This window comes from Leucoraja erinacea, chromosome 12, assembly GCF_028641065.1.
Source record: "Leucoraja erinacea ecotype New England chromosome 12, Leri_hhj_1, whole genome shotgun sequence".
NCBI lineage: Eukaryota > Metazoa > Chordata > Chondrichthyes > Rajiformes > Rajidae > Leucoraja > Leucoraja erinaceus.
This window is the reverse complement of record NC_073388.1, coordinates 27509919-27582007: the sequence shown is the minus strand read 5'-3', so window position 1 is coordinate 27582007 and position 72089 is coordinate 27509919. Positions and strand designations below refer to the sequence as shown.

Genomic DNA, 72089 nt, shown 5'->3' with positions numbered 1-72089 from the left:
TGGTCAGTGCAGACTCGGTGGGCCGAAGGGTCTGTTTAGGAGCCTGTCCCACGAGCATGCGACCTGCATGCAGCAAGCACGACCAAACTGGAAGCGGGGGCCGCGCGGAGGTCCAGTGATCCCGTACAAGGCCATTCCCACCAGCATGCGCCTGCATGCAGCGAGCGTGACAAAACCAGCAGCGGGGGCCGCGCGGAGGTCGAGTGAATAACGTGAAGTTCGAGCGAAGTCTGTGGGAAGTTCGCACGTGATGTATGGCGTCAAGACTTGCGTACGGCTTTGAGATGTTGCGTATGCCCATTGAGGTGGTGCGTACGGCGTCGAGGCGGCTGCAGGTCGGCAGGCCGTTGCCGCACGGAATTTTTGAACACGGTCAGTTTTTCGGAGCCCCGCGCGATGTCGTGACCAGCTCCGCACAACTCCATATGGCTCCAGCTATCGAAGTGGGACCGGCCCCGCAAGGCCGTACGGCTGAAGCGACCACGTTAGGTCGCGCTTGCCGCATGGAGTCACATGCTCGAGGAACAGGCCCTTTACGTGCTGTATCTCTAAACTCTTATATATTAAATCAACTAAACTCTTCCCCTACGTCCATCGCTGTACAGCTGCAGTAAAATCCATGGAGGTGAAATGGCAGCGCTGTAATGGCTGCAGCCCCTGCAGTTCGTCTGTCCTTTTTTAAAAATTTTGTCCGTTGAGTGTATAGTTTGTTGTGGTTTTATATTGTTTTTAACTGTGCTGGAGGAACTCAGCGGGCCAGGCGGCACCCACGAAGGGAACGGACCAGGAGCCGCCACGGGCCAGGGCTCCCCCTTCCCCAACAGGAAGGAACTGCAGATGCATCCGCCCCCGCAAAACACCAAATTATTTTGGGAATGCCGAGGCGAGAGGGTGAGAGAGAGGGAGTGAGAGAGCGAGAGAAAGAGTGAGACAAGATGGGGAGTGGAAGAGAGAGCATGAGAGAGAGAGAAGGAGGGAGCAAAATACAGAGAGAGGGGTGAGAGAGAGAGGTGAGGGTGAGGGTGTGGGGGGAGAGGGTGGGGAGAAGATGGGGTTAGAGAGGCACAGCGAGAGGGGAGACAGAGAGGCACAGTGAGAGAGAGGGAGAGAGGCAGTGCGAGAGAGAAACAGACAGATAGAGGCAGAGAGACAGCGAGAGAGAGAGAGAGAGAAGAGACAGAGAGAGAAAGGAGAGAGAAAAAAAGTGACAGCAGAGAGGCAGTGAGAGAGAGAGAGAGAGAGAGAAAGAGAGAGAGGATGGAGAGAGAGAGAGAGAGAGAGAGAGAGAGAGAGAGAGAGAGAGAGAGAGAGAGAGAGAGAGAGAGAGAGAGAGAGAGAGAGAGAGAGAGAGAGAGAGAGGAGAGAGAGAGAGAGTGAGGGTGGGAGAGAGAGGCACAGCGGCAGAGTGGATGATAAAATAACATGGAATAATAAAATAACGTGACTTTACCTGAGCCCGTGCTCACGGTCCGGAGCCCTGACAGTGAGTTTTAAAAAATTCTGCCGTGAATTTTATTCAACGGAACGCAGCGTCATTAATACATCAAAACACAATTACATTTATTGAGGAATGTGGATCGATGTGTTGATGACACATTGTATAACCTCTTGTTAACTACTGTCTGTTAACAAGTGCTAACAGTGATAGTTAACAAATCGTTTTTGTCTCATGGCCGATGCAGCTTTGACTCGTTGTAACGATTATCTATGGTCGTTTTAACAAAAAAAATCTGTATTTAACAACTCTGACCCTTCTTGTACAGAAATTGGACATAATCTGGAAACTGAAATGTAGCGGAACGCTGTCCCACCCCCCCCCCCACCCCCACCCCCCGCGAATCACTGGTCCAATTTCTAGGCACATTATGACCTGGTCCTTTTTAATTGTTGCAGAAATATCAAAATTCTATTGTGCTTCTTGGTGGAAAACATACAACACTGATTTGACCTTCACTTCTTGGCTTTGAAAAATTGCTTGCCAAATGAATTGACATTGTTAAGAACTTGTGTTGAAGCTTTTAAAGAGTCTCAACTCTAAAACCTGAATGCCATCTCCTCTCAAATACTCTTATACTTGCTGTGTATTTCCAGCAGTTTCCGTTTCCATGGAAAGTATAATGATTTTTCAAATCAGCAATTGCAGTACGTTTTAGCAGCTTCTTTCATTTCATGTTTAAAAGAACTTTAGTGCCATTGTGTCTAATCCCAGAAGCTGACCTGTGGTATACATTTCTAGTAATGCAGTCGGGAATCGATATTTCAAGCAGGACAGTAAGGATTACTAAAAGGGTTTGTCAAACAAGTGACATAAATATTTAAGAGGTGTGAGTTCATGCATTTGAATACTTATTCATACTTATACCCTTTGGTCGTTCATGATACACAACTTTGGAAAGTTAGTATTGCAAACATATCTATTACTGGTGGTATTTGAATACCACTAGTTTGTTAGCTACCAGGGTTGGGTTATTTAACCAGAGGATACCATTTAATGATATTGAGGAAGCAATTCATGGTACATCGACTACACTGCATATTGCTCATCTCATTATTACATAAGGAGGTGGTGGAGGTCTTAAAATGCATAAAGGTAAATAAATTCCCAGGGTCGGGCTGGAAGCGAACAATAGGTCAGGCAGCATCTCTGGAGAATATGAACAGGTGTCAGTTTGGGTTGGGACCCTTCTTCAGACTGATTATGTTGGGAGGGGATGGGTAGTGAAAGTTGGAAGTGAAATTGGGGGGGTTGAAGGACAGAGCATACAAGAGGAACGGTACATCATATTCCGCTTAGATAGCCTGCAGCCTAACAGAACAAACATTGAATTCTCTAATTTTAGGAAACTAACCTACAAACTACACCCCATTCCCCTCCCCTCCCCCCCCGATTCTGCCAGATCCGCTCCAATACTTTATGTGTTTTTTTGTCTTCAGAGGTACTAATGCATTGTTTAGCATGAATAAGATGAGATTCTGTGATCTCACTGAAATTAGTTTAGGATCGGGTTAGATAATTATAATATTGCATTTCTGTTTGCAGTGTTAGGATTCACAAGCAATTTCTCAGGGTTGATTGGGGAAGAATCTATTTATCATTGATTCAGTTTGATTAATCTAACTTTGTATGGGATCATTTTTAAGCACTATTCAACAATAATAATTTATATCTGATCTACACAGTTTAATCTTTATATTCTAAAAACAGATACATAACAATTTTGTGAAAATACTATGTCTAATCTACACATGTGGATTCCCAACTACCACCTCATGGATTAGTTATGTGATTATTTAATTAGAAACCAATGCAAGCCAATGTAACATATACCAGAGGATGTAGTTGAGATGGGTACAGTAACAACATTTAAAATACATTTGAGCAGGTACATGTAGGAAATGTTCAAAGGGATATGGGCCAAACATGAGCAAATAGAACCAATTTATATGGGGCATCTTGGTCAAGAGGGCCGGATAAAACCCGCACAAGTCATGGAGAGAATGTACAAACTCTGTACATACAAGCACCCATCGTCAGGATCAAACCCAGGTTTCTGGTGCTGGAAGGCAGTAGCTCTAGCACTATGCTACCATGCCGCTTTTTCCACAAGAAGATACAAAATCCAATCCATGTAATTGGAGCACCAAAGCATTTCTCTCAATCATCAGCAATTATTTAGATGATGTCCTCAACATTATTACCATGCAACATTTGTCTATCTATTTATCTATATTACTAAAAGTCTGATCTTGACCACTTCCTGTTGTTCCATACATTGATTTTAGAACAAACGCTGCCACTTACGGCTGTAATTTTTCGCCATTTTACTCAGAGTCCCCCTCTGTTACGCAAGACAAGAGGATTTTTGCCATTGATGAAAAATAAAAGAGTTATTAGTGTTTAAATTTTTTTGAGATTCTCTCTCCTGAAGGCCACGCCCCTTCTGGAGGGTCTATAAAATCCAGAAGTGTTGAGTGCCTCAGTCAGTCTCTGCAAGATGGGGGAGCGAGAGGGTCATGTCTCTCAGCCTGAGCTGTGAATAACACTGAACACATGGCTACTAAACCTAATGGCTGGAAATACTAAATAGATATTATCTATCAGACACTATTGTAATGAGGTTTGGAAGCTTCTCTACTGGCCTGGATGGTGGTGCAACAACTGGACACAATATCATCCTTTTTTCTGCAAGTTTATCATCATTGTGATAGTCAGGCAAATCCACCATTGAAAATCTACTGAAGTTAACAGGAGATCAGTACAAGTACAAGTCCCGTGATTTAAGCCACTATGCTATGACAGGCAGATATGTTCCCTGTTTAGTTAACAATAACTGTGCTATCACTCCAAACACCAATTAGAAAAGGGCCGCTTCCAATGTATTACGCCTGCCGAAAATTGTGAACAGTTCAATACGGTGTTTGTGATTTGTTGAGATGCGATTGCCCTAATTGCTTAATGCACTGTATTTACTGATTTTAAAGCGCCACTTATTTCAGGCGAACTCAGGTCTTCTTGTAGCTTCAATCATCCCTTCACACCTCGTTAAAGTGTGATTACCTGAGTGATGAGAAACTTAGTTTCATCTGAATCAATGTCAATGCTGCTAACAAATTACAAGGCAGATGGAAGATGCAGTCTTGAGCCACACGGCACAAACGTGATTGTTAAATCTCTACCTCAAGGTTTTCTGCTACCTGCAAGAGAAAATATTCTGGGGGCCAGACACAACATAATATTATATTACCATCCAGTATTAATTCTGGTATATTGTGTTAATGCTGACATGCTCATTGTTGGTGGTGTTACTCAGCGGGACAGCAGACAGCATCTCTGGAATGAGGGAATCAATGATGTTTTGGGTCGAAACCCTTCTTCAGACGTCTCAACCTGAAACGTCACCCATTCCTTAACTCCAGAGATGCTATCTGTCCCGTTGAGTTACTCCAGCTTTTTTTTAAATCTATCTTCGGTTTAAACCAGCATCTGCAGTTTCTTCCTACACATACGATAGATGTTAAATACATTTAGTTATATTTTCATTTAACATGGCTTATATGAAAATGTAAACTGAAACAAAGTCTTAATTTATTTGGACAAATAAAAAGATAATTTGATGCCTTGATTTGCCAGGCTGCTAATTTGGAATTAAAGTATTTTTAAGATGTAAAAGCCATGTCCATATCTTCAATGAAAAGAGAAAATATGGTTTCAGAGGAAGCATTGGGTGAGGTTTCTTGCATTTACTAAACTGGAAAACCTTGTTGGTCATTAAAATATTTGAAACCAGTTTTAAAATAAATGTATATAGATTAAACAAAAAATAAAGTTGTTTTTAATTCTTCATTGTAATAATAATATAATTAGTGTTTATATTGTTTTAAAGTACACAAAAATGCTGGAGAAACTCAGCGGGTGCAGCAGCATCTATGAAGCGAAGGAGATAGGCAACGTTTCGGGCCGAAACCCTTCTTCATACATTGCATTGTTTTAATTAAGTATTTGATTTTAAGATCTATTTTGCAAACAAATGTGAAATGACTTGAATGGACATTTTACTTTATTTCAGTTCATACTGTATATCCAATAGCTATCAATCCAAGCATTGATTTGAGAGCTTCTTTTTAAAATTATATTATGTTAATTTATTGAATGTTGTTCAGGTTATCCAAATTATTCATTATGACATTTATTTCTACGAGTATTTACTAACCAGAGTCCTTATGATGAACTGTATGCTATTGATATGCATATCTCTAAAAATGCAGTGAAATCTATGATGAAGAACATTCACAATGCAACTCTCTTAAGCCCCTCTACCAGTTACGTGTCCTTGGTAAGCTAATTACGTGATCTCGTGGCCGCGTTGAGGCGCGACGATCCCGCGAAGGTCGCGCGCGACTTCATGCATCCGCACAGCTGTCTGGAGCACGTGACGTCATTTGAAGATAGACACAAAATGCTGGAGTAACTCAGCGGGACTCTTCCGTCTGAAAGAAGGGGCTTGACCCGAAATATCATCCATTCCTTCTCTCCAGAGATGCTGCCAGTCTCGCTGAGTTACTCCAGCATTTTGCATCTTCAATTTTTTTGGCCCCGCTCTGGGAGTAGAAGTGGGGGCGGATCCGGACCGCAACGGCCGTGAGCCCCAGGTCGAGCACGGCGATCGTTTGCCTGCTTCTGCTGCTGTTGGAGGTGAGACGTTGCATCGTGCCAGGGTCTTGGGCCTGTCCCACTTTGGTTGTCAGTTACGCGACAGGCCGGTGGCGCGCGAAGATTTTGTTCGCTACAGAATTTCGGAGCCCCGCACAATACCACGCACAACTCCATTCCCCTCCGCGCTTCTCAGTGGGACCGGCCTCGTGCGGCCACATGATGCCCATGCCCCTCAACGCGACGACAAGGTCGCGTAATTTGCATGCCTAGGACACGTAAGTGGGACAGGGCCTTTAGCCTCAGCTGTGTGTGTTTTACCAGGTTCCTAATCTTCAATTATAATCCTTCCTAACTCCAGGGTCAATTTTTGCTCTGATAAATGTTAGAACACAAATGCTTCCCCACAAACATCAGCAGGAAATGTTCACTTCACAACATTTGTACCAGCAGGGAAACCTCCAGAGCACCAGATAACATCAAAGGATGCAAGCATTCTGCAGCCTGCTCGGGATTGCAAAATTGAAGTGGACTTTGGAAAAAAGCTTGTGTTTCCCCGAGACATTGTGGCTACAACACTCCAGCCAGACATGGTCCCGTGGTCCACAACGGCCAAGTTGGCATATGTTGTGGAATTGACAGTTCCATTGGAAGATGGTGTTGAAGAAGCTTATGAGAGAAAAAAGACCAAGTACTCTGAACTTGCAACTGAAGCTGCACAGAATGGCTGGAAGACCAAGATTTTCCCTGTCGAAGTGGGGTGCAGGGGATTTGTTGCCACATCTATGACCAGGCTATTAAAGAAAATGGGGGTGAGGGGTCGCTCCCTCCAACATGCAATCAAATAATTATCAAATTCTGCAGAAAAAAAGCAGCAATTGGATTTGGATCAAAAGGAGAGATAACAAATGGACTGCAAGATGAAGACAGGAGGGTATGAAATGGGTTGTAACTGGGACGCCAGGTATCACCGTTGAGCCCTCTGGAGATGTTGTGGGCTTATCAATGAAACGTCAAAGAAGGAGGGTGCCCACCTGATGATCCCAATGATGTACCCACCCTACCTTTTCACCATTCCAATCCCACTGCAAATAGCAAGAGTGCCGACTTATTACAGGGATTAAAGCATCAAGTCCTATTAGCTCTACTAGCAGCCATCTTGACATGGAAAACATGGCAATGCAACTGCGTGCAAAAGGAACAAGTTGGAGATTCCCAGGGCATCCTCAAATTCCCACCAAATTGAAAGGGGCATCTTTCAAAGCAGTGCTCAAGATGACCCAAGACTATTGTCAGGTGTCATTGTAACAAAGTGCTTCTAAAAGTGTCTTGCTTGCTGCTGCATGCAAGCTTTTTATTGTACCTGTTTCTTACCGTACTTGTGCATATGACAGTAAACTCAACTTGACTTTACTTGAAAGATATTTAGAGCCAGTGAATATTGGAAACAGTGAATGGTAGTCAGTAGTGATATTAAGAAATAGAAAGGAGAGAGATGGATGCACAAAAGGGGGGCAGTGCCATTGCCACACGTAATAACAGCAAGGCAGAGAAAGGATTACAGATACAGTGAAAATAAAAGGAAAATTATAATAAATATGGTCACAGTTACAAAGTGAGACAGATCTTTAATGTTCGTGATCAACACAAGAACATGCAATTGCTATAAACTGCTTAAAAGCAGATTGTTATTTCTTTGGAATTGGAGTCCTCCACACCTCATCCCCTAAATGAGCGCACACGTCATGTTAATGCCAAATTGTAAATCACCATAAAGAAATGGCAAAATGGGGGCATATCTGCTTCAGGAAGTCTTTAATATAGTTTCATATGTGAGCGTTTAATCTGGGTGTTTCACAAACACTTGCTGCACATCTGGATATCAGCAGCCTGTGGAGCTGGGGCCCAACTAGATTGGGCTTGTGAAAGGCAGGAATGGCAAGAGAGGCATGTATGATCGCAGAGGGGGTAACACTGCATGTGTCTCAATAGGGAAGCCCCTACCCCTCTACCTTTCTTGGAGTAAGGAATGAGCCATTGGTAAGTGGTTCCAAACGTCTGTGATCAGCCACAACATCAGAATCACAGATCAAGGAGTTTGCAAACTGCAGTTGTCAGTTCACAGAAAACCTCAGCCTGTATCATGTGGTGCTGGCTACAAAGATTTTAAAAAGTAAAGATATCAGGGGCTGAATAATAAACCACACTAATGCCATCCTGGGGGAACATTTAAAATTATGTGTTATTCATTATAAGTTATAAGTTGCAATGTTTTGATCCATCTTGGTACTAAGTGATTTTACTTCGGAGTCACGTGAGTGATTCCGTGAAGAACCCGCTCAGCACGGCATTACATTCAGCCGAGCAACAGCGGCACATCAGGAGTCAGGAGCTCACGCTACGGAGGTAAAAGAACGGACCGTCAGGTAAGCTGAGGTCGGGGGTTTCTTTCACAAGGAGACTTCTGCTTTCCGGCAGAGAATAAAGGCTCTAGAACAAACCTGTCCCCCGCTCGACTCCACGGAGGGGCGTTCCATCTGGGGGGGGGGCAGCATCAAGGCGGTAGGACCACTTAGCGGGTGCTCCGCTATTCCCGACACCGTGCTGAGCCCAGCCCTGCTAGCGCCTGAGCAGCGGGCTGGAAGTAATGCCACGGAAGAGGCGTCCGGCCGGTGGCTCCGACTTGTCAGACGGGACGTCTTTCCACCCGCACGGGGGGAAAGACAGCCGCCTGAACAGACCTGTCCCCGCTCGACTCCACGGAGGAGCGTTCCATCTGGCGGGGGCAGCAACAGGGCGGTAGGACCGCTTACCGGGCGGTCCGCTATTCCCCGACACCGTGCCGAGCCCAGCCCCACTAGCGCATGAGCAGCGGGCTGGAAGTAATGCCACGGAAGAGGCGTCCGGCCGGTGGCTCCGACTTGTCAGACGGGACGTCTTTCCACCCGCACGGGGGAGAGACAGCCACCTGAGTCACATGGAGCGGCTCTTGGAGCAGGAGCTCGGGGTCCGCATCTATCACCGAAAGTCTTCTTTAGACCAGGGCCCAGAGCGGACCCCATGGAAAATGTGCCACCCCCCAATGTCACTGCCACGTCAGACGACGTGCAACACTCGTTGGACTGGCAGGAAACAGAAGAATACCCATAACCATGGAGGTAGGTGGGTCTGGTTCCTACCAGTATATAGAGTAATACTAACACATGGGAGTCTATCACGAGTGATCAGTATATACTCAATGGCATTAGTGAATACAAATACATTCATACTAGAAAAATTACCACCAGGACAACATTCACCCCAGAGGGTATTTTTCCCCTCTCCGTTAAAGAAACGAGAGGGACAAGCTGAACTGGTGAGAATAATTACAAAGCATATCTTGAGAAAACCTGAACCCTTGCAATTCGTATCAAATATATTCAGTAAACCCAAAAAAGATGGTGGATGTCGCATCATCATTGACTTAACTTCACTAAATATGTTTGTTAAGTACATACATATCAAAATGGAACCGGTTGTTACTTCCAAACAACTAAATTCCAAAGGATACTTCATGGCAAGCATTCATCTTAAAGATGTTTACTATTTAGTACCATTCACAAGGATCATCGCAGATACCTGAAATTTAACTGGATGGGGCAGCTATAGCAGTTTAAAGCGTTACCCAAAGGGTTCACATCAGCCCAACATTGTACACCAAGACACTAAAATCAGCTCTGACAATATTCAGAAGACAAAAACATATTGTCATGGCATATCTTGATGATATCTTAAATGGTAGGCAAGACCATGGAATTGACTATGTTAGCTGTATCAGCTACCAAACGGTTATTCAAAACCCTGGGATTGTCTTACATCCAGATAAATCTAAGTTTAAGCCATGCACTATCATGGACTACTTGGGCTTCACAATTAATTCAGTCTACGTGACTGTAACATTGCCAAGAGAACGTTTGGCATAGTTTCAGCCTATTATCATCACTAACCCTACGTCAGTTATCCAAACAGATGCCAGTGCTCAAGGCTAGGGAGCAACTAACTCTATATCCAGCACAAGTAGTAGATGGACTAACCCAGAGTCATCGTTACCACTTACACTGGGCATTAATTATCTAGAGATGTTGGGTGACTTTTATGGTTTAAAAGCATATGCATAAATATGCTTCACTTGCATGTACGGTTACAAATAGATAATACTACGGTGGTGGCCTACATTAACCGTATGGGCAGCATAAAATCGGTATCATGCGACAAGTTGGTCAACACAATTTGGCAATGGTGTGTCCAAAGACATATTTGGCTATCAGCAACTTACCTGCCAGGTAAGCTAAATACAGTGGCAGACACCAGGTCACGTAAATTTAATGACAACATCGAATGGATGTTAAAACACAAAAAAAAAATTTGCAAAAGTTATCAAGCAATATGGCACGCCAGGTATCGATTTATTTGCATCAAGGCTAAATCACCAGGTACCTATGTATGTCACTTGGGAACCAGACCCTGAGGCAGCAGCGGTAGATGCATTTGTGTTGGATTGGGGAAATTCTTCATCTATGCATTTCCTCCCTTCTGTCTCATCAGTCGGGTACTTCGCACAATACAAATGGACTCTGCTTCAGGTATTTTGAAAGTACCTGACTGACCTACACAGCCATGGTTCCCAATACTCCATGACATGGTTGTTGAAGCTCTGATGGTATTCCCCAGTGACCCAGAGTTATTAACACCCAGTGTCAGGCCAAGCCACCCGTGCCATGAAAAAATCAAACTCCTGGGTTGCAGATTCTGCACAAACCACTTCTGGGACTGGGGTTATCATAACAAACCGTCGACACCGTTTCAGCATCCCTCCGAACATCCACTAAAAAACAGCACTTGTCCAGCATCAAAAAATGGGAGAAGTACTGCTTGGATACAGGGACCACCTACTCAACCGCTACAGTTACCAATGTACTGAAATTCCTGGCGAACCTTCACCACGATGAAGGACGCAGCTACAGCCATCAACACAGCTAAAGTGCCCTGCCTGTCTGTTTAAAACCAGCTCCAGGACAACAGGCCATGGCGTCACAACCGCTGGTGGTCAAACTAATGTAGGGTATTTACAACACTAACCCCTAGACCAAGGTACACCCATACATGTGATGTCAGTGTGGTCCTGACATACCTCAGGGGATGGCCACCAGCCAGATCCCTCAACCTGGAACAATCTATGCTCAAAAACACTCATGTTGATGGCACTTGTATCTGCACAGAGGGTCCAGTCACTACACCTATTGTGACTGGACAGCATGCTCACAGCTCCAGACCAGATCTCTGTCGTTATCCAGAGACTGATCAAACAGAGCAGACCAGGAACACCTAATCCAGTCGTGGAATTCCAGGCTTACCCGCCAGAGCCACGGTTATGTGCCATGACCCACCTACTATCCTACATAGACACAACCAAAATATTCGAGGGAGATGAAAAGCCTTGTGGGTCAGTCATAAAAAACCTTATGGTCGGGTGACGAGCCAAACCATTGCGAGATGGCTCAAGCAGGTGCTAAAAACTGCTGGGATAAACACTAACATGTACAAATTTTATTCCACCAGGGCAGCATCCACTTTGACGGCTAAAAGAATGGACGTGCTTATAGACCACATCCTGGCTACAGCAGGATGGTGGGGGAAAGACCGTTCAGAAATTCTATAATAAGCCATTGGCAAAACCTGTTTTACTTGCAGAAAAGATTTTACAGACTGCAAATGTTTAATTTAAGCCCAGGGGAGCAATTTAATTTCTTTATTGTTATTGTTAAAAAATACCATTGTGTTTTTCTACAAACAGATTTATTGGTTGATTACGATAACACACTTCCTCCCTCAAGGACTTCGGCAGTGCGTGAAATAATACCTGTTACACGGTTTGAAATCACAGAGCTTTGAAGTCTTCACAGAACCACTCACGTGACTCCGAAGTAAAATAGTAAGATTAAACGAGAACTTACCAGTTTGAAGTTTGATCTGTATTTTATGAGGAGTTACTATAAGGGATTACGTGCCCTCTGCTCCCACCCTCAATAATATGGGTCAAACTGATAAATTGATGTCTCCTTGTCTTTACTATGTTTACTTCAATAACTGTGTCTATCTGTGATTCCACACCGCTGCTTTGAAGTATGCCGCTCATGCGTGCGGAGCGGGTTCTTCACGTAATCCCTCATCGTAACTCCTCAAACTGGTAAATTCTCGTTTAATCTTACTATTATTAGAGGCTACATACCCATTGATAAGGTTATCATGTGTGTGAAGTAAACTGGAGAGATGATCCTTGCTCAAGGAAATTCCCTAACAAATTTGTAAATGGGAAGGACTTCAACCGGAAACATGCACAAATAATTTCCGATGCATGATTAATTGATAAGACAGGGTGCAAATGGGCCCAATTTCTGGGTAATCATTCTGAAATGTATGAATTTCTCCTCGATATCGATAACTGATATAAAACATGTTGACATCATTGGAGTAAGAATAAAATTAGGTTCAATCAATGTGTAGAGAAAGCTTAATGATGATTGTCATGATTGTTACAATTATAATTATGATTGTTTTCCAATTATTTCAATTTTCACAGCTTCTTTATAGAGCTTGACATTATATACTGTTCACAAAATATTATTTCTTTATACAATTCAAACTGAAAATGTTGATGCCATGTTGAAAGCTGAATGCCATTATGTTATTAACAAGTAATTTTAGAATGATAAGGAATGTGACTTTAATGACACCTTTCATTTGCTACCATAAAACTTTGATGGTAATTGAAGTATGCATTGGGAAATAATTTATATTGGAATGACAGTAAAACTATCAGCATTCATCAGTATTATTTACAGCTTTTGGCATCTATACATAGATAGTTAGTTGGAAACTTGGAAATGGCTTTGTGATACTTTGATCCACCAATATCTGTTGTAAACGTCACAGTGCAAAACATCAGTCAGTGAACAGGTATTAGTCTAATTATTATGCACTGCTACCATAAAAACAATTGAAAATATCAAAGCGATTGAAAACTAAACACAGTGCAAAGCAGTTTTTAATGTCAAGGACATAATTAGTGCTCCACATCATCAAAGACCCTGATTTAAAATAATCTACACAAATTTTGAAAATAATAAAACGTTAAGTTAGTTTATAATACTTTAGTTAAAAATTTGACCATGCATCTACGTCCCAATCTTTATTTAGATTCCTGTAAAATGATTCATAACCAGTGATTTTTTTTATCGTGGTTTGACGTCTGTGATAATATTTCAATGTGATCAGACTGGCTGTTGACAATTGCATCAAAGCGTGTCAGATTAAAATGACATCAAAATCAGAGTAAATCCACATGCTAGACCTTGTAAATTTCTATGGTACAGTCTTTGAGATCAGAAGTGAATATCATCATTTGTGGTCGGCTCCAAAATTTGGCTCTCATTTTGAGCCACGTTTACTTTGAATGCATCAGTCTAAACATTTCCAAGTCTTTATGTAGATGCTTTTCTTTGGAATGCTTTGAAGTGATTAACTTTATGTTGAGGTTCTGACAAATTCGACCTGGGATCTAAATTTGTCACTTCCATGACATTGTTCCCTTCTTTGTTTAGCTAACCTGATTTAAGGAGCAGGGATACCCTTTTTGGATCCCAGAAACTACAAAGGTGATTCTCGTCTCGCAGTCAGCTGCTTCCTTTCTTTTTAGTGGAATAAGCTGCTGACAAAAATCATTCTCACACTTACCTATAACCTGCCTGAACATAATTTAAAGATCAAGTATTGTGACACTAACATTGTTTTTGCTGTACCTGGAATGAAAATATGTCGCTCTGGAATGAAAGCGAGACTTTTACAACATGGATAAAAGAACTAAACAATGTAAGGAAAAAGAGCAAGAGGAGCCACCCTGTCTGGAGATCTCCTCCACTATTTATTAACATTACTAGACTAAGTGGGACCCATTGGGTCCCTGTCACACAGGAGGCATGGTCCCCCAACGCAATATTCCACTACTCACCCATAGCCCCCAACTGCACAGGCGCAGCTCATTTTCCCTCATCCCTAGCACTCTCTCCTCCTCCTCTTCACATTCCCTCTCTCCTCTTTCCCTCCCCCTATCCCTCCCTCACCTCTCTCTCCCTCTCCTTTCCTCTACCCTCGGTCACTCCCTCCCTCTCTCCCTCCATAACTCTTCTCCCATACCTACCCCCCTCCTATCCCTCTATCGCCCACCTCCCCCGCACCTCACCTCCCTCTATCCACCCTACTATCCCTCCTCACCTCCGCCACTGCCCCCTCTCCCTCTATTCCCCACTACCTACCTCCCCCCTCCTCTACCCCTCCCCTCCTCTCCCCTATTCCCCCTCCTTCCCCACTCTCCCTTCTCACCTTCTCCCTCTTCTTTACCCGCTTTTCCTACCCTCCCCAATCCCTCCCTCACCTCTCTTTTTCCCTATCCTCAATCACTCCCTCCATCAATAACTCCTCTCCATTCCGTACACCCCTCTCCCTTTATCTTCTCTCCTCCTCCACACTCCCTCCTCACCTCCCCAGGATCTCCCTTCTTCATCCAGAGGAGCATCAGCCGTTGGCCCTCTTCGTGCCAGACCCCGGAAGCACCAGCAGCTATGGCTGCGCCGGTATGTGGGGGGGGGGGGGGGGGGGGGGTGGGGTGCTGGAAGAAGAGCCATGAGGGAGAGGGGGGGTATCATGGGGGAGGGGGGGCAGGAACCAGTGAGGGGGACCAGAGGGGAAGGGGCTGGAGCTGTGGGGTGCTGTGATGGCGGTGCGTTTGGGACTCATGGCAGGCACTGGATGCTCTCTGCCGGGCCGCTTCCGGACCCTCTGAAAATGTTGTCCGGTTGGAGACCTCTGCCAGCCACCCGCAGCATCCCTCAGCTCCTGTAAAGACGTGATGGTGCAGGAAGGGGCGGACCATTCCAGGGAATGGCAAGAGAGGAGAAAAATCTGCGCGCTGCTAACTGGCAGGAGAGGAGATCGATCTGCGCACACACAGTTTTTACGATTTTCATACCTCGCAAACTTTTACAATATACTACTGATCGAACAAAACTTGTTGCACTCGCAACACAGGAAAACGGTGAGTGAGCTGACGAAAAATCGTAGCGTTATCGCGTACAGTTTTTGCGCAAATAGAAAAACTGCGCAAACCAAAAGAGCACAAGATCAGTTTTAGTTATGTACTAGACCAACGGGGACCCATTGGGTCCCGTCCCCTCAATGCGCAGTTGAGGAGGGGGGCGGCCTATGGCATCACACACACACACTAACCACCCCCCACACACACACTAACCCCTCTTGATATTATATTGATACTATTGATTCGCTCTTTTCCCCCCATTCCCTGCCCTATCCACTCATGCAAAGCATCCAACTGTGCAGGCACAGCTGGAGAGGATGTGGGGTAGAGAGGTGGGTGGGTAGAGATGAAGTGGGTGAGGGGGCTGAGAGGGAGGGGGAGCAGAGAGGGCAGGGGTGCAGAGAGGGAGGAGTGGTAGAGAGGGAGGCGGTAGAGAGGGAGGGGGAGGGGGTAGAAGGGGAGCTGGTAGAGGGGAAGGGTGTAGGGAGGGAGGGGGACGTTGGCTGCCTTTTAGAGGCAGAGGGGGCAGGGTTGGGGATGTGAATAGCTCGGAGAGGTGTGAATAAACATGGGGGAGTGTAAGTAACCCGGTGGAGGAGGGGGGACTGTGAATAATCACGGGGGGGGGGGGAGTTGAAAACCCAATGGGGGTGTGTGTGAATAACCCAATGGGGTGTGAATAAACAGGGGGGAGGGTGCGGGGGTGTGAATAAACCGAGTGGTGGGAGGGGAGGGTACAGTTGGTGTGAATAACTGGGGGGGGGGGGGGGTGAATAACCCAGGGGTGTTTGCTGCCTTTTTGAGCTGTGGTTCCACACCAGCTGTGCAGAGAGAAGCTCAAGCCGTGACATTAGTTTGTTATGCCATCATAGATCCTCAGAAACATTGCTTTGCCGCTTGGTCTCACTCATTTTCTCTGAAAAAAAACATTCCAATAGCCCCGACTTCATCTCCGGTCTTGTCCTTTGTTCCATCGGCGGCATCTTTTTCAGCAGTGCAGGGATGTGACGGGCAGTGTGAATAACCCGGGGGGGGGGGGGGGGAGTGGGAATAGGAGGGGGGGGGGGGAGGGTGACATCACTTGAAGCACGTGGAAGATTCTGTGTGACACGGCTCCGAGCTGAGCCATTGTGACGTCATCAGTCAAAGCTGGTCATTTTAAATTCAGTCTTTTGAAGTTTTTGATCTTTTTCAGTAATGTCGAGAAATAAAGTATAAAATGTTCAGTGAAGGCAATCTCTGCCTAGAGGGGAAAATCTGAATCAGAATATGTAAAAATGTTATTGTTACCGAGTAGCGTTTTTGCGAAGATGTAAAGACACACAAATATACACACGTACGAGATCAGAGTTTTAGAATTGAGAATTATTCAGACAGATGACTGATCCTCTACCTCAGAACCATTTTCCAATGACCGGTGACCCTCAATTCCCTTCGCACACAGAAATCTATTGATCACTGTTCTGAATGAGCACAAATGAACAGTCCTCTGGATAAAATATTCCAAAGGTTCACTATCTTCTGAGAGGAAAGGTTTCTACATTTCACTCAGTCCTGAATGGCTAACCCTTATTCTCAAACTGAAACCCATGGTCAGTGAAAATTGATAAGGAGTGACTTTTAAAGTTAATGTGGTAACAAATTATGGGCAGACCAGTGGCGCAGAAGTAAAGCTGCTGCCTCACAGCGTCAGGGACCTGGGTCCGATCCTGACTATGAGGGGTGTTTCTGAAGAATTTGCACGTTCTACCTGTGACCGCATGGGTTTTTCTCCAGGTGCTCCAGTTTTTGCTCACGTTCCAAAGACATGCAGATTTGTAGATTAATTGTCTTCTGTAAATTGCTACTAATGTGTATTTCATAGAACTAGTGTATGGGTGATTGCTGGTTGACGTGGACCCTGTGGGCAAAGAGCCTGTTTCCACACTGCGTCTCTAAACTAAGCTAAACTAAACTAAACTAAATGAAAGGTGCTATGAAAGTCACTTTCTTTATCATTCTTGCCTATAGGTAACTCGTTAAGAGCTTGATTAATTTTGTATATTTTAGACAAGCCCAATCCCTCAGCATTTACCAACCATTCTGATTTTCTGTTTTGGGCACTTTAGTGAACTGCTTTTCAATTTTCAACATTGTATTCCATTTGCCACAATCTCTTTTCTATCTTATCCAGATATCCATAAATCCTTACATCCTCTTCTCTAGTCAAATTCTACTCATTTTGGACATATGACATTGTGTCCCCTCAATTAAATCCATGATATAGAATGTGAAAAGATGAGACAATTTTTTCTGAGGATCAGAAGGAGATGAAGAAAAAAAATCACCCAGAGAGTTGTGAATCTGTGGAATTCTCTGCCACAGAAGGCAATGGAAGCCAATTCACTGGATGTATTCACGAGAGAGTTAAGGGCCTGTCTACTTAGGCGACTTTTTAGGTGAGTGCAGGAAACTCTGCTCTCACCTCATGATTGCCACTTGGTTGCCACATATTTGCTGGTGGTCTCCGGTGAGTCTCCTTCATGTTCGCGAGGAGTTCCCACATTCTGGGAACTAGTCGCGACCTCAGTATGGTCGCCGCAAATTTTTCAACACGTTGAACATTTTTTTGCGATCAAAAATTGGTTGCCATGAAAAAAATCGATAATCCTCTAGTCGTAGGTGCAGTTTTAGTGGGGTCGCCATGTAGTTATGGGTAGTCGAGGTAGTCGTAGGTAGTTTTAGTTAATTGCCTTTGCTGACCGGGCATTTTCATTGGCTCATTGGGGGAAAAAAAACGTAAGCACGAGTTTTCAGAACGAAGGATAACCAATCGGTAATGTTAAATGTCTGCCAAACTTCACAGCTGTGTACCTCTGGCTTCTTAAAAGTGTCTCCACCCCTCCCCCCCCCCCCTTCCCCCCCCCTTTCCCCCCCCCCTCTTCCCACCCCTTTTCCCCCCCATTTTTCCCCCACTTCCCCCCCCTTTCTCCCCCGTTTTCCCCCCTTCTCCCCCTCCCCCCTCCCCCCCCCTTTTCCCCCCCTCCCCCCCTCTTTTAACCTTACAGTTCATAGCGTGTTTGTCTGTATCACCTTCGCTTTGCACCATGTGAATTTCAGACTGCGCTCCCCTGCTTTCCCAGGCCCCCACCTTTGCGATGTGTTTGTGTGTGTGTTCCACTCTGACAGTCGCCGTTCCAGTTCCCATTTTACAGGCGAGTGCCGCAAACTTGACAGTCGCCGGCAGTCCGCTAAAAAATTGTCTAAGTTGGACAGGCCCTTTATATATAGATCTTAGGGCTAATGGAATCAAGAGATATGGAAAAAAAACAGGGTACTGTTTCTGGATAATCAGCCATGATCATATTGAATGGCGGTGCTGGCTCGAAGGCCCAAATGGCCTACTCCTGCACCCATTTTCTATGGTTCTTTGTTTCTATGTCCCAACCCAGGGTGAACCCCCACCAGCCACAGGCTGCCAATTCGTTGTTCCCATGCACTAGAAAACAATTAATTTGTTTCCATTATTTTGTAATTGGCCAATAACTCATTATCAATCAATATTCAATGTATTCAAGAGAAAGTTAGATACAGCTAATATACAGCTAAAGGAATATGGGGAGAAAGCAGCCATGGGGTACTGATTTTGGATGATCAGCCATGATCTTATTGAATGGTGGTGCTGTCTCGAAGGGCCAAATGGATTACTCCTGCACCTATTTTCTATGTTTTTATATTTCTAAGTTTAATATTAAAAAAAAACTAAACATATATTGCTGACTTCCATGTGTTCTAACATTGTTAACTAACTACCTGTGTGAAACCTTATCAAATTACTTTTAAAATCCAATACCTACTGTTTCATTCTCACCTGTTCAACTCATCACCTCCTCAAAGAACTCCAGGAGATATTTTTGTGTTCGTTTTTTAAGGTCTGCACAAAACTTGAGAGTTTTCAAGGTACAACAGAAGTCTTTATTATATTACTCAATGCTGGCAGCAAGACAACAATGACTGCACACACACACACACAGACAGACAGGAGCAAAGCTTCTCTAGTATCTCTGCACAGGAGAGAACTATATACAAAACATCTCCCTTTGTCCAATGAAGCACCACCTGCTGCACGGGAGGAGCAACGGGTCCTCCCACCCCACACACTCCACGAAACATCACATTCCCCCTTTCCAGTTTGAACGTCTCCATTTAGCTGGACCTAGCTTAACTCTTTCTTTCAAGCCTTTTTTGAGTTTCACAACTCTTGCTAAAGGCTCAGAATCAACAGAGTTTTCCTCAGTGTTCTCTTTTGAAGAGATATCAATATTTGCTTTATCTGTATGCTGTTCTTCCTCCACTTGACTGTAGTTTTTCTCGGCGGTCGTCAGCGTTTTGGATGCGAACGCGATTGGTTCTTCCTTGCCGTTCGGCGCCATCTGTGAGATTACTGCTCCAAGACCAGACTGTGATGCATCGGCGGCCAGCAAGATCAGCTTCAATGGGTCATAATGGACCAAACGCGTCTTCTGGGCGAGCATCTCCTTCAACCTGGTGAATGCATGGTCACACTCTTTGGACCAGAACCATTCAATGTCCTGTTTTTGCGGATTGTTCACGCACTCGTTGACCATGTTGCAATCCAAGGTAGATGACAATGCCATTGTTGATCCATCGTAGATCAAGGCGTTCATGTCAAGCTTGAAAGCATGGATCTAGTCGATGGCGCACAGGGATGTACCTTCTTTACCAACGACGATGAGCGGCAACATCTGTGTCGTACCATTATAGTAAACCGTGACAGTGCATTTGCCTTTCGTGGGAATGGGCTGTCGTCCATATCCGAAAAGGCAGATGTTGGCCGGTATCAGTTTTGGCGATCCGATCCTCTCCCAGATGTCCTGACCCGCTCGTGACACAGCCGCACCAATGTCCACCTGGAACTGTAGATCGACGTTTGAGACCCGAAGCGAAATCATCGGTTTGTCGGTGATCATGGACACACCAAGCACTTCAATACAAATGGTCTCCGTGATTTGGTCGATTGTGTTTTGCGCTTTCTTGCCCTTTTGCAGCTTTCCTACGGATTAACACACTGCCCGGAGGTGACCTTTTTGGTAAATGGCATAACAAACGGACTTGATATAAGGGCACTCACGGTGTAGATGAGCAGTCGAGCTGCACTGGTAGCAGGGTTTTGATCCTCCCCCCACAGGGGGATGGCTCTTCTGAAACGGTCCCACCTCCAGATTTACTCTAGGTCGATTAAGTGGTTTCTGGCGTTGTGGATGAGTCTGACGAACTGTATGCACCTCCTGAGGGAGCTTCGATTCTGTTTTGATGGCCATTTTGTGCTGCTTTTTACTCAGCAATTGGCCATCTTAGCACACTGCAGCATATTCTTCAATGATGTGTCTGATTCCTTGAGAATCGCCTGCTGGATGAATGCGTGCCTGCAGCACATGACCAGTCTATCCCACGACGCATTTCTTGGCACTTTTCGCAGCATTGAGTTTTAAAATCACATGCCTTTGCCTTGGTGCGAAGTTCGGCAAGAAATTCGGTAATCGATTGCCCATCCTGTTCCACTGTCCGGTAGAAATCAAAGCGAGCTGCAAGGAAATTTTGACTTTCTTCGAAATGCAGCTGCAAAGCTGTTGTGATTTCAGCATATGAGGCTTCAGTTACTTCCTCTGTAAGTAAATTTTGAAGCAGTGCAAACGTTTCTGGAGACATTGACGAACACAAGAGAGCCTTCTTCCTCTGGTCAGTTGCAATTGCCATACTTTCAAAATAAAACTCAGCGTGCATTAAATACGACGACCACCTTTCTCACTCAGAATCGAAACGATCGAATTACCAAGGCAAGTTAGTTTGAGTTACGTTGTTAAGTTTGAGTTACGTTGTTTTTTTTAAAACAAAAAATAGGCTCTTATCTGTGTCTTTGGATGCAATCCGAAGAATCCCACTCCTGTCATCACTTTCGTGTTTGTTTTCTAAGGTCTGCACAAAACTTGAGAGTCTTCAGCGTACAACAGAAGTCTTTATTATATTACTCAATGCTGGCAGCAAGACAATGCGAAAAATGGCTACACACACACACACAGACAAGCTCCTCCAGTATCTTTGGACGGGAGAGAACTATATACAAAACATCTCCCTTTGTCCTGTGCAGCGCCACCTGCTGCACGGGAGGAGCAACGGGTCCTCCCACCTCACACAGTCCACCAAACATCACAGATATGTCAAAAATGACTTATCTTTTATAAATCTATGCTTTCTCTGCGCAATCCTATTATTCTTATCAAGGTTTTTTTATTATTGTATCCTTCATTTTAGATTCCAACATTTCCTCTCCCACTGACATCAACTCAACTAGTCAATAGTTTCTTCATTTGTTCTTTTCCATTCTTAAATAATGGGGTAAAATCTGCTCCCCTACAACCCCCAGGATCAATTCCAGAATCCATAGAATTTATAATATGATAACCTGAGTGTCCACTATCTCAAAGCCGTCTCCTTCAAAACCTTAGAATTCAAATCCATGGACCAATATACCTATATATATATATGGAATTTGCAATGGATAAGGCACGTTAGTAATTTTAAGCTTTTCCATTTATATTGGGTTTTAGCGAAGATAGGCAGGAAAGTAAGATTTTTGCGTCATGATTTTGAGCTGGAACTCCTCATTATTGCTGAAATAAAGGTAAGCGAGGACATACAGAAGCAATTACATGACAGCCAAATTGGAGATACATAAAAGTTTAATGAGAGATGATGAAAAAATCAATGTTGTATTGAGTTAGCCAGATGTAACATGTCAAGAATTGAATGATTTATGAAGCAAGCTGCATTTGGAACACTGTCAACATATAAAAGAAAAATTACTTTTAACAGATTCTCTTTGATGAAGAAATAGAAGCATGGATCACTTAATTACACTGGCCTGCTTGTATCATAACGGTTTGAAGGTCTTAATACGATCATTCCCTGAAGTGTGGAAAGTGAAAATGTATGTTCCAGATCCAAATATAGAACACTTTCACATGAGCCAATTTTCTTTGTTGTATTTTTCAAAAACTATTCCTGCTTCAATGTTGGATGCATTATTCAAGGGAATATTGTATTTTTTGCAAAATATTTGAGGATTTTTGTCAAATGTGATGCACACATAATTATCAGTTTTGTTAAATGAATAGTGATATTTCAGATTGATCAGTAATAATAGAACATGTTTTAACGAGTCAGGGTAGCTGTATAACCCTTCATTTAAAGGAATGACAATTCCCATGAGAGTGGCCAAGCATGACAATGAGGTGACTTAATACTCTCAGTGAATGCTTTAAGAGAAAGCATACCCAAAGTAGAGGTTTACAGTACTTTTAAGCAAGTGCAATTCCACTATTGACGTGTTGAATTTTTAAACTGTGCAAACTGTATGTCCCAGAGTCTGAGGAAGGGTGCTGACCCGAAACGGCAGCTATCCATTTTCTCCAGAGATGTTGCCTGACCCGCTGAGTTCCTCCAGTATTCTATGTCTATCTTTGAATGTTCCAGACTTACTGTGACTATGTTACATTGTTCGAAAACAGGCACACTCCATGACTCTCCTGTCCAATAAAATTATAATAGGCATATCAATAAATACATAGTGAACACATGTATTTGAAACAACTGTTTAGAAAGCAATAGTGTAATGTAAGCAACATATCAATAAACACATTTATCAAATAACACCAATATCTTTCTATCTATTAATACATAACTAAAACACTGATCTTGTGCTCTTCTGGTTTCCGTGATTTTTCTATTTGCACAAAAACGGCACAAGATAGCGCTACGATTTTTTTGCAACCTCACTCGACATTCTCCTGTGCTCAAGTGCAACAAGGTTTGTCCCGATCGATGGTATAGTTTAAAAGTTATTAAGGTTTAAAAATCTTAAAAACCGTCCATGCGCAGATTGGTCTCCTCTCCTGTCAGTCAGCGACATACCGATAGGTCTCCCCTCCTGTCAGTCAGGGTGACGGCGATGCCCCTTCCTGCACGCTGCTTGGCGTCATTACTGGTGCTGAAGAAGGCTCAGCTGTGGCTGGCGGATTTCTCCAACTGGACACAATTGACGGACCGGAAGTGGTGCGGAGCAGGAGATCAGAAGCGGCGCGGAGTCTGAGATGTCGGCCAAACGGAAAGTGGAGAATCTGATCCCGGTGGAGGAGAGTGACCACTTACTCATCCGCCCGCTGTGAGTGCCCATTGCAACGCCCCCCAGCTCCAGCACCTTGCCCTCTGGTCTCTCTCGCTGGTTCCTGCACCCCCCCCCCCCCCCCCCCCCCCCCCCCCCCACCGTGATACCCCGCTCTCTCTCCCCTGTCTTTTCTGTCTTTTCTCCAAGCTGTCTTTTCTCCCCTCCTCCCACACCACCCCACACCCCCCCCCCCCACACCCCCACCCACCCACCGGCATCTAGCGTCAAATCCCTTAAGAATTTTATATGTTTCTATAAGCTGCCCTCTCATCCTAAATTCCAGTGAATATAAGCCCAGTCAATCCATTCCCATTCATCTGGCCCACTTTCTCTCACCACTACAGCCATTCTGTTCCTTTTGAGTGTCCCCATACACTTCTCTCCCATCCCCGAGTTCCAAATGTAGAACCAAAGAACTGCAAATGCTAGTTAATACACAAAAGGACACAAAGTGCTGGAGAATCTCTGGAGGCAGCATCTCTGGAGAACATGGATAGGTAATATTTTGTGTTGAAACCCTTCTTCAGTCTGATTTTAGGTGGGGGGGGGGGGGGGGGGAGACATCTGTAAGAGGGGAGAGGCAAGCAAAAGCATGGCAGGTAATAGGTCAACACAGGCTAGGTTTTTTTTTTGATAGGCAAATGGTTGGAACAAAGGCCAGAGATAGGAACAGTAGGCTTGAGCAAGGTTTGAAGAGTAACAAATTGTGAAGCCAAGGGGAGGAAAGTAGCGAGCGAGGGAGGGAGGTGTGGGGGTGTTTGAAAGCTGGGATGGGGGGGGGAGGGTATTTAAAGGTTACCTGAAATCAGAGAATTCCGTTGGGTTAACATGGAGCATACTGTCGAACAAAGAACAGCACAGCACAGGAACAGGCTCTTCAGCCCACAATGGTTACCCAAGCGGAATATGAGGTGCTGTTTCTCCAGTTATCATTTGGCCTCATTCTGGCAATGGAGGAGGCCTAGGACGGAAAGGTCAGCATTGCAAATGGAAGGGGAGTTTAAATAGTTAACAACTAGGAGATCCAGTAGGCCTTGGCGGACCGAGCGCAGGTGTTCAGTAATTTTTCAGCATAAGTTCCATATTTATTTTTTATCCCCTCATTCTCCTCTAACCAATTCCTTCCACACATATCCCTCCCTCTGGACTTATATTTCACATTTCCCCATCTTTCCTTATCTGCTGCCCTTTTGTCTTCTTTTCACTTCTGGCCTTTGTTACTTTATCCACCTACCTGCAATCACCGCCCATCTATCCACATATCACTTGCCTTGCTTTAAGCCAACCCCTCTCTTTTCCAGTTTTCTCTGCTTACTCCATCAGTCTGAAGAAGGGTCTAGTCATGAAACATCATCTGTCCATTCCCTCCACAGATGCTGCCTGACTCACTGAATTCTTCCAGCACTTTGATTTTGCGAGTAGTAGCTTAAGTTGTGTTACTTGGTAAAATATCTGTTCATGCATTTGATGCACAAAGATATAGAACAATTCTCATCCTTCTCTTCGTTATAATTCAAATAGTAGTGACATAATTGATTAAATAATACCGACTAATTTGATAAATTAATGACCTTCTTCAACCCAGTTGTCTCTTACAATAAGTCTCATTTGTTTAAATATATGGGATAATGTTACAAATGCATTGCTTTGTATCTTCTTAATATCATCCAACTTTTCATCTGGTTTGACTCAGAAGAAAAATGTGTTGAGGGCAGAATTTTCATTAACCTGACTCATTCAACAGACATCAAACCTTCTGAAAAGATTTAGCTCTTCATTAGCAAATCAATGATATTTACTTTTAGACAGCAAACTAATTATCTGCTGATAGAGGGCCTTTCTGCATGTGGGATTCAGACCCAATAACGCATGACCTGAGCAGCATCCTACTGATAACATAGAAGGAAACTGCCTAAATGTTTGCAAAGTGTGATTTGCAAAGTGTGATGGTTTATTGTGCAATGCAACAACAGGAGGGTCAAGAATTCAAATACTGAGTGGGGTCAGTTGTCAATTGGGCTCCCTATATCTATGAGAGGTGTACACAGTCGATGATGGGTAAATACATTCTTCAAAGAGCATGCACCACACATTTTGCCATCACATGCACAAGCTTCTCGGTTGATCAGATCCACAAGCGGCCTGAGTATCACACACTGAAACAGAACTGGGGAATTAAGACCTACTTTGATGTTATTTAAATAGTGTTGTTATTGTACCCAGCCTGCTTTCTGAATGTTTTCCTCAGTTATTGCTCCCACACCATCCTCATTGCTGATGCTCCTGGGTAGACTCTGGTCTTCCCCTGACGATCACCACCCTTGACTAATTCCTCCCATGCAGCTTCCATCCTCGCCATCTGCTCAATCTGACCTGACTCCCTCTTCTACACCCACCTTTAATACATCCATGACTCACCAACAACACACCTCCATTCTGAGTATTTAGGTTTTGTGATTTGTTTTGTTGATGAACAGGTTTATGCACCATCTGCTCTCTATGCTGCCCTTGTCTGGCTCACATCTTCTCCAATTAGCTCCACTGTTTTTCTCCTCCTCGACGATACCACCTTCCTGTCTACTCCACCTCCCCGATAACTTGCTCTGCTCCCTAATTATTGAAGGTGGCAAAGAAGAAGCCATGTAAGCTTTAATGTTGAAGCAGACAAGGTCTGCTCTCAAGCACACAATGCTTGGGAAACACAAGAGGCAGCAGATGCTGCAATTTAGAGTTTAAAAAAAGTGCTGGAGTAACACAACGAGACAAGCAGCATCTATGGAAGGAAATGGACAGGCAACATTTCAGTTTAAGATTCTTGGACCGAGGGGGAGATGGGGGGAATGTAGGGGGGAGAATGCTTGAAAATAGAGGTAGGGCATGGAGCAAAGTCTGGCAAGTGATACTGTTGGTGAGGTGGGGCGATTGGCAGAAGGGTGGAGGCAGTGACAAAGGCAAAAGGTTAATGTATACAAAGCGGGGTCAGATAAGGAAGGGAGGGGGGGGGAAGTGAGTCGAAGGGGTACAGGGGGGAGATGTAGGAGAAATGAGGGCAATGGGAGTAGCGAAGGGTGTGAGTTGAGCGTAAGAAGAAGGGGAAACAGGGTGAGTGGGTGGTGGGAGAAGGGTACACACATTGGGGTGGGGAGGAAAAGGGAGCAGAAGAAGGAGGGTTCCTCCAGCCCCATCCCAATCATATTCCTCTGACTACATTTCTCTAATCCTCTTCCTTCCTTTATCTGACACCTCTTTCAATAGTAAAAGGTGCTGCAAATTACAGAACCAAGTCCACATATAGTCAACTGTTGGTCAGTAAATATGAGAAAATGGGTTGTGTCACCCAAAGTTCACCTTGAGAACAGAACATGAAAACTAAAATGTTTTGGGAACTGCCATTTTGTGACAGAAACAGTTTGATTAATTACAAGCAGATATTCTGATAACTAAGGGACCAAACAGGTAAGGTTATTGTGGCGTGGTACCAGCAAGATTTTGAAGACATTTAAAAAAACATGTGGATAAGAGAATGGGTTTGTGATTAACCAATCTTCAGATTATATGGAAGAATGAACAATTGATTCTATCTGAATATAAACAGATGTGTTTTGTTTATCCAGACCTTAAATAAATGACAACTTCAAATAATTGAATCATGAGGGTCCTGAAAAAGGATAAGAAAAAAGAAAGCCTTAAGGAGATTGCAAAGAAAATTGTGTAAAAGAAGGGTTGTTAGAGACATCGGTGGTGACTACCCGGGAACTAATGTCACGAGAGGACCCTGAGCTTGAAGCCGAGAAAAGACTGCAACCCGATCAGTGAACATTCACAGGTAGTATTTAACTCAAAGCAATTGGCACAACAATGTCGGAAAGAAGAGGATGAATATTCTGCAGCGTGACTACAGAGAGTTCAGAAAAATGCTGAAAAGCAGGACCTCCAGGGTTGTTATCTCCGGTTTGCTTCCAGTTCCTCGTGCTGGTGAGAGCAGGAACAGGGAGATACGGACCTGAATACATGGCTGAAGAACTGGTGCAGGGGGCAGGGATTTAGAGTCTTAGATCACTAGGATCTGTTTTGGAGTAAGGGGAAACTGAACAAAAGAGACGGATTGCATCGTAACAGGTGGGGGACCAGCATTCTGGCAGGCAGGTTTGCCACTGCTACATGGATGGTTTTAAACTGAATAAGGGGGATGGGGTGTCAAATGGGATAGTCGAGGATGCAGTTAAAGGGAAAGAGAGTAAAGGGATGGTTAATGACCCCAGAATTAACAAAAAGGAAGCTCACAAAGGGATAGGAGAGTATGGCCAAGTATAAGAAGTAAAGTAGATGAGCTTGAAACTCAGTTAGAGGTTGGTAGGTATGACATTGTGGGGATTACTGCGACGTGGCTGCAGGAGGATCGGGCCTGGGAACTTAATATTCAGGGTTATACATCCTATAGAAAGGACAGGCAGGTGGGCAGAGGAGGGGGTTAGCTCTTCTGGTGAGGGATGTAATTCAGTCCCTTGCGAGGGAAGACATAGGGACTGACGAGGTAGAGTCACTGTGGATTGAGTTGAGGAATTGTAAAGGCAAGAAGACACTAATTGGTGTTATCTACAGACCCCCAAATAGTAGCCCGGATGTACGGTGTAAGTTGCAGCAGGAGTTAAAACTGGCATGTAACAAAGGTAATGCCACTGTGGTGATGGGGGATTTCAATATGCAGGTAGACTGGGAAAATTAGGTTGGTTCAGGACCCCAAGAAAGAGAATTTGTAGAATGCCACCGAGATGGATTCTTAGAGCAGCTTGTAATGGAGCCAACCAGAGAAAAGGTGATTCTGGTTTTAGTGTCCAATGAACCAGATATAATAAGAGAACTCGAGGTAAGGGAACCGCTTGGAGATAGTGATCATAATATGATTAGTTTTAATCTGCAATTTGAGAAGGAGAACGTTAAATCGGAAATGTCAGTGATGTAGTTGAACAAAGGGGATTATGAAGGCATGAGGGGGGAGCTGGCCAAGATAGACTGGAAAGGGATCCTAGCAGGAATGACGGTGGAACAGCAATGGCAGGAATTTCTGGGTATAATCGGGAAGATGCAGGGTCATTTCATTCCAAAAATGAAGAAAGACTCTTTGGGGAGCAGGAGGCAACCGTGACTGACAAGAGTAGTTAGGGATAGAATAAAACTAAAAGAAAAGATGTTTAACACAGCAAAGAGTAGCCAGAAGCCAGAGGATTGGGAAACTTTCATTGGACAACAGAAGGAAACAAAACGGGCAATACGGGCTGAAAAGATGAAGTACGAAGGGAAGCTGGCCAGGAATATGAAGAAGGACAGTAAAAGCTTCTTTAGATATGTTAAGGGAAAAAGGGTAGCAAAGTCAAATATGCGTCCCTTGAAGGCAGACACGGGTGAAATTATTATGGGCAACAAGGAAATGGCAGAAGAATTGAATAGGCACTTCGGATCTGTCTTCACTAAGGATGTACTGGAGGACAGAGGACCTAAGGGGTTAGAGGAACTGAAAGAAATTTTCATTAGGTGAGAAATAGTATTGGGTAGGCTAATTGGACTGAAAGATGATAAATCCCCTGGACCTGATGGTCTGCATCCCAGGGTCCTCAGGGAGGTGGCTCTAGAAATAGTGGACGCATTTGTGATCATTTTCCAATATTCAATATATTCAGGATCGGTTCCTGTGGATTGGATGATAGCTAATGTTATCCCACTTTTCAAGAAAGGAGCAAGAGAGAAAATGGGGAATTATAGACCAGTTAGCCTAACTTCGGTGGTGGGAAAGACGCTGGAGTCAATTATTAAAGAGATAATAATGGGGAAATTGGATAGCAGTAAAAGGACTAGTCCAAGTCAACATGGATTTATGAAAGGGAAATCATGCTTGACTAATCATCTGGAATGTTTTGAGGATGTGACAAGTAAAATGGATGAAGCGGTGCCTGTGGATGTAGTGTATCTAAACTTTCAGAAAGCCTTTGATAAGGTCCCGCACGGGAGACTGGTGACTAAAATTTGAGCACATGGTATTGGGGGTAGGGTGTTGACATGGATAGAAAAGTGGTTGGCAGACAGGAAGCAAAGAGTAGGAGTGAACGCGTCCTTTTCAGAATGGCAGGCAGTGGCAAGTGGAGTGCCGCAAGGCTCGGTGTTGGGGCCGCAACTGTTTACCATATATATTAATGATTTGGAAGAGGAAATTTGGAGCAACACTAGCGATTTTGCTGATGATACAAAGCTGGGTGGCAGTGTGAACTGTGAAGAGGATGTTAGGAGGTTGCAGGGTGACCTGGACAGGTTGAGTGAGTGGGCAGATGCGTGTCAGATGCAGTATAATATAGATAAATGTGAGGTTATCCACTATGGCGGAAAACACAAAGGGGCAGATTATTATCTCAATGGGGTTAGGTTAGGTAAGGGGGAGGTGCAGCAAGAACTGGGCGTCCTTGTACACCGGTTACTGAAAGTTGGCTTACAGGTATAGCAGGCAGTGAAGAAAGCTAATGGAATGTTGGCCTTCATAATAAGAGGATTTCAGTATAGGAGTAAAGAGGTTCTTATGCAGTTGTATAGGGCTCTGGTGATACCACTTCTGGAGTATTGTGTACAGTTTTGGTTTCCTAATTTGAGGAAGGACATCCTTGTGATTGAGGCAATGCAGCGTAGGTTCACGAGATTGATCCCAGGGATTGCAGGATTGTCATATGAGGAAAGATTGAGAAGACTAGGCTTGTATTCACTGGAGTTTAGAAGGATGAGGGGGATCTTATGGAAACATATTCAATTATAAAAGGACTGGATGCAGGAAAAATGTTCCCAATGTTGGGCGAGTCGAGAACCAGGGGCCACAGTCTTAGAATAAAGGGGAGGTCATTTAAGACTGAGGTGAGAAAAAACTTTTTAACCCAGAGAGTTGTGAATTCATGGAATTCACTGCCACATAGGGCAGTGGAGGCCAAGTCACTGGATGGATTTAAGAGAGAGTTAGATAGAGCTCTAGGGGCTAGTGAAGTCAAGGGATATTGGGCGAAGGCAGACACAATCAGCCATGATCACAATGAATGGCAGTGCTGGCTCGAAGGGCCGAATGGCCTCCTCCTGCACCTATTTTCTATGTTTCTATGTTTCTATGGTCTAATATAAGAGGGTAGAGGAGTAACATTAGCAAATTTACAGATGACAAAAAGAGGGTGGCTGGGTGAACTGTGAGAAGGATGCTGTGAGGATGCAGGGTAAGTGGTCAGATGCATGGCAGGTGCAGTTTAATGTGGATAAATGTGAGGCTATACACTTTGGTGACAAAAACAGGAAGGCAGGTTATTATCTGAATAGTGTCATGTTGGGACAAGGGGATGTAGTACAGCGAGATCTGGGGGGTCCTTGTTCATCAGTCACTGAAAGTAAGCATGCAGGTACATCAGGCAGTGATGAAAGCGAATGGCGTGTTGGCCTTCATAACAAGAGGCGTTGAGTACAGGAGCAAAGATGTCCTTTTGCAGTTGTACAGAGCCTTAGTGAGATCACACCTGGAGTATTGTGTGCAGTTCTGGTCTCCAAATTTGAGGAAGGACATTCTTGCTATTGAGAGAGTGCAGCATAGGTTCACGAGGTTAATTCTGGGGATGGCAGGACTGTCATATGTTGATAGCATGGAACGGCTGGGTTTGCATACTGTGGAATTTACAAGGATGAAAGGGAATCTTATTGAAACGTATGATGAGTAAGTGTTTGGATGCACTAGAGGCAGGAAACGTGTTCCTGATGTTGGGAGAGTACAGAACCAGGGGACAACAGTTTAAGAATAAGGAGTAAGTCATTTTGAATGGCGACAAGGAAAAGCCTTTTCACATAGACAGTTGTGAATCTGTGGAATCTGTGGAATCTGTTGAATTCTTTGCCTCACAAGGCAGTGGAGGCCAATTCTTTGGAGGCTTTCAAGAGAAAGTAGGAATGGGGTACAGATTGTGGATGATCAGCCATGATCACAGTGAATGGCGGTGCTGGTTCAAAGGGCCGAATGGCCTACTCCTGCACTTATTGTCAAAGAAAAAAGGGAGAACAATTGGTCAATAAGCCTAGCATCTGTTGTAGGGTATTTACTGGTGAAGCTTCTGAGGGACATGATATGCATGCATTTGAAAACATAGGGATGATTGGGTATAGTCAGCATGATTTTGTATATGGGAGATCATGTCTCACAACTTAAATTGTTTTTTAAGGAAATAACAAGAAGGTTGATGAGGGCAGGGTCATAGACATAATTTATATGGACTTCATCAAGGCCATTGATAAGGTTCCACATGGTAGGGCGTTCTAGAATGTTAGATCACACGGGATCCGGGGAAGGCTAGCTAACTGGATACATAATTGGCTTCAAAAAGGAAGCAGATGGTGGTGGTCGTGGAAAGTTGCTTTTCAGATGACACCTGTGGCTAGTGCTGTTCCGCAGGGATTGATATCAATGATTTGGATAAGAATGTACAAGGCATGATTAGTAAGTTTGCAGATTACAATAACATAAGTATCGTAGACAGTGAAGATGCCTATCAAGAATTACTTTAAGATCTTGATCAACTGCACGTGAGCCCAGGAATGGCAAATAGAATTTAATTCAGATAGTGTAATCTGTTACATTTTGAGAAGTCAAACCAGGGTAGAACCCTCACAGAGAATGGTAGAGTCCTGGAGATTGCTGTAGAGCAGAGGGATCTAGGAGCAGAAACACATTGCAGGTAGATAGGGCGATGAAGGCAGCTTTTTCCAAGTCAGCAATCTTCAGTCATGGACTGGAGTATGGACATTGAACAAGGCATTGGTGAGACCACACTTGGAGTATTGTGTTCAGGTTTAGTCACCCGGCTATAGGAAAGATGCCATTAAACTGGAAAGAATGTGGAAAAAAATTACAAGGATGTTGCCAGGACTAAGGGCCTGAGCAATAGGGAGTGGTTGGGCAGGCATACTTTATTCCATGGAGTGCAGGAGGTGGAGAAGAAAACTTATTGAGGTGCATAAAATCATGTTGGAAATAGAATAGGGTAAATGCACAATCTTTTTCCAAGACTATGGGAATCAAGAACTAAAGGGCATAGGTTTCAGGTGAGGGGGAAACATTTAGTACAAATTTAAGGGGCAATTATTTTACATAGTTGATATATAGGATGAGTTGCCAGACAAAGTAGTTGGGCAGAACAATAACAACATTTGAAATACATATGGACAGGTATAAGGATAGGAAGGGTCAATAGTGGGCACGTGGAACTAACTTAAATGGAGTAGCTTGGTCGGCATTGTTGAGTTGGACTGAGGCCGGTATCCATGCTGTATCTTTCTATATGTAAAGTTATTAGAAGTTAGTAGTATGCATGCATGTTTAACTATTAGAGTGCAACTAAACATTGGTTTAGAGTCTCATTGTTCGACATGTCAGTTGATACCATAAGAGGTAACAAGATCTACAAAACCCAAAAGGTTGAGGAAATTACATAATTACAACTGGTGAAGCTATATTTACTCACCCGTGTTTTCTTCAAGCTTAAAATGTTTAAACTCTCAATGTACGTTGAGTCCAAATGAGATTCTTACAGATTGCCTGCTTGTCATGCTGAATAAAGATTTCTTACAACTACAACTCCAGTCTCTATTGGGCTTATTTAAAGTCGCAACAAAGGGTTTATAGGCACCCTGCAGTTTCTCGCCTACTGCCCTCTCATTAGAAAATTTAGATGTAGCGTGCTTGGTTTCGCACAGAATATTGCAGGATATTGTCATAATGACCACTTCTTAGTAATGAGAACCAATTAGTCATCCAATGTATCTCCTGGGCAATGATGCATTGACTGGGTTGTCCTTTGTGTCGGTGGTGTCATCCTCTAGAGGGAGGAATGCTTGTGACTAATATTTATATTTGTTCTAGTTGCATGTGGCTCCTGCCAAAAAACAGCCGAGCTGTAACTACTGGCTGCCACTGCAAATAATTGATGCTTATATAGAAATTGACCCACAGGAGGTTCAACGCCTTTTATTTTATTTATTTATTTTGCACCAGCCAGGTAACAAAACTCTCTTTCCTGGTGAAGAAGTGATTCAAACAAATATAGGAAGGAACTGTAGATGCTGGTTTAAACTGGAGATATACTCAAAAAGCTGGATTTATTGCATTTGGTATTCACGTTATGGTTCCTTTACAATCACAGATTGTGTGATAATTTTGCAGAGCTCTGGAGTTCAGTCTGAAGGAGAGAGCTAAAGCTACCTATTATCTGCTACAATATGACAATAAACACAACTCGACTTGACAACATATCCCCAACACATTTCCACATTGACCTATTTGCCTGTGAACACCTGTAATCTTACTTTGAGACCTATCACAGTTGGTGAAACAACACATCATTTTCCTTCTAGGCATGTTGCAATCTTTTGGACTCAATATCAAATTCTTCCACTTTAGGGAACTTACTATTTCTTCTACCTGTATAAGAATTGACCATTTCTTCTTTTAATTATTTTAATCCAGTTTTTATTTTTTCTGATTGTACAATATGCCCTGCTGGATATGACCCATGACCCAAGTTTAACTTGGCATCATGTTTTTGGCCACCAAGCCTGTCCTTGTGCTGTGCTTTTCTATGTTCTGTTTGCTTTGTTATTAACAACATATAACACAGACAAGGAGGCATAATGGGCTTCTAACTGTTAATGCATTAAATTATTTGGTCTCCATAAGTGGTGTTCCCTTAGTCCTACTCTTCCTTTCACCACTTTCGCTGTTGCTGAAAACTGACTTGTTTCCTCGCTTTACCAGTTCTGACAAAAGTTCTCAGGTGAAAAAGTGTAATTATTTTCTCTCTTTATAGATGCTGTCTGACCTGCTGCGTGTTTTTGGCATTTTCAAGTTTTATAAAGAATCTATTTTGAAAGCAAGAGCAATTACCTTCCATGTGATATTTTATTACCAGGAAATACTCTCTCAAAGCTGTTTTTCTGTCAATTTAAAGACATATTTGTCAATTGAAGTGCCAATCTATTTAACAGTTCTTTTCATGAGTGTCAACATTACATTAAAGCAGATTTTCAGATTATTAGATCATTTTTAAAGAAGAATTTTGTCATCTTTTCTTTGTATGGTGGCAGCGAAGCAAGAAAATAAAATTGAATAAAAGATTTATATATTTTCAAAAAGGTAGAATGAATTGTAGTGGATTGACAATGAAGTATATTTTTGGCATTTTCTTACCTATTACATAAGCATACGTTCAGTCCGCCAAGGTCTGCTGGATCTCCTGGTTGCTAACCATTTTAACTCTCCTTCTCAATCACATAACGACCTTCCTGCCCTTGGCCTTCTTCACTGCCTGAGTGAGGCATCACGCAAACTGGAGGAACAGAACTGCATATTCCACTTGGTAAGCCTGCCATGACATAATATGGCCATTGAATTCTCCAATTTCAAGCAATATTTCTCCACCCTTCTTTCACTTCCCTCACTCTCCCCCATCCCCAAACCAGTGCTCACAAATTTCTCCTACCACCCCATTAGCCTTGTTCTATCCCCTCCTCCTCTCACCCTTCCCAACTCTGAGCCTCCTATTTCCCCTACATCATCCCTCTTTCCCCGCACACTGTAACCTTCTGCACAAATATGTTACTCTGTCACCAAATCCTTCCAACATTTGAGGATTGTTTTGAAAAATATGGACATTGAAATATGTTAAAACAGGTCATGCATCTGTGAGGGAAAATTAATTGTTGATGCTTTGGGTTAAAACCCTACATAGGGGTTATTTTAAGAACCTTAGTTCATATGAAAAGATCAAAGTTCCAGATCTTCCCACTCTTCTCTTAGCGGGTTGCTCTAAAGTTGGCATACAGGAAGAAATGCTAGAAAATTGTTTGTTTTAAACTATATATTTAAGAATATTGGACAGGATTTTGTGAATGTACCTTTGTTTACTTTGCAGATGGATAAGAAACTTGATTTTTAAATATTTCCAAAACTAAATGAGAGCAAAACCTCATGCTGCAGCAAATAGAAAATATGTTTCATTTTAAATCTTAGCACAGTTATATTTAGTCCCAATTAATATTTAGGTGCATCTTGATTGGAAAGACATTTTCACCATGATTGAATATAAACAGAAAGCAACTAGTTAAATTGTAGGATAGATACAAAATGTGCTGCAAATACTGGGAAAGTTGGGTAGCGTCTGTAAAGGAAATGGAATTTCTTTCCCCACAGATATTGCATGGCCTGCTGCCAATTTCCAGCTATTTTCATTTTAATTTCAGATTTACAAGATCTGCAATCTATACATAACCAAAACTCTCATCTTTTTATCTTCCGGTTTGTGTTGTTTTTACATTGCGCTAAAACGATACGCGATAGAGCTACGATTTTTCACCATACCCATGTTGGGCCGAAGGGCCTGTTTACACACTGCATCACTATGACTTTGACTCTATGACTCTATGAATAGTGTGGATGGGAGAGGAATCTGTGATGTTTGGTGGACTGTGTGGGGTGGAAGGACCCGTTGCTCCTCCTGTGCAGCAGGTGGCGCTGCACAGGATGAAGGGAAATGTTGTGTACATAGTTTATCCTGTCTGTAGTGTGTGAGTGTGCAGTCAAATTCTGTGTGAGCAGCCATTTTTGAGTTGCCTTGCTGCTAGCATTGAGTAATATAATAAAGTCTTCTGTTGTACCCTGAAGACTCTCAAGTTTTTGTGCAGACCTAAAAAACAAACACGAAAGAATCGTACCACTGTCTCACAGGTCACTGATTAGTAAACTTTCTACAACTCTCCCTATGTTATATTTTATCTTCAGTTTTCTTTCCTCTTAATTCATACACCATGACTGTTTGAAGCACTTATCAGACATTTAAATAGGCAAGGCATACAAGTAGGTATGTTACAAAACCTACCTGAATCGCCATTGGGAATCTGCCCACAGCCAGGTCCGCGATTTTGGCGCTGTTTGGAGGGGGCGGGTTTAAAACACGATTTTTACTAGGCTGTACTAATCGCAGATGTTCAGCCTAGTAAATCATTAACGAAAAATCGCTGCAAGACCCGGTCGCAAAAGGTATTATTAGTTTTATAGGCCTCGATAATATAGTTATAATAGTTTAAAATTACTGTCTCATTCCGCAACCTCTCGCAGCCCCAGGGTTTTATAAAGCAAACAATTAAAGGTATGTACCTTATTTTTACATTAAATGGGGCATATATATAACCCTATATATCAAGTTATCTATAGCGAGTAGTTCATTTTGGGCTTTTTATATCCCGCAGTATTTTTCTCGGCATTTGAGGGCACTAATCCAGCGCGGTGTCAACGTTCTAAACCAGCGCGCGTTCACATGAACCCACTAGAAAGCCGATTTAAATGGGCATTTATTTACAGCAATTGAACACTAAATTCCTTCCATTTGGCCTATAAATTAATGTAAATTAGATATAAAAATCATGTTATATTGTGAATTATTTGTGAATAATCTTTGGACACTTAGGCTATTTAAAAATGTTAATCTTTCCTTAAGAAATGGGCTTTTAATTATCCACGATCACAGCTTTTTTGTAATGTCCATTGAAAATCAATAGGGAACAAGATGCTAATTTCCGAGTATGAAAATGGCCATAACTTTTTTAATACTTGAGATATGAAAGTGAATTTGGTGTCAAATTAAACTTATTGTTATGCTTTATCTGATGGGATAAATTGCAGACTTGATTTTTAAAATCTCAAAATTTTGTAACATTGCTAATACAAGGATACAATTCTAAAGTGAGCAAATGAGGTTAGTGGAAATGGACAAAAAAGGCCAGCATGGTTGTGGTTGGCCAAAGGGTCCATTATGAGTATGAGTCCTGAATTCTAATTGTATTATTCCAATGTAACCACAAAGCTTTTCTCTGTTTCCTTGGTTAATGTTTTTTTCTATCTGCTTAGCTGCCTTAGCCACACTTTTTTTTAAATATTGGTGCTGTGGTTATTTAGAATCCCATTGAATTCTGACAATATTTTACTAGTATAAACAATGGTCAAAAAACGTCTCCCCTGAGTATCCATCAGGACCGCTGCATTATCAGACATTGTTTCAGCATGGGTGCCTCTTAAGTGCTCTGTAAAAGATTTGATGAGCTCTGTGTCAGCAGCTTAGTGTAGTGAATTCCAAATTCTAATTTTCCTTTTTGTAAGGAGATCTCATTTTTTTTTTAAATCCCTGTTAATTCTTTTCATGGTTATCTAGCATTTGTGCTCACCCATTAATATTGTGCGAATTTGTGGAAGCAATAAGCCATTTTTGCATTCGTTCAAAACCCTGAAATCTTTTCAGGCAAGAATAAAATTTGCAGGTTTAGTGAAAAATCAGAGCCTCCATTTCATAGATCTCTATTTAAACTAACATTGACCTTAACTTTAATGTTCTGGTAATGTTGTATTTTTTTTCCAACCTTCACCGTCACAAGGTATTCAAAACTGCACAATATGCCATCCAGCAGATTTATGTTCTGTTCATCTTGCAATAATATTCAGACTTCTATCAAATGCAGATCCCATTTACCTCAGTTATTTAAAATCTCACCTTTCATGGTGCGTTTTGTGTCCTTTTTTTCAGTTGCAAATTAGATTTCTACTTTGAATCCACTTTCTGTCTTTCAATCTGTATTCTGTTTTGATGATGCAGGTAATTTGTGATATTGTTCACCCTTTTTCCAGGTCCAGAATATTTGTATGTCTGTAATAAATCAAACCGACTGTAACGGCAGCCTCCCGTGTGTATGTCGGTGCAGATTGATGGATTTACACCACCCAGCCCATATTCATGAAATTCCTAGCATAACTGGGAGCATTCTGCCTTTCAGCTGGAGAATGATGAACTTCGCAAGTCGTAAATAATAACCTGCAAATTTCCCACAACTCACTTGATTGTGTTTACTCAGGTGGATCCAATGTGACAAGTGCACCTCTCTTTGAGGCTGGAAATAGGCAAGGGATGGTCACTTGACCTGCCACATACACGAATGCAACAGCACAGAGTGGGTTCTGCTGGAGGGAAGGTCTGCTGATTTTGATCATTCGTTCACAAGTCAGATCACATCTCTAGAAAGAGAAAAGGTTAATGTTTCAGGTCTTGGTCCCTTTCTCTATCTACATATGTTGCCTGACTTGCTGGGTGCTTCTGGCATTTTTTGTCTATATGTCAGATTGTCAATATCTGACACTTGACCATTGGCCAGCAGTTCAGCACCTATCATAGGTCTCATCAAGCAGTGCACATTGTGGTATTTATTTCCAAGGAATAAATCTTTGAGTGGCTCACAAGACTTTCAGGGGTCACCACAACTTCCCACATTTGACCCAGAATTAAAATTTGAGGGTGAAATATTATTTGCAGATAATTAGTTTAACAGAAAAATCTTGCAGCATTGTAGATAAAACAAATGAGAGTGGTATGAGATGAAGATTAGTGTATTTGCTCAGGTGATGCATCAAATGCTCTCCTGTCCAGTGTTGTTCTTTAATTCAAATGAAATTACAACTCAATATTTTCATAACTCACTGGAAGGATAAAGTGCAAGGAAGTGACCAATTAGATAGAAATTAAAGATCCAATGGCCTCGACCAGAGACACTCAATTCAAGATTAATGAATGCCCTAAATTCTAACTTACAGAGATTTATGCTAAATTTTCACACACAGAGTGGTGAATCTCTGGAATTCTCTGCCACAGAAGGTAGTTGAGGCCAGTTCATTGTCTATATTTAAGAGGGAGTTAGATGTGGCCCTTGTGGCTAAGGGGATCGGGGGGTGTGGAGAGAAGGCAGTACGGGAATCTGAGTTGGATGATCAGCCATGATCATATTGAATGGCGGTGCAGGCTCGAAGGGCAGCATCGCTTACTCCTGCACCTATTTTCTATGTTTCTATGTTTCTAAATGGAAAGCTGTCCACTTGTGGAAAGATTTTGCATGATGCATAATGAGAAAATCTCTACTTTACTTTCTTGTCAGTTCTCCCAACTGGGACAAAAATAGTGCATGCGGAAGTGAAATATCACTGAGCAGAAAAGTAAGGCATTGATCGGGTAGACAGTCAGAACCTTTTCCCCAAGGGTGAAAATGTCAAGGAGTCAAATGGAGGACATAGCTTTACAGTCATAGTGGGGAGATTTAAAGGAGATGTGCGGTTTTCACAGAATTCTGGGTGTCAGGAGCACACTGCCAGAGGTGGTGGTGGAAGCAGAGACAAAAGTGGCATTTAAGAGGCTTTTCAATAGGCACATGAATATTCAGGGGACAGAAGGAATATGGATCACATGCAGATAGACAAGATTAGTTTAACTTGGCATCATGTTCGTTAGATACATCATGGGCCAAAGTGCTTGTTTCTGTGAATCACTGTTTTAGGTACTATGTTTTTTAAAAGAGAAACATGCTGAAGGGATTACATTGCAGCAGAGAGTGAGGAAAATGCAATTTTACAGAGATATGTCAAAATTTTCAATTGAAGTAAAGATTAGTAACAATCAGAAACAGTGAAAGAGGAATATTACAAATAAAATATTTAATGGTGGAAGAAAAACAAATGTGAAAGAGTGATTTAAGTAAATGAGCTACAACGACAAAATACATTGTGAAGGGAGAAAAAGATGGAGAGGAAAGGCATTATAAATGTTTCCTTTGCCTATTATGTGATTTCTTTCAAAAAACATTGTCAATGATACACCAAGATAGCAGGTAAGTAAGTGGCCTAGGCAGATTATGCTGATAAAATTAGACAAATCTCGATGGAAGGAGAATACAATGGAAGGTAAAAGCCAGCACAAACTCATAGCTTGCTTCTCTACAATGGTCTTTTGTATTTTGATAACAAAAGTACATGGGTTTGAGTTGCTTACTGTATGATTAATATATCATTATCCATTACAGATTTATCTGAGCTATAAATTAAACATCTAAAGAATTCAGAGTATATTATGATTTATTCAGTAGTAGTCTGTATATATAATTTGCAGTTTTATGTCACAAATACATTGATTTATTTAATTCCTCTGGCCAAGCAATGTGGGTTAAAGGTCTCAAGGGCATCTAAAATAGGTTGGGAGCACCCTCTACAGGTTGAATCTAGAGCTCTTTATTCAAAGAAATTGAAGTTATTCATATCTGATCAAACTACCTAGATGGCATGTCTGGTTATTTTTTTACTTAGAGCAAGTTATTTTGGGTGAAAAACAAAACATTTATATATGAAATTGCAATAAGGATATCATTATGTGTAGGAATGAACTGCAGATGCTGGTTTACACCAAAGATGGACACAAAATGCTGGAGTAACTCAGTGGGACAGGCAACATTTCTGGAGAGAAGCAATGGGTGAAGAAGGGTCTTGACTGGAAATGTCACCCATTCCTTCTCTTCAGAGATGCTGCCTGTCCCGCTATTTGTGTCTATTTAAGGATATCATTATATTAGGGATATGTTTTTAATCCACATAAAACTGTTTAATCATTTGAAAAGACACCTCCCTCAAGGGCAAATTGAAATGTTCATTTCTGCCTTCATATGCTATACCTGTCCAATTTGTCTTTCTCCAGTCTGTGTTATCAGCTGTGGCAACATCTTTTAGATTAGATTAGATTAGATTAGATTCCTTTATTACAGGTGAATTTAAATTTTGATCCTTTATTTTTTTCCTGTCAACCAAAATTAGCTTTAAAATAAGTGGACAGATCGTGAATGTACACCCTCTTTTGATTGTGAGGATATAACAATGGTACACATCAGTGATTTGGAAAAGTATCAGTTGATTTTTAGATTGTAATATACGATTAGACTAGGGAAGTGCGCCTGAGTAAAAGAAACCCATGACATTATTTCATGGTGAGGCACTACTCCTGCTGCTTGCATTCTAAGAAACAAAAACAAGCGGGATATCTGAAATGAAATTAAAAAAAGAAAATGCTGAAATACTCATCAAGTCAGTCAGCATCTGTGGGGCGACAAATGAATTAACATGTGTAGGACTGCAGATGATGGTTTAAACCGAAGATAGACACAAAATGCTGGAGTAACTCAGCGGGATAGGCAGCATCTATGGAGAGAAGGAATGGGTGACGTTTTGGGTTGAGACCCTTCTTCAGTTTGAAGAAAAGTGTTGACCCGAAACGTCACCCATTCCTTCATTCCAGAAATGGAATCAACATTTCAGGTTGACGCTCTTTCATTCAGAGCAAAAAAAAAGAAAGAATTCAAAGCATGTTTTAAGTGGTGGAGGGTCGTGAAGAGCAAAAGAGCAGAGAGGATAAAGGAAATATTTGTAATAAAGTGGAGATCACATATTTACAGCATGTTGTATTTTTACATTAATGTCAAGTCTGCACAATTTGCTTTATACTTCATGCACCCTATCAGCAAAGCAGATAAATCATGTTCTACACAAAAGAACATTTCACAATAATTTAGGCACTTGTCAAAATGAAAATCCCAATACATTTGGAAAATACTTCAGTAATTACTTGATCAAAATAATTTTCTTCTTGAACAGATGGAGTTAGAAAATAAACAATAAGAGGATCCAGTTTAACAATGCAAAAAGCAGAAGACTTGCAAATCCTGAAAATCTAAGAGAAAAACTAGAAATACTGGGAATTCATGATGGAATCGACTTTTATCATTTGTAGATCATGTATCATTTAAAAGGGAGCATGTTAAAAACGCAGTTTGTTCAGAATACAAATAAGGTATTACATTCATCACAATTTAACTCGTAAATAAGTGTATGTTTAATCACTCTGTATTCCCAATTCCATCTGTTAAAACAACTAATAGCAGAGGAGCAGAAAAATAAAATATTATTAAAAAGCTTTGATTTTTTTGAGCCAATTCTATAACAGCATTCTGTATATGTATGCAATTATCCACATTGCTTATTTTAATAACATACTTGCCCAAGCGTCTACTTGATAATCTCAGATGTAATTTTTGACAGATCTCTTTTATTTGAATGTAACCTTTTCATGTGCTGCTTTTAGAATAATCGGACTTAATTCATTTAAATTACCCCATCAGGTTTCAATTTATTTTCAGTGGTTGCTGATGCAACCCTGGAAATGCAGTCATATAGTGAATATGTGCAGTCATACTATGTGCTAATCATCAATTAATAGCATGCTTCTGTCCAGGTAGCTTGTGCACACACAAAGCATACGGAGCACTCAAGAATGATGTTAATGCTCACACAATGTACGACAGACACATCCCCTGTGAAACAAACAAGCTGTATATCTGTAATAAAACAGATGCGACACAAACTCCAGCCACTTGCAGAAAAAAGCAGGTCTGAGCCTTTGGGACAAGCCCTTCACCTGTCCTATTAGAAGAAAGGAAGGGAGGTCTCTCTGGACATGCTGTCAGTCTGGCTCATACGCCCCTTGAGTTCATGAGAAAAACCTGACTCCACTTGTTCAGCTCTCAACAGACATTTAGTCCAGGACTGAATCCAGTGAGGCATCGCCAACAATTGGATGTAAAATATTGTCCAACGCTACAACAATGTAAAGACCATCCACATAAAATAGGTAACTCACAATGTTCCTTTGATCTTCCACAATATTATCATTGCCCATTTTCAATAAAAGGAGCATCCAGGGAAATCATCCTTGATGAGAAAATGAACAGAAAATAACAATGAATTAGTGTGGCTGCAAGATTTCAATGACCCATGTATCCAAGAAAATGAGTTGACTCTCAATGCCAATTACCGTCTCGTAGGCTTATTAGAGGTGCAGTTTTCCAAAGACAAATAATGTCTTTGTGCATGTGTAGCCCTGTGTAACTTCATATCCATGACTATTTCATTAGTTTTTCTTATTAAGAGATTTATATAAGTTTTGCTATGAATATGTGTTTTGATGTCATTAGCTGGTTCACATTGATATGCACTACTGCCCCTTTAAATAGTTTTCTGCAGTTTACTTGGTGAACATGTGTGGTAAACAGCATACAACCTATGTGGATGGATTTAAATGCATTTGATTTGTTGTTAATGAGTTAGATCATTTTTCCTTTGTGGTGATTGGTTTGGGGGCGGAAGCTGGGGATTGTGGGTAATCGGTGAACGGAAGAGGGACAGAAGAAGTCCACGGGCGGAGCAGAGAGAAATACGATGAGGTAAGTTAAAGACTTTTACAGAGAACGTGGTAATTGGACTGTGAGCCGCAGCAGCTTGCTGAGCTCAAAGACTTTTCCTCTGCCGCTGCCTTCCGTCATTAGCGTAGTTAGCCGTAGCCTAGCTGTTACCCCTTCAGCTCGGAGGTGTGGATTAAAGACTGTCGCTGTTTGGACTTTGTGATTACGGGGAGAGTGAGAGCAGCGGTTAGCTGAGCCCTGGAGACAACAAGGGAGAAGGAAGATTTCTGCCACATGGGGTCCTCTCTGGTCAGCCAACTCGCCAGCAGCTCGCCATTCGCCCGCCAGCCGTCATCACCAGCAACGTGCTTTTCGCCCGCCATCTTGTGACCTTCTGCACTGTGCACTTGTCGGCTTCCACTGTTTGGCCGCGACGCTCTCCAGCGTCGACCAGGCCTGCAACGTGGGGTTATTCTTGTTTGGTTTTTCATGTTGCCGGCTTGTGTGAGTGAGTGTGTGGGCCCACATAGCAATTAATACTTAAAGGTACTATAAAAGATTGATTTATTGAGTGGTGTTGTTTGAATATCTGTGTGAGAAACACCAGTAAAACACCATATTTTTGGTTATTGATATTTTATTTTGTATTTCCCTGACCAACATATTTTTTATTTTAATTAATAGAATAAATGTGAAGGTAATTCATTGGAACATAGTTGTCAGTTGATTTATTTTAACTGTTTCTACAGTAAGGTATACCATTTAATATTGAAATTAAAGGTGCCCTATTGTCCAAATTAAAAGAGTGCATAAATACTTAAATTAAGGGTTAACTAACACCTATAAGGGAATTAAAGTTTACGAACCTGGGGCGCAGCTCATGTAGAGGGCAAAGAAACGCTACACAAAATGGAGGCACCGCTGGAGATTAATTCCCATTTCATTTACTGTTAGTTTTTGCCTTTAAGAAGTGTTTTTGTTTCCCGACTTTTGTATTAAAGTGCCTATAGCAGTTGTAGTATAATGGCTACTCAAGCAGACTCTCAGTTAGCAGCTAAGCTTCATAGCTGGTGTAGTGAAGCATGCTTAGACCCAAACCATGCTTTTGTCCTGTTTGACGTGCCGACTAATACTGACCAAGCAGACATTGAAGAGACTGTTCAGACAGTAAAGGCACTTGGGAGAGTAAAGGTACGGGACGTCCAAAGTGACATTCAGACTGGCAGCAACCTGGTACTCTGTGAATGCCGTGAAGTTGTACAGCCAGATCGCATTCCCCCCCAACTGCAGCCAGTGAAGGGAGGCTCAGAATGGAAAATTTTCCTCTTCAATGAACCTGTGAGCCCAGCTGAAGATTTTTTAGCTAAGCTAAACAAACTAATGACTGATGAAGGAAAATCAGTAAATGATGTTCAAGCCATGCTGACTACAGAGACTCCACAAGGAAGCTCCCCAGAGTCCATCATCCGAGCAGTGGGAGACCTGTTGGGAAAAACGATGAGACCTACCAGTGAGAACAATGCATTTCGACGTCTGCGGATGTTCTCTGGAAACCTTCCCACACCGCCAGGAGAGGAGAGCCTTGACCATTGGCTCGAACAAGCCTATCTAATGATTGAAGAATGTGACTGCTCTGAACGTGAGAAACGAAAGAGAATAGTCGAGAGCTTAAAGGGGCCGGCCCTGGAAATAATTCAGGCTGTACGACTAAACGACCCAGATGCTAGCCCTGACTGCTATGTAAAGGCCTTGGAAAGTGCCTTTGGCACGCCTGTGTCAGGAGAAGACATATTTTGCCTTCAGGAGCCTTCACCAACAGTCTGGTGAAAAGCTCTCTGACTTTTTAAGGAGGCTGGAACGCTCGTTGATCAAAGTAGTGCAGAAAGGAGGCCTTCTCAGCCACAGAGCCGATCATGCTCGAATTCACCAACTCATTAGAGGTGCTACTGACTCTGATATGATGCTGTTACAGCTGAGATTGAGAGAAAGAAAAGAGAAACCTCCTACCTTCTTAAAGCTCCTAAATGAGATTCGTGAAGAGGAGGAATATGAGACAGCTCGACGAAAATTAAATACAACAGTAAGACAAGTACAAGTCAGAGACCAAGCCAATACCAAAGCTACAGAAGACCAAAAGTTGAAGGCAGAGATTCAAGAGCTTCGTGCAGAGCTTGGTGAGCTAAGGGAAAAGCAGCAAGACACACACACTGAGCCAAAATTCAAACCCACCAAGAAAACTATAGACACTGAAAAAGAAAACGAAGTTCAAATGTTGAGGCAACAGGTGCTGCAGCTACAACATCAGCTAACTGTGATGTCTGTATCTCACAGTCCTGTGACTGCAGACCCTAAAAAGAGGGATGGGAAGGCCAGACCCAGCCCAGCAGCTAAACCACATAATGCCAAAGACTCAGAGAGCTTCTTCTGTTACAGATGCGGAGAAAATGGTCATATTGCCACACACTGCACAGCCCCAGAGAACAGCCCAAAAGTAATCCAAAAATTACTCGGTGCTCTGCGCAAAAGTAAGGAAGATAAAGTGTCACACAAAAGGTTTGCTGAGTCGAAGCAGGTTGGTCCAGTCTACACACAGCAGCCTCGTAACCTGCCACAAGGACTGGTTGGCCCATCCATGATGGCTGATGTGAAAATTGATGGTCAACCCTGTAGAGCCATTTTAGACAGCGGCTCCAGAGTCACTATCATCTTTGAGAGTTGGCACACCAGATTCCTTCCCAATGTGCCCATTCACCCACTCAAAGACCTTGCCATATGGGGACTGAGTGACACTAGCTATCCATATACAGGCTATGTGGCAGTTGAGCTGGGACTGCCTCCTAATTCCAAGGGAGTTGAAGAAATAGTTCCCGTGGTGGCTCTAATATGCCCTGATTCGCCAAGTCCTGACCCAGTTCCTGTTGTCATTGGCACTAATACAACAAAACTGCGCTCCCTGCTGTACCAATGTGAGGAACTCAAAGGCAACGATGAGGTTCACTCTCTGAGAATAAACACTGTTCGTTCTGAACAATCCCCATCACCTTGTAATCCACCAATGGATGTGGTCGGCCAAGTGAAATGGCAGGGCCCTGGGACTCTAAGAATCCCACCTGGAGGAGCACACTATGCTGTCTGTGAAGTGGAGAAGCAGCAACCTATGGATAAAAGCATCCTAATGGTGGAGGCTGATGAAAGTACCGACCTTCCTGCTGGTGTGCTGGTTCCACCAGTAGTCCTGCCACCCTCAGCTATGGATACCAATGGCTTCACACTCATGCTGAGAAATGAATCTCAAAAAGAAACTGCTCTTCCTGCAGGTACAGTGCTAGCCCAAGTGTACCTGGTTGACTCTGTCATTGAGCCAAAGAAGTCTCCGAAAACAATGTCAATTGATCCTGAGCTCTTCAATTTTGGGGATTCACCCATTCCCGAAGCATGGAGAGCTAGGTCAGCCAACAAGTTGTCAGAGAGAGCTGATGTATTCTCATTGGAGGAATGAGATGTGGATCTAGCGAGAGGTGTGACACCCCACATAAGACTCAGAGACTCTAGACCATTCAGAGAGAGATCCCGCAGAATCGCACCTGCAGACATTGAGGATGTTCGGCGCCATCTCCAAGAACTGCTGGCAGCCGGAATAATCAAAGAATCCCGAAGTCCGTATGCCTCTCCCATTGTCATAGTGAGGAAGAGGAATGGCAAAGTGAGAATGTGCATTGACTATCGTCTGCTGAACTCCAGAACCATCCCAGACCAGTACACCATGCCGCGCATAGATGATGCACTTGATTGTCTGACTGGCAGTAAATGGTTCTCTGTGCTGGATTTGAGAAGCGGATATTACCAAGTGGAAATGTCTGAGGCAGACAAAGAAAAGACAGCCTTTATTTGCCCTCTTGGTTTTTTCCAGTTTGAGCGGATGCCCCAAGGCATCACAGGTGCTCCTGCAACCTTTCAAAGATTGATGGAGAAGGCTGTAGGAGACATGAACCTGATCCAAGTTCTTGTGTATCTTGATGATATCATAGTGTTTGGAAAAACACTAGAGGAACACGAAGAATGTCTCCTCAAAGTTTTGGATCGGCTGGAGGAATGTGGACTCAAGATCTCCATTGACAAATGCCAATTCTGTCTACCAAAAGTGAAATTTCTGGGGCACATTGTCTCCGCCGCCGGCGTCGCAACCGACCGGGAGAAAGTTAGTGCCGTCACCAATTGGAAGAAACCCATTGACCTAAAGTCCCTGAGGTTGTTTCTAGGATTCTATGGGTACTATCGGCGGTTCATTGAGAACTACTCTGCCACTGTCCGCCCTCTCACAGACCTAACTAAAGGGTACCCTCCAGCTCAACGCAAAAACAAAGCCACCTTCAAGGACAAGAAAGACTACTTTAAAGTCTCAGAGCCGTTCAGTGACCGTTGGACCACAGCTTGTGATGACGCCTTTTACACCATCATCCACAAGCTCACGCATGCTCCTGTGTTGGCTTTCGCGGACCCGACAAGGCCCTACATATTGCATGTAGACGCAAGCCTGAATGGCCTGGGAGCTGTATTGAATCAAGAGCATCCTGAAGGACTCCGTCCAGTTGTTTTCGCCAGTCGCAAGCTCAGCCAGTCAGAGCGGAACTATCCCATCCACCAGCTAGAATTTCTAGCTTTGAAGTGGGCGGTAGTCGATAAGTTCCATGATTATTTGTATGGCACCAAATTCACTGTGAGAACGGATAATAATCCACTCACGTATGTCTTAACCACTGCCAGGCTTAACGCCACAGGCCACAGGTGGCTAGCTGCCCTCTCCACCTATGACTTCAACGTTCAGTATAAGCCTGGTCGTGAAAACATTGATGCGGACTTGCTTTCCAGAAATCATCAGGAGACAGAGGATGGATGGGTGGATGTTCCTACTTCTAGGATGAAAGCTCTCTGCCGAAGAATCGCTGCATGTGGTCCCGGCGAAAGCACCACTAGATGTGTCGACCAACTAGGTGCTCCCCCCGATGCTATTCCTGCTGTTTATTCCTACCTCACTCAAGTGGAGGGCAATGAGCTTGAGCAGTTGAGCCGTAAAGAACTGATAGAGGCCCAGAGATTAGACCCTGTCATCAGTGTGGTAATGTCTCAAGTGAAGCTAGGCAAATGTGACCCAGCTCCTAAACATCCAAATGCTGATGTCACCTTGCTGCAGCGAGAAAGTTCCAAGCTTCGGATAAAGTGTGACCTCCTGTACAGAGTCATTAAGAGACCCTCTGGAAGAGAGGTGAGTCAGCTTATCTTACCTGCTCAGTACAAATCAATGGTTCTGAAGTCCATGCACGACAATATTGGTCACCTCGGCATTGAAAGAACAACAGAGCTTGTCAGAAACCGATTTTACTGGCCCAAAATGGCCTCTGAGATTGCAACCTACATCCAGAACTGTGGGAGATGTGTGGCCCGGAAGTCCCTTCCACACAGAGCTGCCCCTATGCAACAGATCACGAGTAATGGACCGTTGGACTTGGTCTGCATGGATTTCCTTTCTATTGAGCCCGACTCCAAAGGCATTGCCAATGTGCTGGTCATCACAGATCATTACACAAGGTATGCTCAGGCATTCCCGACGAAAGATCAAAAGGCCCTCACCGTGGCTAAAGTCCTCTTTGAAAAGTTCTTTGTTCACTACGGACTGCCAGCACGCATCCACTCAGATCAGGGTCGCGACTTTGAGAGCAAAATTATCAAAGAGCTCCTGACCATGCTGGGCATTCGCGTCGAGAACCTCTCCGTACCACCCTCAGGGAGACCCCCAACCTGAGAGATTCAATCGTACTCTCCTGTCCATGCTTGGCACCCTTGATCCAGCTCTAAAGCCCAAATGGAGCCAACACATAAGCCAGCTAGTGCATGCTTATAACAGCACCCAAAATGATGCAACAGGGTACTCACCCTACTTTTTAATGTTCGGGAAAGAGGCGCGGCTATCAGTGGATCTGTGTTTTGGCATTGGTTGGGAGGAAGAGGATGGTCTTAAGCATCACCAATATGTGGAAAAAAGAGTTGCGGGATGCTTACCAGCTAGCAGCTGAAGCAGCTTCCAAAAACCACGAACGGAACAAAAGACTCTATGATGCAAGAGTGAGAAATCAGACACTGCAAGAAGGAGACCGTGTCCTGGTTTGCAATCTTGGCATCACTGGAAAACACAAGCTACAGGACAGATGGAACCCCTTGCCCTATGTGGTGATAGCCCAGTTGCCCAATCTTCCGGTGTATCGTGTGAAACCAGAGAGAGGAACAGGCATAGTGAAAACAATGCACAGAGATCACTTGCTTCCCATTGGTTACTTGGTAAGACTGCCTACTCCTGCAGAGAGGAAAACACAACCAAAGAAACCAGTAACCAGAGCACAGAAAGTAAAGTGTCAAGCCCAAAACCCAGAACATGCGAGTCAAGAGGACCAGACTTCAGAGTCTGAAGAGTAGAGTAATTACTACTTACCCCAGCTAAAGCTCTGTCTACGTCCACAAACCCAAGACCTGGAGGCTGAACACAGACATGGTCCGGTCATGATAGATACAGCTATCAGCGTCTGCTCCAATGATCATGACTCACCTGAAGAGGAGGATCAAGTGGATGAACTGCCAGTAGCAACAGAAGATCTGGAAGAACCCTTACAGCCACACCAAGACTCTGTGGTGGACACAGAGCTGGGGGAGGGAGACGTCCCTACCCCTAGCACCTCGGCTGTGGTTGCTGAGTCCTCCCAGACACCCTGTGCCAAACGGCTTGTGAAACCTGTCCGTACGCCTCAGTTATGACAAACTTGGACAGCCGACTGACAGACCTGTGACGATAGTTTATAGAGGCCTGATTATTCAAATATGCTGTGACACAGAGACCACAGATTAACGTTAAGTTCAGAATCCATCTAAAGAGCCCAAGTAAGCAGATGTGTTTAGTGCACAGTAGGTTAGCCTGATAGGGACATCAGACGTTTAGCAGGGGGAGGGTGTAGCCCTGTGTAACTTCATATCCATGACTATTTCATTAGTTTTTCTTATTAAGAGATTTATATATGTTTTGCTGTGAATATGTGTTTTGATGTCATTAGCTGGTTCACATTGATATGCACCTTTAAATAGTTTTCTGCAGTGTACTTGGTGAACATGAGTGGTAAACAGCATACAACCTATGTGGATGGATTTAAATGCATTTGATTTGTTGTTAATGAGTTAGATCATTTTTCCTGTGTGGTGATTGGTTTGGGGGCGGGAGCTGGGGATTGTGGGTAATCGGTGAACGGAAGAGGGACAGAAGAAGTCCACGGGCGGAGCAGAGAGAAATACGAAGAACAGCGACTGAGAAGAATAAGTTTTGACTGTCCTACTCGGTCAGTAAACAGTTTAAATATCTTTCCTCGCGGTGAGGTAAGATAAAGACTTTTACAGAGAACGTGGTAATTGGACTGTGAGCCGCAGCGGCTTGCTGAGCTCAAAGACTTTTCCTCTGCCGCTGCCTTCCGTCATTAGCGTAGTTAGCCGTGGCCTAGCTGTTACCCCTTCAGCTCGGAGGTGTGGATTAAAGACTGTCGCTGTTTGGACTTTGTGATTACGGGGAGAGTGAGAGCAGCGGTTAGCTGAGCCCTGGAGACAACGAGGGAGAAGGAAGATTTCTGCCACATGGGGTCCTCTCTGGTCAGCCAACTCGCCAGCAGCTCGCCATTCGCCCGCCAGCCGTCATCACCAGAAACGTGCCTTTCGCCCGCCATCTTGTGAGCTTCTGCACTGTGCACTTGTCGGCTTCAACTGTATTTGGCCGCGACGCTCTCCAGCTTCGACCAGGCCTGCAACGTGGGGTTATTCTTGTTTGGTTTTTCATGTTGCCGGCTTGTGTGAGTAAGTGTGTGGGCCCACATAGCAATTAGTACTTAAAGGTACTATAAATGATTGATTTATTGTGGTGTTGTTTGAATATCTGTGAGAAACACCAGTAAAACACCATATTTTTGTTATTGATGTTTTATTTTGTATTTCCCTGACCAACATTTTTTATTTTAATTAATAGAATAAATGTGAAGGTAATTCATTGAAACATAGTTGTCAGTTGATTTATTTTAACTGTTTCTACAGTAAGGTATACCATTTAATATTGAAATTAATGGTGCCCTATTGTCCAAATTAAAAGAGTGCATAAATACTTAAATTAAGGGTTAACTAACATCTATAAGGGAATTAAAGTTTACGAACCTGGGGGCGCAGCTCATGTAGAGGGCAAAGAAGCGCTACACATGCAGAATCAAAAGCACAGAACAATGCTTTATCTCATTTAACATGAACAAGCCTGCTGCATTTTCTGCCCCGTTGACCACAACACAATTCAGCCTGCCGCATTGTTTGCCCCATTGATCACACTGACCTTTCAAATGCACGGAGTGTGAGCTATTCTCCAAATGGATGGCAACAACTTGTTAAATCTTATCTCAAGGATACGCCTCAGTCTGACTGCCAAGGAAAATAGCATCATCTGCCACTTCTGCAATGCATTAATACCTGCAAGGTGGATACTTGAAATCAAAATCCTTGCTTGGAAATTATTTTCTTCCTTTATTTAATATTTTGGTGTTGACCCCATAAATTGATTTGATTCAATTTTATTGTCATTGTCTTCAAGTAAGAGACAACAAAATGCTATTTCCCATACAGTCATACAAATAATAAAAACAAACGTCCACAACACAAAATCCCCACAGCAGCACCAAAGTTCCCCACTGTTAGAGAAGGAACCAAAGTCCAGTCAATCTCCTCGCTGATGTTCCCCGATGTTCACCCGTGATTGTGGCCTCCCGAGCCCACCGCAGTCACCACTTCGGGCGGCCCGATATTCAGGCCCTTTCGCCGGGAACGATGGAACACCGACATCGGGTGGGAGAACGTCCTCAGTGGCATGGACATCAGAATTGCCCACCTCCCACCGGAGTCCGCGGCTGCCGAAGTCCACAGGCCGAGCTGGGCGGAGATTCAATGCTGGAGGCCCTCTGTAAAGGGTCCCAGGACTCCGCGATGTTGGTCAGTGCCGCCCATGTTGGGAGCTCCACGAACCACAGCTCCGCGATGTCGATGCAGCAGGCCCAACACTTCGGAGCCTCAAACGGCGAGCCCAGGTGAGACATCGCCCGCTCCGGGATGGATTCAGCGCTGCACCGCCGCTGCTGAAGCTCTGGTCCAATCCCGGCAGGAAAGACCGCGCCAATACAGTTGGTAAGCCGCGAGGAGGGGGGCAAGGGCACGACTCGGACAGTAGCCGCATTCTCGTCAGGAATTGATAGAAGGACGGTTTCCCCCTTACCCTACCCCCCTCCTCCACATAAAATACTAAAAAAGATTCAAAAACATACTTTAAAAATATTAAAAAGAAAAAAGAGAAGAAAAAAAAAACAGACTGCAGGCGGGGGCAGCCATCAACAGTGTCACCGGATGTCCCTAGTGATGTTTCCTCGAGAGGGGTAATTCAGAACTGCATTCATTCATAGCCTGAATCAATGCTTTTTTCCTGATGTTATGCACTAGTGCAGCATACTGACACCTCTAAAATAATATAATGTTATTATTTTGTTTTCTGACCACATGATACATACCTTTTTGGCTACAAAAAATGCAATGGTCTGAGTAATAAGGGGTCACCCACTGAAGACTGCGATGAAAATAAATGTTGTCTCACAGGAGATTATGATTATGTATAATCAGCTAAGAGTTGGTCTTGGCATCATGTTTGGCACAGACATTGTGAGCCAAAGGGCCTGTTCCTGTGCTATATTGTTTTATATTCTATTTTCTAGAGTTCACAATGGTCAGATAAGTCACTCTTTCCTCTGTCTGCCTCAACATTGTCCCTTTTTGACTGCCATCACTTTTTTTGCCTGTTTCTTTTATTTGTATTCTTGGACTGCTGGGTGTGTCCCAGTATAACATTGTACAACATTAGGGGCACATCACATAGACAAAGGAGCTTAATTTCCTCTTAACTACCACATTAATTCATCACTGTGTCAAAGGTCCCAACACATGGCACACATATCATCTTCAGCAGTTCCTCATGATTAAGTATGACAGATCATTTCTCCTGTTTTATGGGTGTTGAGGTGGTTCACAAAGCCAATGTGAGGAGTTAGACTCTTCCTAGATGGAACTGGTGTTAGATGATGTGGAAGCAGGTAGCTGGTTTGTGGGCTGGTACCTTCCTTCTACCCCTCGTGTAAGGTCTTTGTATGTTTCTGATGCATGGCCTTGAGGTTCTCAGAATAAAAGTGAGAAATCCGAGACAGAGAACGAAGCCAACATAATAAAGTGCTAATAGAGTAAAGAGCTAACATAGTGGAGAATCAACATCGTTCAACAAGAATAACAAGTTACCATAGTGAGGAGTGCATACATAAATAAGAAGAGGTATTGGAGGAAAGACTTGGTTAACTGTAGGGGGAAACGTATTGTATTGAGAATAGCAGAGCTGATGCAAATTTGCCCGATGGATATGAATTGTTTAACCCTTGATGGTAAAGAGAATTATATAATGAAGGTGGAAAGAAATTGTCCGCGGATTTGGCATTTTTGATTGGATTTAGGATAAAATTAATAGCAAAGGAAATTGATTGTTTAAATTTGAACAGCTGGGAATTCCACAGGAATTGGAATTGAATTGTATTATTGGCTACAATGCTGTGGAATGAGAAAGATGAAATGGGCATTGAAATTTAAAATAGTAAATTGAAGGCTGAGACTGAATTTGGTTAAATTGGAACATTTATCATGGTTTGCTTTAAATTAAAGTTACGCCTGTAGGGAAATCTGGACTGAACCAAGCTGAAACATATAATTACCTGTTATCAGATATACATATTATAACATTTTCTGAGTATGAAGAGGGCTAATTAGTGTCGATCCTAGAATGATAAAGAGTATATTAGGGAACAGAATAGAAATAGGCATATAGTAATAGAGCACAATATAATAGGTTCAACAGATAATAGGATAGGAATAGGTTCGAGTGAAATAGCAAATGCATGGGAAAGTGTGAGTGCATGAGTGCTTGCTTTGTCCCAAGTTTCTTATGATTTTCTACAGTTTCTGTTTGACTATGGAAGGTGATGGAAGACTGGGTAGAAACACGGATGGAGGGAATTTGCGCCCACAAAAAAACTCGGGAGGTGAAGACTCCTCGGACAGAACTTGTGAATTTATGCCCATGAAAACTCGGGATGCTTGACAAGATTCTGAGAAGAAACATCATCATCTTGTGTTACTGATAGATGGGAAATGTAAGGCACACTTATGTATATCTGGTTAGCTGATTATTGAGCCATGTTGGTTATCATTAATGATGGGTTATCATTATGATAAAAGGCAGGAATGTTAATCCTGGATAAATTGGAGCAGCTAGGACTTCAAAATGGGGTAAAGCTTCAGGGTTGCTGGGAGATTTGGTCAATTTGGAGTTTCTCTCTGCTAAGCTGGGACAAGCTGCGAAGAGTTGCCAGAGTGTCTGGAGCTTAGATACAATTTGCAAGCAAAGAATGGGAATATCTGAAAACCTGCCAATTAGGTGCAAAATACAGAGAATGGATTGGATGGCTGCAAACCAGACATACACCTTGTAAATAATTGTAAATAATGTTGCAGAGTTTGACTTTGCCAAGCGTTGATTGGATGAGGTGCTGAACCTTGTCTGGGTTTTCTGTAAATGAGGGTAAATGTTTCTAAGTTGGCTTCCTCTCGAAGTCCGTTTTGAATACAATGTATTGAACTGGTGTATCATATGGTTAGGGGAATGCCTGTTATGTATGGGGTTAATCAATATCTGTAATTGGGTTATTAAGAGACCACCTCCATGTAGTTCAGCCTCTCAATGTCCCGGGTCATATAAAGGTCCACTACCACTACAGCTTCGATCTTCTGGGAGAGCACGTGACTGCGTGAACTTCTGGAGTGTCTCTGTCTGAGCGAGGCCTAGAGGATTTGAACAGGCAGACACAAGGATCAAACCCGCAGTGGGATAGGTACAGTAGTTAATCTGTCAATCGCGTTTGGTGAAATAAAGATTAGTTGTTTCAAGTGCTTGGTTCAGTGTTTTTACTGAAACTAGACTGCGGGGAAGTGTAGAAACGAGGAATATACATTATGCTATTCATGTATAGTATTTTCTGTGACTGGAGAGCACACAAACAAGACTATTCGCTGTACCTCGGTACATGTGACAAAAATAAAATAAACTCAACTAAAGGGGTCAGAGGGTACCAGGACCCATGGTTTATTTCTCCAAGGAGGCTTTCAGCACGTCCTGTCTGCCTGGTCATATTTCCCACACTATATATGTCTGGTGATATTTCCCACACTATATACATACTCAGATACTAGAGAAGCTCTTTCCAGTTAATTTCTCTACCACCCAGGGACATGATTATGATGACCCTTATATCATCTTAACAGATATCTGTTAACGGGATCAAACCTGTAATCTCCCAGGTATGTGGATCGGCTGTTCACTGACTAGATTCTTCAAGCTATCAGTCAAGCTGTAATATTCAACATAATAAAATCGGTTTAAGGTGCAAAAACGAACAAATTAAACTTATTTTCACCTACAATTACCTTTGTTTTAATTATATGTTTTAAACAGCTCTGTAAAATTTTTCTTTCGGGCTTGTAGAACGTTGCCTCCAGCGATTGTCCAATTCTTTTTGAATTATAGATGTGCTTACATTTTGTTTGACATGTGAACTTGGTTTTATCTATCTTTCATTTGAAACAGAACCTTCCATCTGTGACTACTACAATGAATTGAAAAGTGCAAGTGAATCCACTTCCTCAGATGTGTGTGAACAGATCAAAAGGTGTGGAAAGTACAAACTAAGGCTTGCTGAATTTATTTTGTTTCTGTGAACATTTACTGCATCTTGGGTAATAGTTTGAACATTTTCAGCAAACCATGTTATTATGACGGTGTTACTTTTGAGGTCAGGGCAAGAATTCCCACTATACACAGGATTGAGCAGCGTAGAGCCTTTCAGATTAACAGATGTTTGGATGACGGATGGATGGATGACAGATGTGGGGAGATGGTTGTTTGAATTATTTTTTCTAATCATATTAAGACATCCTGTGGAGCTAATTCACAAAGGTATGGCATGCAATCACGACCACTGCAATAGCATGCCTTAGTATTCAAAGAGAAACCTGATTCCTCATCAATACATTTAATCGATAACACAAGAAAGCTTGATGAAAAGACTAAGATTCTCTTGCGTACCACAAATGAAGTGACGTCTATATCCCGTCATCATAGCATAGGTTTGGAAATATCTAGTCTGGATAAAGACAATTTTGTACAACTATCTGATGTGTTTACACATAAGATCGTGCGTGTTTCTCATTCAAGCATACCCAAGCAGGAAGGCCTGTAACAATGGTCTTACTTGAAGAATCGTGTACGGACAGGGCGTCGAAGAATGAGAAGCCAAAGCTAAGAAGCCGAAGCCAAGATGCCGAATGGACATCACTATGAAGAGGCAAGATACCGAACCGACATTACACCGAAAGGACACAATGGCGAATGGACACAATGCCGAAAGGACACAATGCTGAAAGGATATGAAGTCAAATGGACACGACTCCGAATGGATAAGACGCAGAACGGACATAAATTTGAAAAGCCCCCGAACGGACATGATGTCTCCGGGGATGGGATTGGTCCGACACTGTGTCAGTTATCGACAAAGGTCAGCGATTGGTCCTGACCCCCAATTCCATCACATATCTGGCCAGCGGGAGACCTACAGGAGGGTGCGGGGGAGCTTAAGCTTGCGTTTGTAAATTGGTGGCAGTGACTCCAAGCTGCTGCGATTGTCACAAAAGCTTTTCAACGTCATGTTCGTTCCCCCATCAGATTTTAAGTCGAAAAACAATCTGAAGCCGAACAGCATGAAGTTGAAAATTTATGACGCTGAAAACACATGAGGCCGAAATGATAAATAGGTATTAAACACTGAAACACTTTAAAAAATCGAAATTTGCTGCAAGAATACACAAACAAATTTATTATTTAACAATTTTAAAATGTAACAAGGTGCAACAATTTAGCTATTTTAAAATGTAAAAAGGTACAACAATTTAACTATTTTAAAATGTAACAAGGTACAACAAAATTATAGGAATAGGAATAAAAATCAATTTAAAGATTGTAAGCTGAGGCTCTTAGGAAAGCCAATACCTCTTCTTTATTACAAGAATTGCAAATAGATATTATTCTTTTGTTAATGGTAGCATATTTTTTGTTAGGCTTTGAAATGTCAATCCCTTTAGATGCCTGCTCAATTAAAATTTCATTTGATGCCTGTTAACCTCTGATCGTTTTAAGTAATTTGGGCACTGTGGAATGAGTTACACTAAATCTCGTTTTAAAGGTCTGATGCCAATCTTCTAGAGAATTGTTTGTTCTTGGCAAATTATCCTCAATTCGAGTGTAGACTGACCATAATTCAAAATCGTCAAGTGGTCTCCTTCGCTTCCCTCTTTGAACTATTCCTAACCATGTACTTTGTAAGTGTCAGGCTTGGCATACTATTGTAACAATCCACGAGCTTGAATATTTTGCCATAGACATTGGCCAAAATGAAAGTAGCAACCATAAATTGACGTGTTTGCAAAGTTATTTTTTTATACTATTAATTGCTGCTTTTTCAAAGTCAATTGTTATCGAAGTTGGAACCTGACCTCCTTTTTCTTTCGAAAACTTAAAAATGTCATCATATGTTTTCTCTTCCATGTAACTTGCAACACAATACACTAATGGCAAGGTTTTGCTTTCTGAAATAATCATGTATAGTATAGAGTTGCTTTCCAAGGGAGCAGAGTCAAATGTGCCCTCGCCAAACCATTTTTGCTTTTTGGATAAAAGTTCCAAAATTCTTCTCTGTCGATAAAATAATTACAGTGGTACTTTCATACATTCAAAAGTTTTCTCCTCATGTTGTTGTATTCAAATCTTCACTCGTATATACATTTCAGTAAAGCAAAGTAAAGTATCCTTTATTGTCATTCAGAAGTTTCAGTCTGAACGAAATTATATACCTTGTTGTCAGAACATAGAATAAAATAACAAAACACACACTTAACACAGTTTAACATCCACCCAGTGAGTCCACCAGGCACCTCCTCACTGTGATGGAAGGCAAAAGTCTGAAAGTCCTTGTCTCTTTCTTCCCTCCTTGTTCTCCCTCTGCGTTGAGGTGATCCAGGCTTCCGATGTTGGGACCTCGCCGGGTGATGGTAAGTCCAACGGCCGCATCTGAGCTCCGCGAACGGTCCGGTTCAAATTCCGCACCCTGGTGCGGTCGAAGCTGCCGAAGCTGCCACCCTCCAGTCCAGCGGATGAAGCTGTCGTTGCGGGAGCTCCGGACAACTGGTCACCAATCTGGGACCTACGAGCTCCCAATGATGTTGTCCACTGGGCCCGCGCCGGAGTCCACTGGGCCCGAGGCTTTGAGGCTCCGAAGTCAGGTCGCCGCTGCCGCAACACCACCACAGCCCCAAAGTAGGCCAGCCTCACGTTGGGAAGTCCTGGCTCTGACTCCGGAGCCTTGAGGTCGGTCCCAGTTGGAGGCTGCCAGCTCTGCGATTAGGCCTCAACGCAGATGGGGGATACGGCAGGAAAAAGTCGCATCCCCCGAAGGAAGAGACTAAAACAAGTTTGTCTCACCCCCCAACACATACACAACTAAAATAAACGAAAGAAACTAAACAACAGGACAAAGGAGAGATGCAACGAGACCTGGGTGTCATGATATGCCAGTCATTGAAAGTAGGCATGCAGGTGCAGCAGGCAGTGAAGAAAGCGAATGGTATGTTAGCATTCACAGCAAAAGGATTTGAGTATAGGAGTAGGGAGGTTCTACTGCAGTTGTATAGGGTCTTGGTGAGACCACACCTGGAGAATTGCGTACAGTTTTGTTCTACTCTGAGGAAATACATTCTTGCCATAGAGGGAGTACAGAGAAGGTTCACCAGACTGATTCCTGGGATGTCAGGACTTTCATATGAAGAAAGACTGGATAAACTCGTCTTGTACTCACTAGAATTTAGAAGATTGAGGGGGGATCTTATAGAAACTTACAAAATTCTTAAGGGGTTGGACAGGCTAGGTGCAGGAAGATTGTTCCCGATGTTGGGGAAGTCCAGAACAAGGGGTCACAGTTTAAGGATAAGGGGGAAATCTTTTAGGACCAAGATGAGAAAAACATTTTTCACACAGAGAGTGGTGAATCTCTGGAATTCTCTGCCACAGAAGGTAGTTGAGGCCAGTTCATTGGCTATATTTAAGAGGGAGTTAGATGTGGCCCTTGTGGCCAAAGGTATCAGAGGGTATGGAGAGAAGGCAGGTACGGGATAATTAAATCCATGGTCAAACTAAAGGTTTCTCAGAAAGTAAACAAGTCGATTACTATTTACCCCCTACCTGAGGGATTAAACAAAATTATATTTGTTTCCTTTTCGATATGTAAAATTGTTTTCCAGCTTTTCAATGTCAAGGATTCAAAGACATTTATATTTGATACTTTTCAATAAGTAAGACTTTTTTTTTCAGCTTTTTCACATCATGTCCGTTTGGCGTCAGATTGTTTGTCGGTTTAAAATCTGACGGGGAAAGAACATGACATCGAAAAGCCTCTTTGGCAATCGCAACAGCTTGGAGTCACTGCCACCATTTTACAATCACAAGCTCAAGCTCCCCCCCCCCCCCCAAACTTCCTGTCTTCTCCCAGCCAGTGATGTGATGGATGCAGGGGTCTGGACCAGTCGATGAATGACAAGGAGTCAGACCAGTCCCGTCACCGGAGACGTCATGTCCGTTCGGCGTTTTTTTTACATCATGTCTTGCCTGTTCTGCGTCGAGTCCATTTGGTTCCGTATCCTTTCGGCGTTGTGTCCGTTCAGCTATGTGTCCTTTCGGCTTCATATCCTTTCGGCATCATGTCCGTTCCTCTCCGCTTGTCGACGTGATTTCCGTTCGACATTTTGGCTTCCACTTCTTGTCTGCAGCTTCTTGTATCTTCGGCATCCCGTCTGGTTATCTTGAAGAATATCAAGATTCCTAAAATAGAATCTGGCATCGACCTACTTATCGGAACGAATGCTTCAAAGATATTGGAACCTAGAGAATTTGTTGACAGTCAAGGGGGCGGACCATTTGCTGTGAGGACCCTACATGGATGGGTTATCTACGGCCCTTTGAGATGAGACAATGAAAGCAGGGATGTGAATGGCTACCCTGCTGTTGCTGTCAATCGAATATCTACAAGTAAATTAATCGAGCTACTAATCAAGCAATACAATCACGACTTCAATGAAATAACCAGCAAGGAATCGGAAAAACTGTCCAGAGAAAAGGTAAATTTCTTGGATATTATGAATCACTCAGTGAAGATAATAGATGGATACTATTGTCTAGACTTACCTTTCAAACAAGAATGTGTTTGTCTGCCGAATAAACGTTGCATTGCTGAGCAGCGCATTCAGAACCTGAAATGCAGGTTTGGCAAGAATAAGAAATTTCATGATGAATATACATCTTTCCTAAAGGAAATGATTGACAATGGTTATGCTGAAATGGTACCAAACAGACCAGCTGAATTGAAGTGATGGAAAGCTTTGGTATGTATATCTCGCACCATGGGGTGTATCACTCAAGGAAAGTGACCTTGAGGGTGGTCTTTGATTGTGGGGCAGTCTTCAAAGTAACATTACCTAACTGCCAACTGCTGCAGGGTCTAGACCTTACCAACTCACTCATTAGAATCAGACAAGAACTGGTTGCTTTGATGGCTGATATTAAAGCAATGTTTCGTCAAGTCAAGGTATCATAAAAGCATATTGACTATTTGCGATTCCTATGGTGGCCTGATGGTGATGCACAGCAAGGTCTTGTTGAATCTTGAATCAAGATCTTGATGAAGGTACATCCCCTTGGAGCAGTGTCATCACCAAACTTTGCATTAAGAAAGACCGTAGAGGACAATGTTGCTCACTTTTCAGAAGAACTGACAAATCCAGGAAAGAACAACTTCTATGTGGATTATTGTTTAAATCCATGTCTTCGGTACAGGAGGCAATTCAAATGGCAGCACACCTGACTTCTCTCTGCAAAAGGAGAGGATTTATGCTGTCAAAGTGGATCAGCAACAGCCGTGCTGTATTGACTACCATTCCACCAGATAACAGAGCCAAGGAAACCAGGGAGTTGGATTTGGACAAAGACTATCTGCCTCTGGAAAGAGCACTGGGATTGCACTGGTGTGTTGAAACAGATATGTTCAAGTTCAGAATCTCGATACAGGAGTGACCATGTACACGACGGGGCATCCTATCCGTGGTTGGCTCTATATATGACCCTTTGGGATTTCTTGCACAATTTACTCTGCCAGCCAAGCTGATTATGCTGGAGCTCTGTAAGAAAAAAACTTGGATGGGATGAGAGTATAAGGCAAACCTTCTCTCTGCGATGTACAGAATGGTTAGCAGATCTCAACAAGATCTCTGAATTCAAAGTGGACCGGTGCATGAAACTTACAAACTTTGGTCAAATCAGATATGCACAGCTGCACCACTTTTCAGATGCAAGTGAAGGTGGCTATGGTACTGTTTCATAACTAAGACTGGAAAATGATAACAATGAAGTACATGTTGTATTTATTATGGGAAAAGCCAGAGTGGCACCATTGAAGCAAATGACGATTCCCAGAATGGAGCTTAGTGCAGCAGTCTTAACTGCAAGAATTGACATAATGCTGCAAAAGGAATTACATCTTCAGCTGGAGAAATCCATTTTCTGGACTGAAAGCACAACAGTGCTTAAGTATATCAACCACAAAAATAAATGCTTTCAAACATTTGTAGCAAACAGAATCTATTAATGTATCAGTGGAGATATGTTAACAAAAAGGAAAATCCTGTGGATGAAGCCTCTAGAAGACTAAGAGCAGACTGCTTCTTAAGCAGTAAGAGATGGATTAAGGGAGCAGAGTTTCTCTGTAAGTCAGACAGAGAGTGGCCAAAGCTTAAGCTGGAATCTGAATTTGCAGCTAATGATCCAGAAATCAAGCACGACATCACAGTGAATGTCATTGTTAAAGATCCATTGAACTCAACAAATTATTTAATTATCCATTTCTCATTTTGGAATAAGTTGAAGACTGTGGTTCTTAAACTAAGGACAATGTTTTTTTGCTGTCGGCTGGAAAAAAGAAAGGAGATTGCTTTTGGTATCTTTGAAAAGGATCCTGGAAAACTAAAGGAATAGGTTGATAAGAAGATGCAAGTCTTTGAAGCATCACTCTGCAGACAGTGTTTATGTCCTGATGATCTTCTTAAGGCAGAAAATGCAGTTATCTCTTTCTGTCAAAGACAAAGATTCAAAGAAGAGATATCAACATTAGGAGCTTGTGCACTTGGTGTACAAGCTAGATCTGGTACTGGATGAAGGACTTCTGAGAGTAGGTGCTTGCCTGAATAGACTAGTGATGCCTGAAGAGGCTAAGCATCCTATTATTCTTTTGAAGGACTTCATATTTCAACACTACTGTTACGACATATCTATGAACAGAGTGGACATGGAGAAAGAAATTATATGCTGTCGAAACTTTGTAAAAAATACTGGATTATCAAAGCTAACTCCGCTGCAAGAAAGGTCATAAAGGACTGTGTTGTGTGTAGATGACAGCGAGGAAAATTTGGAGAACATGAAAATGGCAGACTTACCTCTGGAGAGGATTCTACCTGACAAGCCTCCATTTACAGATGTAGGAGTAGACTACTTTGGTCTTATAGAGATTAAGAGAGGACAAAGTCTTGTAAAAAGGTATTGTGTAATCTTCACTTGCATGGCAAGCAGGGCAGTACATCTTGAAGTTGCATCTACACTTGACACAGACTCCTGCATTCAGGCATTATGAAGATTTATCTGTCAACGAGGTCAAGTTTCATCTTTAAGATCAGACAATAGCACAAATTTTATCGGTGGAAATAAAATTGAGAGAAGTACTTAAATCAGGTTAAAAATCAAGCTTAAATCAGGATAAAATCCAGAATGCTATGATTCAACAAGAGATAAGATGGAATTTTAATCCCTCAGCAGGATCCCATCACGATGGTGTTTGGGAACGATTAATTTGCATGGTTTGAAATGTACTGCACTTGGTTCTTAAACAATAAGTTCAGGAATATGAAGGATTACAAACTTTCTTTTGTGAAATTTAAGCAATTTTAAATGATTGACCCAAGACTAGGAATTCTGATGATCCAAAGGATGTGGAAGCACTTACACCTAACCATCTTCTTCTGTTGAAGAGCAAGCCAATATTACCACCTGGGATCTTTGTGAAAGAAGAATTGTACATTAGATGCAGATACAGACAGGGACAATATATGGCAGAGCTTTTTTGGAAACGGTGGACACAAGAATACTTGTCTCTAATACAAGAACGACAACGATGGTCGAGGGTAAGAAGAAGCTTTATTCCAGGTGACATCGTTTTATTGTTGATTCAACCACACCAGGAGGCTCCTAACTGATCAGCAGGATATTATAACCATATAACCATATAACAATTACAGCACGGAAACAGGCCATCTCGACCCTTCTAGTCCGTGCCGAACACATAATCTCCCCTAGTCCCATATACCTGCGCTCAGACCATAACCCTCCATTCCCTTCCCATCCATATAACTATCCAATTTATTTTTAAATGATAAAAATGAACCTGCCTCCACCACCTTCACTGGAAGCTCATTCCACACAGCTACCACTCTCTGAGTAAAGAAGTTCCCCCTCATGTTACCCCTAAACTTCACTTAATTCTAATGTCATGTCCCCTTGTTTGAATCTTCCCTACTCTCAGTGGGAAAAGCTTTTCCACGTCAACTCTGTCTATCCCTCTCAGAATTTTAAAAACCTCTATCAAGTCCCCCCTTAACCTTCTGCGCTCCAAAGAATAAAGCCCTAACTTGTTCCTGAATATTGGAGATCATACCAGACGCAAAAGGTTTTGTACATACAATATGATTTCAGACTGAGAACAATATCTTGGTGACCGATAACTAAGATATGTCTGCTCCTAGAAGCCAAATAAGAAGATAGAAAAATCACTAAAGAATTTGGAATGTTAACATATAGTTCATATTTTTGATATATGTTGTTTTTATAGCTCCTTTTAATATTAATTAGTAGATATGTTACAATACTTACCTTCAGCGGTGTTGCAGTTCTGCCACTGGCCGTGTGCGCGACTTTGGCGCCTTTGGGGGGGGGGCGGAATTTAAATGTCATTTTCTCCTGCCTGTCGGAGTCGATCTTTCTCAGGCTGCTAAGCTGCTGCAGAAAAATCGCTCCAACATCCGTTCTCGGAAGTTTAAAAAAAAAAATTGCTGGACAATTTAATCGTTAGAGTAAAATAAAAATCTACTTCTAACGCCGTCAATGCCGACAACGGGACGGATCTCACGTAGGGAACAAAACATAAGGTAAGTCCTTTACATATAAACTTGCTTCTTAGAATTACTTTAATCCAAATTTCATTGGCGAAAATGTGATTATGGCCCCATACGAATGGCAGTGTTTTTCCTGCTGATGTGGGGTTCAAATTCACCGCAACCGCAACGTTCCAAAAGATTGCATTCCACAAAATATCACTTGCAAGATGATTTAAATGCCCATTTGTTTACGGGAATTAAACACTAAATTCCTTCCATTTGGCCTATAAATTAATAACAATGAGATTTAAAAATCATGTTATATTGTGAATTATTGTGTGAATGTTATTTGGACACTTAGGCTATTTAAAATGTTACCCTTTTCTTAAGAAATGAATAGATGTTTAGATCTAGTAATTGAATTTTGTAATTAGCTACAATTAGGTAACTAACTAATTATATGCTTTAATTTCAGATCATCCAGGTTAGATTGTTTCATATTTGTTTCAGAATGCTTCAAACTATAATAACTGAAAATTTCATTCAGTTCTCCTAATTTTTAAGAAAGTTATGGGCTTTTGACTGTCCTCGATCACAGCCAATGGAAAGCAATTGGGAACAAGATGCTAATTTCAGAGTATGAAAATGGCCATAACTTTTGTAATACTGAAGATATGAAAGTGAATTAGGTGTCAAATTAAACTTATTTTGATGCTTTATCTGATGGGTAAATTGCAGACTTGATTTTTAAAATCGCAAAATGTTGTAACATTGCAATTATTAGTGATTGCTTTGTTATATATGTAGAACAATTAGTGGCAGGTGTGTAGGAGCCATTTATGATTAAGTTAGTTACTGTTAGTATATTATAGGCCCCATCACAGAAGTGTCCACATCACGGGGCTGGAAACTGGAAGTATCCTGAGCTAATTCTGCTACCACCATCATCTATTGCAACAAGTGATGGCTTTCACTGATTGTCGCTGGAAGATTGCATCCCTTTCAGGACGGACGATGACAGTGAGGTCACCATTAGTATCTAGATGGACACGAAAAGAAGTATATTATAGCCATGTCTAGATATATCTAGTTTTATCTTTTTTGAATGCTTGCGGGTGGGATTTGATACGTAGAAGGGCATGTCTACATCTGAGGAGGCTAGCGTAGCCACAGAGGTCAGGAGTCAGTTTAGCCTCGAGGAATGGTGGAGACAACAGTTTTACCATAGACTCTACATGACACGACATGACACGACACGGTTGAAACAGTTAGTAAGAATGAAAAGTAACAATTTGTGTTGGAATAAGAAATACTTAATAAAGTGTGCGGAGGTACGATTGTTCACCATAAAAACTGGAAGATTCGTTTTTACTATTTGCTAGTGCGTAAGCTATATCTTTCTACATCCACGTAGTAATGGCGATCAAAAGTTGGACACTGGAAAGTTAAGAAATTGCCATTACAGTTTCCTTATGCTCCATCCCACATTTCTGGACAATACACACGATACTTCCATCTTCAGCAAACCATTTTTTAGAATTAGAATTAGAATTAGAATTAGATTCCTTTATTGTCATTCAGACCTTTCGGTCTGAACGAAATTATGTTGCCTGCAGTCATACACAGAATCAATAATAACAAAACATACAATAAACACAAATTAAACATCCACCACAGTGAGTTCACCAAGCACATCCTCACTGTGATGGAGGCAAAGTCTTAGTCTCCGTCTCTTCCCTCCTTGTTCTCCCTCTGCGCTGAGGCGATTGATCCAGGCCGAAAATGCCGCCCTCCAGTCCAGCGGACCTCCATGGTGATGTCGCCGCCGCCGAAAGCCGGAACGCCGTCTCCACTCCGAGACGGCCCGCCACAGCATCAGCTCCGGGCTGCCGCCCCAGCTCCGGGCCGCCGCTCCCGCTCCAGGCCGCCGCACTGATTTAAGCAATGTGTCCTGGGGATCAATTACTACTTTGTTGGCTCCCCATACCATAGCAGGACCTGCTCCTGCCATGTATCATTCTGTTGAAGAATTCAATATTGCTTTGAATGACTGTTGCTTCTTTCTTCCTCTCCCCCACAACCTCAAAGTAATTTCGATGCCCTTAGATATCACAGCTCAAATCCTGAGAAGCTAGATTTAATTGAACCTGCTGTCATTGGGAATCATGTAGGTCTTGTCTGATCACAAGCTAAGAGTGAATCACACGTGTGGTTTCTATGTATGTATTTCCAATTTCACAATTTGTTCTATGGGGGATCTATTTGGGTGTGCACAGTATACACAGCACAGATTCAACACCAAAAAAAGGCAACACCAATATCTAGGTAAGAGACACAAGTGAATTTAGATGCTGGAATCTGGAGCAAAAAGCAAATTACTGGAAGAACTCATTAGATGAAACAGCATCTGTGGAATCAAAAGCATGATCTCTTTACTTCCATAGATTCTGCTTGATCCATGAGTTCTTCCACCATTTTTGTTTTGCTCCAATATCTAGGTATTTGTACCTCAATATATTTATAAAGCATTTGTGAATTAATAAGCATAGGTACAAAGATAATTTTCTCGGGATTGTCAAAGGTTATTCATAACACTGGCTTGCTACGTTGTATGTAAACTTGCACTGTCAAAACTGATTCTTGCAGTGTATTTCTGAAGCCATTCAGATGGAATCTTGTTTGCCGAAGATTTCCATACATTACGACAAGGGAAAGTGTAAATAAGCAAAATCCACAATCTGAAGTTCAAGATCATCTTTAATCAGTACATATTATAACGGTACAGCAGGTCGTTGGTTGTTAGTACATCGTGACCGCTACAAAGACTGACCAGTGTAGGAGGTGGGTGTTAGTATGAATCATACAGTAGGGTGGGGTTAGTGATGCTTTTCTACTATGATTGACTTTCATGCATAAACCAATCTACATCCTTCCCCGTAAAGAGTGAATATGGTTAGCCATAGCCGCCGGTCGTAGTGGGGTCAGGGACATGCTGGGACTGGTGGTGGACCAAAAAAGCATTTGACGCTTTAAAATCAAAGCTGACCAGCGCCCCCATCTTGACATTTTTCGACCTGAAGCGCCCTGTGACAGTTACCTGCGATGCCTTATGATTCAGACTCGGCGCAGCCTGCCTACAATCATTGCCGATGGAACTTTGTGTCCTGTCTCCTATGCCTCCCGCACCATGACCAACACCGAACAGCGCTACGTGCAAATCGAGAAGGAGCTGCTGGCTGTTGTTCTCGTTTGTTCCAAATTCAAGGACTTTATCTTTGTGAATGTTTTCACGGTTGAGACAGACCACCAACCCCTGGTGACGATCCTCAACAAACCTATACACTCAGCACCTGCACGTTTGCAGCGCAGGATGATACAACTCCAGCGATTTGACTTTAAAATTGTTTACAAGAAGGGTAAAGACATGCTCGTTGCGGACACTCTCTCTCGCGCACCACGGGCATCCAACGAATGACACCACTACGAATGGGACGAGATTACGGTTCTCAGCATTGGCTTTGTTCCCACAAAACAACTGCACCACTTAGCTGAACACACAGCTGCTGACGCCACCTTCCAGCTACACTCATCCATAATCAAAAGAGGCTGGCCAGACTGACAATCCAGCGTACCAACAGAGGTGCAGCCGTTCTTCTTAGTCCGCGATGAACTGGTAATACAGGATGGTGTCATAGTTAAGGGCCACAAATTCATGATCCCCTCATTGCTACGTGATGAATACTACCTCTCCTGCATGCTCCCCCTGTCGGTCACCACTGGTGTCCCCTCCTGCTTTCTCACTTCCGGGTTCACCTCCTCCAACTGGAGGTGTGGGTTCGTATCCCACTTCAGACAACATGTAAATAAGCAAAATCCACAGTCTGATGTTCAAGATCATAGAAACATAGAAACATAGAAATTAGGTGCATGAGTAGGCCATTCGGCCCTTCGAGCCTGCACCGCCATTCAATATGATCATGGCTGATCATCCAACTCAGTATCCCGTACCTGCCATCTCTTCATACACCCTGATCCCCTTAGCCACAAGGGCCACATCTAACTCCCTCTTAAATATAGCCACTGAACTGGCCTCAACTACCCTCTGTGGCAGAGAGTTCCAGAGATTCACCCACTCTCTGTGTGAAAAAAGTTCTCCTCATCTCGGTTTTAAAGGATTTCCCCCTTATCCTTAAGCTGTGACCCCTTGTCCTGGAATTCCCTAACATCGGGAACAATCTTCCTGCATCTAGCCTGTCCAACCCCTTAAGAATTTTGTAAGTTTCTATAAGATCCCCTCTCAATCTCCTAAATTCTAGAGAGTATAAACCAAGTCTATCCAGTCTTTCTTCATAAGACAGTCCTGACATCCCAGGAATCAGTCTGGTGAACCGTCTCTGCACTCCCTCTATGGCAATAATGTCCTTCCTCAGATTTGGAGACCAAAACTGTACGCAATACTCCAGGTGTGGTCTCACCAAGACCCTGTACAACTGCAGTAGAACCTCCCTGCTCCTATACCAAATCCTTTTGCAATGAAAGCTAACCTACCATTCGCTTTCTTTACTGCCTGCTGCACCTGCATGCCTACCTTCAATGACTGGTCATCTTTAATCAGTACCCATGTTATAATAATACAGCAGGTCATTGGTTGTTAGTACATCGTGACCGCTTCCAAGACTGACTGGTGTAGGAAGTGGGCGTTAGTATGAATCATACAGTAGGGTGGGGTTAGTGATGCTATTCTACTACGATTGGCTTTCATGCTTAAACCAATCTACCAATCTATAATGCAGGAAGCCATGGGGGTAAGGAGCAACTACATAGACCTGAGACTGGACTATCCCATGCACTAAGTTTAATCGCTTCAATTTAATTGAATTGGGTTAATATGGCTGCTCCAATAGATTATGTAGGGAGTCTTGGTAGTATGACCAAGCGCATGAACCACTCGAGTAAACAATGCCTAAAAGCTGAAGAAGGAGATGTAAAAGCTTAAGATATCATTAAAATAACATTATTTTTTGAGTGGAGTAAAGCAATTCTCTGATGGAGATTGGACTAGAATCATTTGGCACACTCACATATCTTCTCACACCACACGCCAGAGATGTCTTGTTTAAAGACATTCTATGAAAACTGGATTATTTTAAGCCAAAACAGTCAGAAACCGCTGACAACTATATGTGGGACAAGGAGCCAGAAGCACAATGTGACAATTAGTGAACGTATTGTTTCATTAAAGAATTTAACTTGGTGTTGCAATTTTGATACGTTTTTAGATCACATCTCACATAGTAAGTTTGTGTGTGGACAGGCAAAAAATGAACAAATTTAGTGAAAGAAGTTGAGTGCACAAAGGATAAGATTCAATTTGCAAGTTAAGTTGTTGTGTCGATGTAAATAACATTGATTCAATAGAGAGAGAGAGATTCAAGAGAGAGTTTATTGTCATGTACCCCAGATAGGAAAATGAAACCATCAGTCTGAAGAATGGTTTCGGCCCGAAACATTGCCTATTTCCTTCGCTCCATAGATGCTGCTGCACCCGCTGAGTTTCTCCAGCACTTTTGTCTACATTCGATTTTCCAGCTTAAACAAAGGACAATGAAATTCTTGCTTTGCACCAGCACAACAGAATATAGAAGGCATGAATACAGAACAGATCAGCGTGTCCATATACCATTGTATACATATATACACACATGATTAAATAAAACAGATAAAGTGCAAGTAAACAGATAATGGGCTATTAATTTTAAGAGTTTTGCTTAAATTGAGTTTAATAGCCTTATGGCTGTGGGAAAGTAGCTGTTTCTGAACCTGGACGTTGCGGTCTTCAGAGAGTGGTGAATCTCTGGAACTCTCTGCCACAGAGGGTAGTTGAGGCCAGTTCATTGGCTATATTTAAGAGGGAATTAGATGTGGCCCTTGTGGCTAAGGGGATCAGAGGGTATGGAGAGAAGGCAGGTACGGGATACTGAGTTGGATGATCAGCCATGATCATATTGAATGGCGGTGCAGGGTCGAAGGGCCGAATGGCCTACTCCTGCACCTAATTTCTATGTTTCTATTTTTCTACCTAAAGGCAGCGGGGAGATGAATGTGTGGCCAGGAGGGTGTGGATCCTTGATGATGCTGGCAGCCTTTTTGAGGCAGCGACTGCGATAGATCCCCTCAATGATAGGGAGGTCAGAGCCGATGATGGACTGGATAGTGTTTACTACTTTTTGTAGTCTTTTCCACTCGTGGGCGCTCAGGTTGCCGAACCAAGCCATGATGCAAATGGTCAACATGGTCTCTACTGTGCACCTGTAGAAGTTAGAGAGAGTCCTCCTTGACATACTGACTCTCTGTAATCTTCTCAGGAAGTAGAGGTGCTGATGTGCTTTTTTTATGATTGCATCAGTGTTCTCGGACCAGGAGAGATCTTCAGAGATGTGCACGGCCAGGAATTTGAAGCTCTTGACCCTTTCCACAATCGACCCATTGATATAAACGTCACTGTGGGTCCTCATCCTGCCTCGTCCAAAGTCCACAATCAGTTCCTTGGTTTTGCTGGTGTTGAGGGTCAGGTTATTGTGCTGGCACCATTTGGTCAGTCGGTTGATATCACTTCTATACTCTGACTCATCTCCTTCAATGATACGTCCCACACAGTGGTGTCGTCAGCGAACTTGATGATGGAGTTCGCACTATGACCAGCTACGCAGTCATGAGTATAGAGTGAGTACAGCAGGGGGCTGAGGTGCTCCCGTGTGAGAGAATGTGAGAGTGCCAAAAGCAACTGTTTTAGCTGGAGTTCACAGTCAGTGATTATTAACAAAGTCCAAGGGTACCGAACTGAGCTTCTTGATACATTATCAGCCAATAGCCATCACTCATCACAATCAAGTCAGTTTAAAACATCCCGATGTTTCAATTGCCATAAGGAAGGTTACATTTTA

General features: G+C 42.7%; 2 protein-coding genes across 2 annotated transcripts; both read left to right on the top strand.

Moving 5' to 3' along the window:
* Positions 1–44670: 44670 nt before the first annotated feature.
* Positions 44671–45474, top strand: LOC129702420 (paraneoplastic antigen Ma1 homolog). Its single transcript, XM_055644198.1, has one exon. It carries the CDS (start codon positions 44671–44673, stop codon positions 45472–45474), a length of 804 nt encoding a protein of 267 aa, XP_055500173.1.
* Positions 45475–45607: 133 nt separating this feature from the next.
* Positions 45608–50061, top strand: LOC129702418 (uncharacterized). Its single transcript, XM_055644197.1, has 2 exons — positions 45608–47094; positions 47185–50061. Exons 1-2 carry the CDS (start codon positions 45608–45610, stop codon positions 49445–49447), a joined length of 3750 nt encoding a protein of 1249 aa, XP_055500172.1. The 3' UTR covers positions 49448–50061.
* Positions 50062–72089: the final 22028 nt, after the last annotated feature.

Coding starts and splice junctions, on each gene's coding strand:
- LOC129702420 (XM_055644198.1), top strand. CDS start 44,671: ATGGCTACTCAAGCAGACTCTCAGTTAGCAGCTAAGCTTCATAGCTGG.
- LOC129702418 (XM_055644197.1), top strand. CDS start 45,608: ATGCTGTTACAGCTGAGATTGAGAGAAAGAAAAGAGAAACCTCCTACC. Junction 47,095..47,184: donor CCCGAAGCATGGAGAGCTAG/GTCAGCCAACAA, acceptor ACCCCACATAAG/ACTCAGAGACTCTAGACCAT.